Raw genomic sequence first — 71,354 nt, forward strand, 5'->3', positions numbered from 1 at the left:
CTCAGCCTGCCCCTGGCACTCACCTGTGTGGGGCTTTGGTCAAGTCACTTCCCCTTTCCAGGCCTCATTTTTCTTAATTACAGTAAGAGCACTGACCGACATCAGGGATGTGGCGATTGTTGTAATACACGCATGGAAGGCACTACAGGGGCAGTGACTGCTAGGAGGGCTGTGGTGTGAAGGATTCTGAGACTGTGGCTAGGCACGGAGGGCAGGAATGCTGGATGGATGACTAAAGTCTGCCCTGGTTCCACAGTGAAGGGTGCTGGCACAGTGCCACTAACCTCCTTTCTGGATTATGTAAAATCAAAGGGAACATCCAGCTTAAACACGCTGCTGTTTTTTGTTTGTTTGTGTTGTGTTTTTCATCTTTAACAGCTTTATTGGGGGTGTAACTGACATGCTATACGTAGACATATTTTAAGTGCACAATGTGATCATCTGTAACTTATCAATTGAATACACCCACATACCCTCACCACACTCAAGATAATGAACATTTCCAACCCCAAAGTCTCCTCCTGCCTCTCCTTGCCACCCCACATCATCAAGCAATCACGGATCTGCTTTGGTCGCTATAGGTTCGTTTGCATTTTTTAGAACTTTATATAAATGAAATCATACAGTATGTGAGATTCATTGAAGTTGTTGCATGGACAACAGTATTCAATCGTATGGCTATACCACAATTTGTTTATCTATTCACCTAGTGATGGACGTTGGGTTGTTTCCAGCTTTTGGCTATTACCAGTAAAGCTGCTCTCAATATTTACAAGTCTTCATATGGACAGTGCTTTCCATTCCTCTTGGGTAAATACCTGGCACAGGAATGGCTGGGTCATATGGTAGGTTTTAAGAAACTACCAGATTGACCACAGTATTGTTTTTGCACCAGTCTGGGCAGAGGGCATGCTCAGGAAGCTGACAACAGTTCCAAGTGGGGACAGAGGCCAAGGTGAACTAACTCACCTGGTCAGTGCACAGGACCACAAGGCTCAGGGCGTAGGTGTCACCTCTGATGGGACCGTTGAGTTATCAAAGCAAAAGACACACTGCTCAGGGCCATATGCTTAAACTTAAACCCTGCTGATCATGAAACGTACCCCGAAGTCATAGAGGGGACCCTGGGAGACATCACGTAGTGCTCTGTCTACTCACAGGGGGCTAGAAGGAGTCCCTGAGCTTGTGATTTGCATTCGGTAGAGACATATTTTGTTGCAGTGTCGGGGCCTCACCCACCTGCCCACTTTGGTCCATCCTGCAGGCTGGGGGCCCAGGCCCTCGCTACTTGGGGCCGAGGTAGGAAACGGCCTTTCCTGTTTTCCCCAGGGTCTCCAGCAGAGTGTCCACGCTGTGCTCAGAGTCGACACAGACCTTCTTGTTGGGCAGGTCAATGTCAAATTGAACTCCTGCAAGAAGCGGGGTGAGGGGGGACAGAGACGTTCCCAGTCAGGCTCCTGAATTATTGACCACCACCCTTCCCCTCTCCTCTAGACCCAGGGTCGGCACACTTCTCCTGAAAAGGGCCAGAGAGCACATGTTTTAGGAACTGTGGGCTGCATAGTCTTCTGTATATTGTTTTTACAACCCTGTAAAAATGTAAAAACCATTGTCAGCTGTGCCAAAACAGGCTGTGGGCTGGATTGGGCCCAGGGGCTGTAGTTTGCCCATCCCTGCTCTAGATGGGGGCTTTAAAATTTTTTTTTTCTTAGTTGCAAAAGTAATACAGACACACTTTTTTTTTTTTTTTTTGGCCGTGTCACGCGGCATGTGGGATCTTAATTTCCCTACCAGGGATTGAACCCGTGCCCCCCTGCAGTGGAAGCACGGAGTCTTAACCACTGGACTGCCAGGGAAGTCCCCAGATACACCATTTAAAAAGAAAAAAGGCAAGCATTTCTGAATAAAATTTGAAACTGTAAGGCCCCTACTATTTCCTACCTCTAAGGATCACTGAACAATAGGGCCCCTATCCAGTGTTTCTCCCTGATGGACAAATGAAAAGTAATTCCCCAAAGTGGCATCATACTCTGTAAACAGGTCTTGCTATATGTCACTTTCCAATGTCCAGGATATCTTGCCATCTCAGTGCATACAGACTTACTTCATTCTTTTTTAACAGCTACACCATATCCCATAGTGTGGATGTACCATCCATCTACTCAGTCCCCCTCTGAAGGACACTGAGGTTGCCTCCAATCTCTCACTATGATCACAACAATGTAAACATACTTGAACGTATCTTATAAAACTTGTGAAAATATTTCTATACCATGAATTCATAGAATGGAAATTGTGGGGCAACAGACTGGCACACTTTATTTTTTTCATTAGCATTTCATGATGTATTTCGTTGAACATTAAGACTCCTATGCACAGGGACCCATAAGTCCTGACAACTGCTTTCTAGAATCCGAACCACTCTGATAAAATAAGCCCTGGTGTGTTTAAAATTCAGATTGTTGGGCCCCATTCCAACATTTTGATTATGACCAGAATGGTTTGGTCTGAGACGAGGAAGCCAGGTGGCAGAACCTTAGATTGAGGAAGTAAGTTCCAAAGAACCACTTCTACCCCATCACTGACCCATCTTTCCAACGTGACTCAGCAAAATCTTGTAAAGATCATGAGCTTTCCCCCCTTGAGTCCCATGGAACAGTTAAGAGCACATTCTCCCACTCATTTATAAATTCAGAGCATACAATGGCAATAGGCCTTTCAACGATATGTCCATTATCAACAGGTAGCATTCTCACTTTCACAGTGAGAAGCCTCAAATTAGGTAACCAGCCGAGGCCTTATTCTAAGTGTTGGTGCTATCTCTTCCATACTTTGAGGGGAGCTGGCAAAGGAGCCCAGGTCTTCATTCCCTAACTCCTAGAACCCGTTAGGTGGGTTTCGGTACAGGTAGGGAGGTAGAAGTGCCAAAGAACCTACACTCAGACCAGACGAGGAAAGCACTTGTTATCCTCTAACGCAGCGGTCCCCAACCTTTTTGGCACCAGGGACCAGTTTTATGCAAGACAATTTTTCGGCCGCGGGGAGGGTGATGGGGGCGGGATGGCTCAGGCAGTAACGCAAGCAAGAGATGGGGAGCGGCAGATGAAGCTTCGCTCACTCGCCCGCCGCTCACCTTCTGCTCTGTGGGCTGGGGTGGGGAGGGGGTGGTGTCAGGGACCCCTGATTTAATGAATCTCCCACCATGTGGCTTCAAGCTACCAGGACACAAGCCCCACCCACTTCCTTAAGCTCCTCAACTCTTCTGCTGAAGAATTTGGCCTTCATGATGACAGGCTGCTTTGGGAGCTTCCCCTTCCCCAGAACTCTGCAGTAACCCCATCGCACCACATCAGTGACAGGAGCAGCTCCAGTCTTGTTCTTGGCAGCATTTGCCCGTGTCTGCTCACTGACCAAGGTCCACAATTTATCAAGGTTGATGGTTGGGCAGAAACTCTAGTTCCTCTTTAAGGGGTAACGCCTCATACCAACTTTCCCAAAGTATCCTGGGTGATATTTGTCAAAGTTGATCCTGTGGTGATGCATGCCACCAGCATTACCGCGGCCTCCCGGGTGCTTCCAGTGTTGGCTGATGCAGCCGTGGCCGTGGCTCAGGTGGCCCCTAAGTTTCCACGTCTTCCTTAGTCCGGATGGCATGTCGGCGGCCGAGATGAAAGAGGAAGGCCTCTGCAAAGTCTTGCGGGCTACTGAGCACAGGGGCCTAGCACACTTTAAATGTTCATAGATTTTGCAAAACTGCCCTCCTAAAGGGCTGTGCCCATTTGAAGCCCCTCGGTGGCATAGGGGAATAGGTACAAATGGGTCTTCTTGAAACAACAGAGGGAGAATCCCAGGCCTGGCTTTACCACTGACTGGCTAGGTCCTGCCCATCACAGGCCTCAGGTTCCTTATCGGTACATGAAGGAGTTGGGGTCAGCCAGCCCCTGTGGGCTCTCCAGTTCAAGTATGCCACTGGTCTGCGATTCCTCAGGCCCAGCACTGCTCATCTGTGGCCCCGACTAACTCAGAAAACCCTTCTGACCCTTCTTAAGAGGCCACCACAAGTGGGGATAGTAGTGAAAGAGGGAGAGATACCTGCCCAAGCTCAAAGGCAGATCCCCAGGCACCAGTGAAGGGGTCTGAAAAAGCACACGGCATTGGATTTAGTCTTAACCTCTGACTCTGTACCTAATGGATACCAGGGAGAGGGCAATGTATCCTGGCTGCACTCCGGGTTTTGTCTTTTGGTTCAGAAGTGTCTCCCTCCTCTTTGGAGCAAATATTCTGGTGGCATCATAGAGCTGGAAGACACTCTGGCATCATCTGACCCAGTGGATTTCAAGCTGTGTTTCTGGCAGCGCAGGTCCCTGGACAGATGTTCTGGAGCCAGCAAGAGCGAAAGCAGGCCCTCCCTCACTTCATGCAGAGCTGGTGCTTGTATAGAGGGGCTTGTGAGCAGAGTTACACTGTTAAAGCATCCACAGCAAAGCTGAGAGGCTGACTTTCCCATACTGTAGCTGGGGAAAGCCAGGTCCCGGGAGAGGAGGCCAAGGTCACATGGCAAGTCAGCAGCCAGGTTCTTTTCACTGTTTCAGATTCTTTTACAGTTCAGATTCCAGTTTACAGTCTAGAAACCAGCCATGGACTCACTGTGGGACACTGGGCAAGTCACTTCCCCTCCTGGGGCCTGGTGTCAACATCCCCATTCCACAGACGGAAAGTACAGCTCAGAGGACGGTGTTAAGTGCTAACGAGATGACATCCACATGAAAGCCCTTTAACTGGGTGTTACTATTATCCAGGGTTTAAAGACTGCCCCAGCACTACCAGAACTCTGATCACAGCTCTGTCATTACTTCATGGAGCCCCAGGACCAGACCCCAGCCCTCTCTGGGCCTCAGTTTCCCCAGATGAGAATTGAGGGGACTGGAGGAGATTAATGGTTTTCTAAATACACCCAAAAGAGGTGCTTTAGGAGTTCTGCACAGGACTGATCCAAAGTTTATTTCTTAAAATGTTACAGCTTCTAAAAATCTTAATAGAAAATGACACTCAAATGTGTCACATAACAAAAGTTATCACACTGGAGATGAATGTGATTACCAACATACTAAGTAGTACTGCCAGGGCTCCACGTGGCCAAATCCCAGCTCTGCTACTACTGGCTGTGTGATCCCAACAGGTTACTTAACCTCTCTGAACTTCAGTTCCCTCCTGCTTGAAATGGAGATAGTCAAAGAAGCTACCTGAAATGGTCAGGGTGTGGGGCTTCCCTGGTGGTGCAGTGGTTAAGAATCCGTCTGCCAATGTAGGGGACACGCGTTCGAGCCCTGGTCCGGGAAGATCCCACATGCCGCGGAGCAACTAAGCCCGTGCGCCACAACTACTGAGCCTGCGCTCTAGAGTCCACGAGCCACAACTACTGAGCCCGCGTGCCACAACTACTGAAGCCTGAGTGCCTAGAGCCCATGCTCTGCAACAAGAGAAGCCACTGCAATGAGAAGCCCATGCACCGCAACGAAGAGTAGCCCCCGCTCACCACAACTAGAGAAAGCCCGCGCGCAGCAACGAAGACCCAACGCAGCCAAAAATAAATAAATAAATAAAAGAAATTAAAAAAAAAAAAAAAAAGAAATGGTCAGGGTGAGGATTAAATGATGTGATCCATGGAAGCCACGAAGCAGAGTACTGGACATATGCTAAGTACTCAATACGTTTTGGTGTTACTGTTATCAGCTTAAACTCAAGCTTCTCCTGCTCCATGCCTACATGCATTTAATATTAAGTGTAACAGTCTCCCCACCCCCATCCGAGGGCCCCGCACTCACCTCCCAGCTTGTTGAGGACCCGAGTGACTGCATTAGAGCAGCCTTCACAGGTCATGTCCACGGAGAACTCGTGCTTCTGAAACAAAGGGGACCATAAGCCAAGTCCTGCAGAGGGGCCCCAGCGGCCCCATGCCCCACTAGCATGCAGACCCACTTGGGGGCCAAGACACAGGGCAGAGAGAAAGGCAAGATCCGGCTTTCATCAGACTCCCCAGTAGCCTGTTTCTGAGCCCTACTCCCTTAAACTGTACAGTAACTAAGGGTTTCTATATCTCACAGGTGGTTGTGTTAAAGGAGAGAATCCCTCGAAACCCTTTAGCAGCGTCTGGGACACGCGAGAAGAATCACCTGGGAAGGTAGTTTAAGATGTTGGTCTCTAGTCTCACCTTCAAAATCCTGATTCTTCAGCTATGGGGTTGTCTCAGGATCACTAATAACTCTAATGTGGGTGGGCCCCATGCTCTGAGCAGTGCTGATCTGGTGGTCTTAATTATGCATTAAAAGATCACTCTCTGCATTAGACTCACCTGGCAGCTTACAAAAACTATAGGTTCCAAGGGGAGAAAGCGGGAGGTGGCGAGCGTGGGATGAATTGGGAGATTGGGATTGACATATGTACACTAATATGTATAAAATGGATAACCAATAAGAACCTGCTGTATAAAAACAAACAAACAAACAAAAACTATAGGTTCTGGTCAGCAAGCCAGAGGGCTGAGGCATCTATTATGGTCAATAAGCTTCCTTGGTGACTCTGAAATACGGAGACCACTGCTGCCATCCAAGTGCTTCAGAGGCAGCACCTGAATCCTGGGAAGGGAGAGGATTTGCCTGGGCTCCCAGTGAGCTGAAGCTGGGCCAGTAAGGGAACCCAGGCTCCTGGACTCTCCATGAGGGCTCAACATCCTACAGTCTCCAGGATATCTAACAAACCAAGGGCCTGAAGGCAAGCTCCCAGAAGATGAGGCTTTGTTCAGTTCACTGCTGCATCCCCAATACTTGGAACAGTGAGTGCCTGGCACAGAGTAAGGGCTTAACACATTCTGTTGAGTGAACAGATGATTGACACAGCTGGTTGAACAACCCTGGGTCCTTCCTTTGCTTTCAAACAAAGGTTACTTATACCAATACTTCCTTTATTTTAAATCTCTGGAAATGAGACCTGGCTTCAGATCCCAGCTCTGGCACTTAGTAGCTGTGTGGCCATGAGTAAGTTACTTAACTCCTTTGTGCCTTGGTTTCTATATCTGCAAAATGGGGATGAAAGTCCCTCTCCAGGCTGGTGAATGGGATGAACACAAGATTTTAAGTGTGGTAGCCAGCATGCAAGATGGCCCAGTGATCTCTGCCTCCTGGTATTTATGCCCTTGAGTAGTCCTATCCCACAATGTCTCAGGGTTGGCCTGTGTGTCCAGTAGAATATGGCTGAAGTGACGTTAGGTGGCCTTGGAGGGTAACGCATAAAAGACATTGTGGTTTCTGCCTTACTCTCTCTGGGATCCTTCACTCTGGAGCAAGCTGGCTGCCATGTCCTAAGGACCCTCTGGCAACCCTACGGAGAGGTGCATGTGGTGAGGAGCTGAGCCCTCCGGCCAGCAGCCGCGTGAGGGAGCCAGCTTGGAAGCAGATCCTCCTTCAGAGGACCACAGCCCCGGACAACATCGTCACTGCAGCTTCCATGAGAGACCCTGAGCCAGAAATACCAGCTAAGCTGCTTCCAGATTCCTGACTCTCAGAAACTATAAGTTAATAAATATTTGTTGTCTCGAACCACTAAGTTTTGGGGGTAATTACTCAGAAGCAATAGTTAATTCATATGTTAGGTAAAGAGATCGGAGCCTAGTAGTAGGTTCCACTGGGCTAAAAAGTTGGCTATCGGGGGAATTCCCTGGTGGTCCAGTGGTTAGGACTCTGTGCCCTCACTGCTGAGAGCCCAGGCTCAATCCCTGGCCGGGGAACTAAGGGGAACTAAAATGCCACAAGCCGCTCGGCGCGGCGAAAAAAATTTTTGAAAAAGTTAGCTATCGGATTATTAGTATTACTTTGTATCACTTCCGTTTTTTCTGTCCCTTTAAAAAACTATGGCTACATTTTCCATGGAGCTTTTCAAATCTATTATCTCAATTGGAACTCTGGGCACAGCACTGTATCTTGCTGGAAGACCTCAGGCAAAATCCCTGCCCTTAGGGGCCCCAGTCCCCTTATCTATACCAAAAGGGCATTAGCCAATTCAGTTTCCTCAGCCTCAGTGCACAGAAGAATCACAGGGGTACTTGGTGACTGGGCAGCTCTGCAGGCAGCTGCCTCAGTGAGCTCTGTAGCTCTGGGTGGGCCCTGTGACTCTCCATTTTTAACCCACTGAGGAGAAACAGAGGGGTAAAACCACACACCTGAGAAACATCGGTCTAAATGGCTTCTCAGGCGCTTTCCAAGTCTCAAACCACCTTTGCGTCTGGCTTATCATCATGCTCTACAGGGGAAACTGAGGCCAAGAGTTAAGCAGTTTCGTTTTTCGGTGCTGAATTACATAACCATCATTACAAAGATCATGACACAACCAGGAGACCACTATTTTATCGAGGCCAAATCTGCAAAACCTGCCTTAAAGAGAAGGGTTAGTCTTTCTTTTTTTCTAAACACCTCTAATCCCTTCAGCTCGTTTTGTGACTATTCGACAACCACCACAGCAAATTCTGGAAATAAGGATTTCTAGTGAGGATTCCATAATCTTGTCTTTAATGGGTGGTTCTCAGAACAATGGTACCAGCATCACCCAGGAGCTTGCCAGACTGCAGACTCTCAGGTCCCACCCCAGGCCTCCTGAATCAGAATCCTTTTTTTTCTTTTTTTTTTCCAGAATCCTCATTTTTAACAAGACACCCAGCGCATTCCTGCCCACATTATAGTTTGAGATGCTGCTCTAGCACACAAACTGGCAAACTACAGCTTGCCTGCCACCTGGTTTTATAAAGTTTTACTGGAACACAGCTAAGCTCATTCATTTACTTGCACACTAGAATGGCAGAGTTGAGGAGTTATAACAGACAACATGGTTCATGGAGCCTTAGGTATTCACTATCTCGCCCTTTAAGAAAAAGTTTGCTGACTCCTGCTCTAGAATAACTGGTAATCAAGATTCATCAGTGGTTGGTACCTGTACACCCATCCAAAGCTTTAATGGGTTTGTAAGACCAACATAAAACCCAAATCTATTGAGTGCCCACTATATGAAATGCTCTTTATATAGTATCTCAGTCCTTACCCAGCCTGGAAAGGGAGCTAGTCACCGTACTATACTTAGGAGAAAACTTGAGGTTCCAGGGGTTAACTAAGCCACCCACAGTCCTGTGGTGGGTATGCGCTGAGGCTGGGATGTGAACCCAGGCTTTCCTGGCTCCAGGGACACCTTGCTGGTTCTGGACCAGCAAATGGGGCTGCCACCCCCCACAATGATGACTCTTAGCAGGAGACCTGAGATGGGGACACCTTGTGAAGGAGCCCAAGTTTTTGCTGCCCGAGGACCTGAAGTCAACACATCTCTAAAGCTTTCTGTTGTTGGCTACAGAGAGCGGGTCTCCTTCCATCCTGCACGGTACAGAGGTCAGAAGCCAGCAGACGGCTTCCGTTGGGCAATCATTACAATTCAGTCCTCTCCTCCTCCACCTCTGAGTTGCAAAAGTAAATGTGGGGTCGTGGAAAGTCTCCTTCCTGCGCAGAGTAATCCTGTCTTCACAGAGAATCCCAAGGCCGGCCCCACCACCGAATGCTCAACTTTGCACAGTCCCAACCCCTCAGAGCCTCTGCTCTGTCCCCTACAAAACGGGTCCTGTAACGTCGAGGAAAAAGCCCAGTCATCTGTGCAGTGCTTTAACAGAATCTCAGAACTGGAAGGGTGGGAATGGAACGGGGTCATACTATCCAGAGACGAAATGCTTTCTCAAATATCCGGAGCATTCAGTTTTTGAACACCCTGATGGTTGGGAATTTACTATTATTAGAGTGCCTACTATGTGCCAGGCACTGTCCCTGCCTGTCCTTGTTTAATCATCACAACAACACCATGAGGTAGGCATTATTATTATCCCTTCTTGACAGATGAGGTTAGGTCACTCACTCAGAGTGACACAGCTAGTGAATAGCAGGGCCTAGACCTACCCAAGCCTAAACTTTTAGCCACTGTGGTCCTTGTTAACATAGGGTTGAAACCTGCCTGCCTATAGTTCTACCGATTTGTCCTAGGTCTACACAAGACCTACCATTTCTTCGGGACTATGTCAGTGGCTGAGCTACATATTTTACTGGCATTTTTCCAGTTACTACTAATGACAGCCCTGTGAGGTCAGTTTTTACCCCCATTTTTCACTGAGGAAATCAAGGCACAAAGAGTTAAAACAGCTTGCCTGAGGTCACGCAGCTGGCAAGGGGTGTGGGGTAGGGCACAGATTTTTCAAAGAGGTTTCTGAGATTTCAAGTGTTTTGTTCGAGAAGCCTCTCAGGTGACACATTAATCCCTTTCCAGTTTTGGTGTGAGTCTCCTTCAGCTGTTCATCTCGTGGTATACGGCCAAGTGCCCTCTTCATTCGGATCATCCACTCTGGTGGGTCTTTTGTTCGTCAAAATTCCCAGAAGTGAACATAGAATAGAGCCATCCTCAAGCTGGCCTTTCCCTTACTGCCATCCCCCACAAAAGGCCGGTAGCCTCGGCCATCCCAGTCCCAGAGTGATTAATGCTGTTCTCTGACATTGCCACAGGCAGATTTGCTCAACTGGGAGGGCTGATTCTGTCAGGTTCTTTGTCCATACTTTGTGTTGTCTGAGGATTTGTCTCAAGGCACCTGGCAAGACCCAAGGGAAATGACACCTGAGATGTTTGTGGCCTGCCCCAGGGGGCCTCTGGCTCACCTGTCAGCTGCCCAAAGCTAGGCTGCTAAGACACAGGGCATCTGTGGGACACCTCTGGGTACCCACTTGGTGCAAGGCCAGAAAACCAGGCACCCTGGGGGAAAGTGCTAAACACCACGACTCCAGCCAGTAGCCCCGGGATGCAACTGGAATCAGAGCTTCCTCCCAAGCCGGTATGACTACTTTCGTTGGACATGTATCATGTGGTGAGGTCAGGAGAGACTGGGCCCCTGAAGATAAGGGGCTTAATCCTGGCTGCACCCATCTCCCAACACCACCTTGAATAAATTACTGGGATTTTAATGTTTGTTTGTTTGTTTTTATCTGCAAAAGGCCTTAATCTTTTACCTACAAAATGAGGCCATGAGTCTTATCATGTATATTGGATGATAAGACTGAGTGAGCGGCTCATCCCACCCCAGACTCTGCCACTGAGCAACTGGCGACTTTGGGCAGGTCCCTGAACCTCTCTGGAGCTCACAGGTTCAGGTTCATAAAGTGACCCGTAGGAAAGGTTAAAAGCACTGTCTCCATTCAGTGTGGCCCAGCGCTGACCTGAAACTCAGACACAGTGGGCAGAGGAAGGGAAGATAAACACGGATCTCTGAACTCCTGCCCTGTCCGGGAGGTAACAGTCACCCCAAGCCCCTCTCTCAGGCCAGCTCCGCAGGAGGGGGCATCCACGTGGGAGATGCAGGGACTAGCCATCCCAGTTCCGGATCGCCACCGACTCCCTGTGTGACCTCCAGCGACTCTCTGCCCCTCGCTGGGTCTCAGTTTCCCCTTCTTTGCAGGGAAGCTTTAGGCTTGTAATCGCTTGGAGGCCTTGCAGCTTCGATGTTCTGAAGCCTGACTGCCAGATAAAACTCCCTTGGGATCCGATTTTCGGGAGGGTCGCAGAAGCTGGAGGCTGGGTGGGGAGGGGTGAGAAGAGGGGCGACAGCTCCAGCCACGGCCTGAGCCCTTCAAGAGGGACCTCTGGCCAAAAGGCGGTGCAGCCGAGGCGCAAACCGGAGGCCGCGGGTCTGCGCGGGGCGGGGACGGCGCGACAACTTACCGGCATGACTGAGGAGCTGGCTGCAGGGACGGCGGCGGCGGCGCTGCTTCCCCCGCCTCTGAGCGCGGACGCCGGTGCGCTTCCGGGTGTGCACGCGGGCGGGGCCGCCCTCTGGCCCCGGCCCCGCCCACTCCGGTCCCGCGGGGTGGCAGCTGCCTGAAGACCGTAGGCCTCCCCGCCTCCTTCCGGCCGGGACGGGGCCACTGGAGCCCCGCCACGACTACTCCAGGCGGTGGGCGGGATATTAGGCGAGCCTGCCTCGCTTGTTAGCCATTTTTAGAACTCCTGCTCCGCGTCAGCCTTGTATTAGGGGGCTGGGAATACTGCCTCCCCCCACCCCGCTGTGAACAGGACAAACTCCACCCCCACCCCCCATCCCTCCCTCCCTAGAGGGACAATCTCAGTTACTCCCTCAGTCAGTATTTGTTGAGTGCCAACCATGGGCCAGGCACTGTGCTAGGCATCCAAGATGCAGTAGGGGAAAAGACACAGCCTAGCAGGGAGCCAGAGAAGCAGGCGATGATAATGCAAGATAATGCAAGTGTTAAAGGAACTGTGTCTTTGGAGCGAAGAAAGGATCTCTAACTCAGACTGGAGAGGGTGGGGCGGTTCGTGAAGAGAGGAGGCTTCCAGAGGAGGAAGTCTTCGTTCATCTGAAGATGGAAGATGGGCCAATTGGGAAGGAAAGAGACAGAACAGCATGTAAAAGTTGAAAGACATTAGAGGGCATGCTTTGGGAGGCAGAGATATTCAGACTGAGGGGCAGGCACAGAGAGATGGAGAAACGAAGCTGCAAAGACAGGAGACCCACAGATGCTCTAGGACACTTACAAAGAGGTGTACCAAGACCCAGAATTTCAGACACACACACGCGTGCACACACACACACACACACACACACACACAGTACCAGGCTGGTTCTGTCCTTGTAATATCCAAGGGGCTCCCTCCAAGTTAATAGCCTCAAAGATCTCTCATCACTAGAACTGCTTGGAGAGCTTATTAAAAACTCAGATTTCTAGTCCTTTCATTAGATACACTGTCCCTTAATTTCCAGGTGTATTTGTAGTCTGCGTCCTCCTTCTGGTTTGGGGAACCACGTTGAGGAAAACTATAGTCTTTTTTTTTTTTTTTTTTTTTTGGCCAAGCAGTGCGGCATGCAGGATCTTAGTTCCAGGGATCAAACCCGTGCCCCCTGCAGTGGAAGCGCAGATTCTTAACCACTGGACGGCCAGGGAAGTCCCAAACTATAGTCTTAACACATACATGAAACCTTTTTGAGAAAGTGTGCTGATTGTTGATTTATTGTCTCTTACCTCCAATTCATCCTTTTTTTTTTTTAAGAGCTCATTCATGTAATTTTATTTTTTTTTAATTTTATTTTTTATACAGCAGTTTCTTATTAGTTATCTATTTTATATATATTAGTGTGTATACGTCAATCAAAATCTCCCAATTCATCCCACACCACCACCCCCCGCCCCCTGCCGCTTTCCCCCCTTGGTGTCCATACGTTTGTTCTCTACATCTGTGTCTCCATTTCTGCCCTGCAAACTGGTTCAACTGTACCATTTTTCTAGGTTCCACATATATGCGTTAATATACGATATTTGTTTTTCTCTTTCTGACTTACTTCACTCTGTATGACAGTCTCTAGATCCATCCACATCTCTACAAATGACCCAATCTCATTTCTTTTTATGGCTGGGTAATATTCCATTGTATATGTGTACCACATCTTCTTTATCCATTCGTCTGTCGATGGGCATTTAGGCTGCTTCCATGACCTGGCTATTGTAAATAGTGCTGAAATGAACTTTGGGGTGCATGTGTCTTTTTGTCCAATTCATCCTTTTTGCCTGCTTGTGAAAATCTGGACCCATTAAACATTGTTTTTTCATTGCCTGATGGCAGGATGTTAAGCTTTGCCGGTAAAGGCTCTGGAGAGACACTAGAGGAGAAAAGCTTTTCCTTTCTGATTCCAGTGTGCTCACTCTCCAGACTCTTGCAGTATGTGTGATTGGCCTCTGCCTAGCTTCTGAGGATGGCTTCCCCAGCACCAGGCTCCTGCTGTGTACAGGGACCAGCAGCACCTAGCAGCCAGCAGCTTCCCCCATTACCTGCCCTGCTTATGCACTTTCATAGAGTAACTACAGTGAGATGATTCTCTGTGAACAGCTTTCTCCAGCATCCTAGAGGGCAGTTTTCCAGCTCAGAGGGTGCATTTCTAGCAAGTTCCACCAGCATGGTACCATAGCCACTCCTCTGCCATTCACAAGGGTTGGATTTTAGCCTGGGTGTGTGGGGTGCAGGATTCTTCTTTGGGCACTCCACTTTACTATTTTAGCCCTATGGGCAGTGGCTTCTCCCCGAATCTGCTACTCCTATATTCTTTAGAGTTCTGTTTACTTCTTACTAGCCAATCCTTCATTACTCTAGCTCCATTATAATCTTTAAACTCTTCTATTTCTAATTATGGTGTGGTTTCCCTCTCCTGATTGAACCCAGACTGATTCAGGGAGTGACAACTTGCCTACTTCAGTTTAGGAAAGAGGATAATGGTTCCACCCTTAGTCTAAGTTCAAGGAAAACAGGACATCCCTGGTGGTCCAGTGATGAAGACTCTGCCCTTCCGTGGTTAAGAATCCGCCTGCCAATGCAGGGGACACGGGTTCGATCCCTGGTCTGGGAAGATCCCACATGCCGCGGAGCAGCTAAGCCCGTGCACCACAACTACTGAGCCTGCACTCTAGAGCCCGCAAGCCACGACTACTGAGCCTGAGTGCCACAACTGCTGAAGCCCATATGCCTAGAGCCCTTGCTCTGCAACAAGAGAAGACACGACAATGAGAAAACCGCGCACCGCAACGAAGCGTAGCCCCAGCTCGCCATAACTAGAGAAAGCCCACGCACAGCAACAAAGACCCAACGCAGCCAAAAATAAATAAATAAAATTTTTTTAAATTAAAAAAAAAAAAAAAGACTCTGCCCTTCCACTGCAGGGGGCACGGATTTGATCCCTGGTCCGGGAATTAAGATCCCACATGCCACACGGCCAAAAAAAAAAAAAAAAAAAAACTTCATTTTTACGTTCAAGGAAAACAGAAGGGGTAAGTCTAAACCAGGACCAGTCGCTGACTCACACTGACCCTAGATGACTAGGCCCACCAGCATGGTGAGTAAAAGGGGCATGGATATTAGAGCCCGTCCTAATCTGCTCAGGCTGCTGTAAGAAAATACTCTATCACAGACTGGACGGCTTAAGCAACAAAAAATTATTTCTCACATTTCTGACAGTTCTAGAAGCTGGGAAGTCCAAGATCCAGACGTCAGCCCATTTGGTTTCTGGTGAGAGCTCCCTTCTTGGCTTGCAGACAGCTGCCTTCTTGCTATGTCCTCACAGGGTCCAACTAGCTAGCTCTGGTGTCTCCTTCTCCTCTTACAAGTGCACCAGCTCTACTGAATTAGGGCCCCCCTCTTTTAACCTTTATCACCTCCTCACAGGCCCTGTCTCCAAATACACTCACATTGTGTGTGTGTTGGGGGGGGCTTAGGGCATCAACTATGAACTTTGGGGGAACACATTTCAGTCCATAGCAAAGCCATGTATACCAGAGTTGGAATCTTAGCCCTATCATTTACCAGCTGTCTATCCTTGGACAGATTGCTTTACCTCTCTAAGGCTCAGTATCCTCACTTATAAAAGGGAGCAGTTTGGGACTTTCCTGGTGGTCCAGTGGTTAGGACTCCGCGCTTCCAGTGTGGGGAACACGGGTTCCATCCCTGGTCAGAGAACTAAGATCCCGCGTGCCATGCGGCACGGCCAAAAAAATAAAAATAAAGTGTTTAAATAAAAGGGAGTAGTTAAGATAACTATACACTTTTTTATCCAAACCTCTAGCTGGTGAAAGGGGATACCGTTAATAATGTTGTCAGGACAACAGGCATATACCATGACTGTTCCAGGGCATATGGTTCCCTCAAAGAAACCTACACTGAAGTATTGTTTGGAGGAATATATATGGTAATGTATGCATATTGTCTAGCACATTGCTTGGCATAGGGTAGGCATCAAAAAATATTGGAATTCTTCTAATTGCTAAAATCTCTGCTGGCCTCCCTGGCACTGGGTCTTCCCCTACTGGCAAAATGCTCACCTATTAACCCTCCACCCCCTCCCTACCTGCCAGGTGTTTCCTAAAGGAGGGAGGGAGGGAGGAAGGGAAGGAGGGAGACCAGTGAAGGTAGCACTGGGGACAACTGTTGTTTTTTGTTGTTTTTTTAAAAAAATTAATTTATTTATATTTGGTTGCATTGGTTCTTCGTTGCTGCGTGCGGGCTTTCTCTAGTTGCGGAGAGCGAGGGCTACTCTTCATTGCGGTGCGCAGGCTTCTCATTGTGGTGGCTTCTCTTGTTGCAGAGCACGGGCTCTAGGTGCACAGGCTTCAGTAGTTGTGGCCCACAGGCTCAGTAGTTGTGGCTCACAGGCTCTAGAGCGCAGGCTCAGTAACTGTGGCTCACGGGCTTAGTTGCTCCGCGGCATGTGGGATCTTCCTGGACCAGGGCTCGAACCCATGTCCCCTGCATTGGCAGGCAGATTCTTAACCACTGTGCCACCAGGGAAGTCCGACAACTGTTTACTGAGACTGGGGAAAGCTAGATCACTGTAGGAGGCAGAGAAGGGAGTAAAGGAAAGGCAGAGGAAGAGTGAATAGCTCAGAGAATTGGGGAGGAGTGGGTTAAGCAGAGAAAGTGCAATTTAATGATAAGCAGCATTATGAAAACTCACTAGAGATAGCAAATGAAGACCTGTCAAAGAGGAGAGGAAAATGTACAGGATTATAGTTCCTATATATGAATGTATACATAAATTCCATTTATTTACATGAAAATAAGCCTGAAATGAACTACAGCAAATGTTACTAGAAGTTATCTAGGATGGGTGCAGGATTACAGGCAAAATCCCAATGTACATATTATTTTTAAAATTTCAAATAATACAAAAAGATACAGAGGGAAAAGTCAGTCTCCGTCCTACCCTAATCCCCTCTTTGAAACAAAAGGCATACTATATACAGTTTTGCCCCTTGCTTTTCTCACTTTACAAAATATCTTAGAGATTGTTCTTTACTAGTACACGTCAATTCCCTTCATTCCTTTTAGCACTACATGGTGTTCTACTATTCATTTGTACCATAATTTATTTAGCCAGTCCCTATGGCAGAAACCTTTGGTTGGTTAATCCAGCACTCATTCCCAGTCGTTTTACTCTAGCTACTGTAGAGGCTGGAATCCCTAAACACTTGCTTTCCCATCCTCTCTTGCAGCCAAGTGCGCCCACATGATATGACTTAGGCCAGTGAGTCAAAAGCAGACTGCTGGGAGGCTTCTGGGAAAGCTCTTGCTTTCCTCACAAAGGGAACAGATACCACTCCTTTCCCTTTCCTTCCTAGAATGCTGATAAGATATCTAGAGCACAAGTGCACCATCTTGCAACCATGAGGGAAATGTCAAGAGAATCTAGTTCTGACTGTGTGGTCACTGAACTGATGCCAGCTGCAGCTTGGGCCTCCAGACTTGTTATGTCAAAAATGTAAGCCCACCTTTATTTTTAGCTACTAGTACTAAGACTTCCCGCTGACACATTCCAGATGCAGTCCCTTACCATTGGACATATAGGTTGCTTCCAATCTTTTATTGCTAATAACAGTGATGTAATGACTATCCATGTACACACATCTTTGCTTAAAATTTTGTATAGAATTCCTAGATGTGAAATTGCTATTCATTTTTAATTTTGATATAGCCAGATTGCCTCTCAAAGTTTTATTAACTACATTTTTCCCATCTCCAGATCTCTGTGTATTATTCTTACCCTTTCCAATATTATAGATCATTTTTATTTCCTTTTAAAAACTTTGTCATATTTTCAAGAGTGAATGTGTATTAAAAGAAACACAGGGAAAAATATTTTTAAAAAGCAGAGTTCAGGAATTCTGAGTTCCAGACTGCCCAGCAGCAGTCTCATTACTAGCCTTGTCAACTTGGGTAAGTCATTTCATCACTAAGCCAGTGGGCCTGGGAAAGACTATGGTCATGTGTAGTGGTGGGTTCTCAGACAGTGATTGGAGCCTTCTTCCAGGGATACCCTACCTCTAGACTCCACCTACTGGAGTGACCCTTTGGTGGATGCTGGTGGATGCTTTCCAGTTAAGCTTTGGAAAGAGAGGCCTTTATAGCTGCTGCCTATTCCCTCCAGGAGAACAAGTGTTTATTTTCTGTGTTATAATACAGGTATGCACTAGCTGTTTCACTGCTTTATCCACTAAGGAACCCTTAACCTAAGATCAAAGGTTCTGATCTGAAAGGGCCTGCAGAGAAGCCCAGGCATGAGAAGAGACGGGCTACAAAGCCAAGGGAGCTTGGGCTGCAGGCTTGGGAGAGGGAGCATAGCATCTGGCAGAGTTGCAAACTGGCTCAATCTGGCCTGTAGACATATTTTATTCAGTTCCTAAAGTATTCAAAATATTTTTAGAGTAGTTAACATTTAAGAACATTGAGTGTGGTTGCACAACATTGTGAGTGTACTACATGCCATTGAATTGTACACTTAGAAATGGTTAGATTGGTAAATTTTATGTTCTGTATATTTTACCACAATTAAAAACAAATCTACTTGTAGAATGGCATGTGAAATTAGTTGCTTCTTTATTACAACAACTAAGAAAAGCATTTAAAAAATTAAAATTCCAAATAATGTTTAAAAAAAAGAATGAATTTAGTTATAGTACTCTTAGAAAGAATATTTCATTGCATTTTTTAAAGTGAGAGCAAAACATTTTTATACCATTGATAAAATGTTAAGAAAAAAAAGAATGCTGAGTGATGTCACGTGATGACCCAGATTTTGAGTATCTCCTGAAAAACTGGAAGATCTGGAAACCTATCTATAATTGGCAGGATAGGTCAGGTAATGCTGTGGTAACAAACAATCCCCAAACCTCAATGGCTTGAAACAACAGATTTATTTCTTGCTCATGCCATATGCCCACTGCAGGCTGGGCACCTTGGAGGAATGGCTCTGCGCAAATTGTTTTTGCCCAGGGATCCACGTCGAGAGAGACTATCCATATGGGACAACGTTGAATATTGGGGTGGGGTGGGGAGGGAAGACCTTGGCAAAATAATCACCAGCTCCAAAGACTGCCTGGAAGAGATCTGTGTCACTTCTGCTCACATTGTTTTGGTCAAAGCAGAGCACATGGTCATGCCTATTTTTTTTTTTTAATTATTATTATTTTTTTGGCCACGCTGCTCAGCTTGTGGGATCTTGGTTCCCTGACCAGGGATTGAACCCACACACCCGGCAATGAAAGTGTGGAGTCCTAACCACTGGACCGCCAGGGAATTCCCATTTATGCCTGTCTTTAAAGGCGACAGGAAAGTATAATCTTGCCAGGCACCTGGAAGGAGGAGAAACAGCATTGTCAGAAAACAACACTAATGACTGCTAGGGACTGTTTAGACAAGGCACGAACTCTTTGGGTCACCACAGTCCCCAGCATGCCTTAGTGGACTCCCAGCACTACAGCCAAAGGTCAGAGGACATTTGTCACACTGTCCTTTTGTTCCTTTATTTTCTGCCAAACTACTCTAGACTTCCAGGATTTAAAGCTGTGTTCCGTGAGATAATCCAGACAAACCTGTGTTCAATTCCTGGCTGTTTTGGACAATTAACCTCTTCAAACCTCAGTTTATTTCCCTGTAAGATAAAGATAATAATTAGACCTATCTTCTTCATAGTGCAGTTGTGAAAAATAAGACAACGCTCACAAAATACTCAGTTCACTGCCTGGTACACAAAAGCACTCAGAAGCTACTCTTAGGGTTATGACAAGTTATTTTTTAAATTATACAATATATGAAAAGTTTCTTAATGTAAAAGAATTTAAAAATAATACAGATAAAGTAAAAGTCTCCTTCAAACTCTTAGGTCACTGTCTTCCATAGAGGTAGTAACTATTATCAGATTGCTCTACATCTTTCCAGATATTTCCTATGCATTTACCAACACTGACAAACACATGCAAATAATAGTTGGGATTTTTTAAGCATATATGACATACTGTACATAATTCGTAAGATGCTCTTTTTAATGAATATGCTCTGGAGATTTATGCTATATAATATTGCAATATATACTTAAAATATCAATCTCTATGTGTATAAACACACATATATACACATATTATAAACCAGCTCAATCTTTAAAATTACTGCATAAAATTCTCTAGTATGGATTTATTATTGTAAATTTAGATATTCCCTTATTGAGAGATGTTTGGATTATTTTTCAATATTACAAACAACGCTATAATGAACATCTTTGCTCACTGTATACATGTGGGAGTGTTTCTTCAGAAGGGATATAAAAAAGTATAATCTCTGGGTCATAGAGTGTATGGATTTTCATTTTAATGGGTACATTCAAATAGCGCTTGGAATGGTTATGCTAATTTATATTTTCTACTAGTAGTATATGAGAATAACTACTTTTCCACACTCTTGTCAACATTTGATTTTAGCAAATTATCATTTTCTCAATTTGACGAGTGAACAGTTATTCAACTTCTTTTTGCCTTGGTTTCCCCCTGTGTTAAAGTGAGCAGTTTGCGGATTAGATGAGCTATTGTATGTATTTTATTATTGTTCCCATTTTCCTTATTGGGCTTTGGATTTAGAGTGCTATTATCCTGAATTTGAATACCAGCTCAGCCACTTCCAAGCTATGTGACCTTGGGCGAGTCATTTAACCTTTCTGAGCCATAGTTTCTACTGCTGTAAAGTGGAGTTAATATTTTATGAAGTTATTGAAGAGTTTTTGTGAGGAGGGACTCAAACATGGTGCCTAGAGCACCATGCCTATCATATAGCAGGTGCTTGAGACATGCTACGTTATTTAGACTTCAAGTTTTTGTCCCTCTTCTAAGCCACAGGAAGTGAGGACACCTAGGTCTGTAGATGGTACTGGAGTGTGCTCTTTTGCAAAGAGCTTTGGCTGCAGATTACCAGGATTTGCCATGGATTCAATTCTCAAACCACCTGGAAAGCTGTCTCTGCAGCAATACCTGGTGCCGTGCCTGAGAGAATGAAAGAAAATCCCAGCCTCCCAGGGGTTTCTGAGGAGGTCCTGCCCCTTTTCTCTACTTGGGGCTGTCTTATCCTGCCCTGGGCAGTACTGACAAGTGGGTAAAAGAACATGGACTTCAAGTCAGAGAGTCCTACTTTCTAGCTCTCGCTGTGTGACCTTGGGCAAGTTGCTTACTCCCTCTGAGCCTGTTTCTGAGAAATGGGAAATAGGGTTGTTGTGACTATTAAATGAAATGATCTTTGTAGAGAACATTAGCAGGGTGCCTGGCTGAGGCACTGGTCAGAGTTTGAGGAGGTGATGTGTTTGCAGACAGTCAATGCCAAAGGAGAGAGGGATCCAATTAGGCATGCATTTCTAAGCCAGTAAAGGGTCTCTTTGGATCTTTGTATGATTTTTGTAAGGTAAGGAGAAAAAGGAAAAGAGGTTAGCAGTCTGGGAGGGAGGCAGATTAAAACTTTAATGCCTCATATCCAAAAGCCCTCATATACCTAAAGGGGTAATGTAGTATTCCATCTGTTTGTTTTAAATTTATTTATTTATTTATTTATTTTTAGCTGTGTTGGGTCTTCGTTTCTGTGCGAGGGCTTTCTCCAGTTGCGGCAAGCGGGGGCCACTCTTCATCGCGGTGCGCGGGCCTCTCACTATCGCGGCCTCTCTTGTTGGGAGCACAGGCTCCAGACGCGCAGGCTCAGTAGTTGTGGCTTACGGGCCTAGTCGCTCCGTGGCATGTGGGATCTTCCCAGACCAGGGCTCGAACCCGTGTCCCCTGCATTGGCAGGCAGATTCTCAACCACTGCGCCACCAGGGAAGCCCCATCTGTTTGTTTTAAAGATCAAAGTTTTCATATGTGTAGTTCCTCATATCACTATTAAAATCTATACTTAACATTGAATTTTTGAAAAAGACATGCACATGTTTAAAAAAATTATAAAGTACCAAAGGGTACTTTCAATGAATGAAAACTAAGCCTTTCTCCAACCCAGGTCCAATTCATCTCCCTGTTAGCAATCATTGACAATTTCTTATGACTCCTTCCAGGTATTACCTGTGCATGTACAGCAAAACCATACAGGATTGTGCATGGATAACTGTAGCAATACAGAGTATCAATAGAAATAATTGCCCCATTAATAATGGCCCCCTCCCCTGTTTTCTTTTCTTCCTATCTTCATTTATTGATATCTCTTGGAGATCTTTATAACCATACACATAGATCTGCCTCATTTTCTCTATGTTTGCATGACAGTCCACTGTAAGAGTGAAACAGGAGGGAAGGGGGCAGGGCACAACCTTTAGAAGAATGACATAGCCCAAGGACATGGCATAAACTGATTAGAACCAAATAGGTCCAAGATGGCGGACAAGCCGACTTTCCACTAGACCTTGAGCCTCAGTATACTCTCATTGTAATACATCAGCAAGCTAAATGACACACCCACAGGTGCCATGACAGTTCCAAGGCTGACCCTAAAGGTCGAAAAGTGGGTGGTGGCCCAACTTCTGGAAATCCCCACCCCTTCCTCAAAATAGCTGGAATAATCCTCCCACTCATTAGCCTATGAAATTACCCACCCCTATAAAAACTGACAACCGCATACCCTGGTGCCTTTCTCACCTTCTGAGATGGCCCACACTCTGTGGAGTGTTTCTCTCTAAATAAATCCACTTCTTACCTATCACTTTGTCTCTCACTGAACTCCTTCTGTGACGAGACATGGAGAACCTGAGTTTCATTAAGTCCTGAGAACAGGTGTGTGATCTCAGTTAAAAGACCATGGGTTCAAGTCCCAATCTGAGTTGCACGGTTTCAAGAGTGCACTGTATTGTTGTATTGTAACTACCCAGTCCCATATAGCTCGACATTTGGGTTGTTTCTTGTCTCTACTGCAAGCAGTGCTTCAATGAATAATATTACACTGGGTCTTTGTTCATAGGTAGAAGTTTAACAGTGAAAGGTACATACAGGCACATATTTTTAATCACCCTTCCTGAGTGATTAGCTTTGTTTGGGAAATACTGATTCAGGTGATATTCTTAGGAGCATTCCTTACCTAATACACCACCCATCCATTCTCTCCACAAAAGTGTATTTTCTGGGGTCTTGCCCATGCTTTTTTCTGTTACTAAACACAAGTTTGTGTGCCAGATGCACAGTGAGGCTAAACAAACTGAAACGTCGGAGTTTGGAGCAGAGAAAAGTTTATTGCAGGGCCATGCAAGGAGAATGGGTGACTCAGCCTCAAAAACCACCGAACTCCTGACGGTTTTCAGGGAGAAATTTTTACAGGCAAAATTTGGGTTGAGGGCTGTAGAGTGTGTGACTTTCTTCTGATTGGCTTGGTGGTGAGGTATCGGGAGCGTTTGTTCTCACTTAGTTGAGGCATGCATCCTTACGGTGCCTGGGCGTGCCTGGGCGTGCCTGGGGTCTTCGTTGTGGCGTGCAGGTTTCTCTAGTTGTGGCATGCGGGTTTCTTCTCTCTCTAGTTGTGGTGCGCGGGCTCCAGGGCGCATGGGCTCTGTAGTTTGCGGCATGTGGGCTCTCTCACGGAGGCGTACAAGCTCAATAGTTGTGGCTCTCGGGCTTAGTTGCCCCGCAGCATGTGGGATCTCAATTCCCCGACCAGGGATCGAACCGTGTCCCCTGCACTGGAAGGTGGATTCTTTACCACTGGACCACCAGGGAAGTCCCGGTTCCAGGAATCTTGTGCTCAGCCTGAAGTTATCATCCTCCACCTGGGCAGGGGCCTTAGTTCCTGCAGAAGAACTCAAAGATATTGTTATGTATCTTCCTTCAGGAAGAACTAAGACCCTGCCCCAAGGCTGCACTATTGTTTCTTGACTTCTCCTCCTTTGTCTCTGCATTCCCTCCCTTCCCTGACTAGCAATTGTTTGAACCTCCCCTTTGGAACTCAAGGAAGGTCAAGGAGGCCGGAAGTCTTTTTCCAGCAAATAAGAAACGGGACATGGAAAGGATTTGTACCAGGAAGGGCCCCACAGAGTCTCGCTCCATTTCATTTCCACCCCCATTCTCAGAGCTTTGGGGAGAATTGGCAGAAACAAAAGGGTGAAGTTGTGTTCTGGAGGGGTTTGCAGAATTTGTTTGCCAGTAGAAAGACTAGTAGGAGGCCGTGTACTCTCCCTTAGGTGACTACATCAGGGTTCTCACCGCTGGCACTATTAATTTGGCCCCCTTCATCATGGGGGCTCTCCTGGGCTTCCCAGGCCTCCATCCATTAGATGCCAGTAGCCCCTCTACCTAGTTGTGAAAAGATCATATGTCTCCTGGGGGCAAAATCTCCTCCATCTTGAGAAAAAGCGCTTCAGACACATCCATGGTGGTAAATTACTCACTGAACATTTACTAAGTATCCAGCATCTGGATCCTGAGGTAAATGACCACAGGAAGATGCCAACTTGTTCTCTCCTGTGGAAGACAGTCACAGCCACCGGAAGGGTCTTGTCCACCTTCTCACTCTGGTAATCCATTTCCTCTTCCTTTCTTCCTACCCACTATTAGACAGCAAAACCATACAGGATTGTGCATGGATAACTATAGCAACACAGAGACAACACAGTACATGAACACAGTCTCACTGTAAAACTTTGCAATAATATATTATCCTTGTTGCTCCCACCCTAGGGGAATCCCTAGGGGGAATGGCTTGTTTTAAATTTAGAATTCTTACCAGGTGCACTTACATACCTATTTTAACATACAGAAATCAGGCGTTTTGGTTTTTCGTTTTTAACATAAATGGGAATTCACTGTATGTTTTGTTGAACTTGATTTTTGTCAGTTAACAATCCAATTAACAACTGGAGACAGGCTCATATCAGTATAGTTCGACCTCATTCTCTTTTAAACTGCTGCATAGTAATCTATACTATGGGCATATTACCGGTTAATCAGTTTGCAAATTGATGAGCAATTAGGTTTTGTTTTTAAATATCATAACAAAGCTGACAGTGCTGTAATGAACGCGTAGTACATGTCTCTTGGTAAAAAAAAAACAACACATGGCTATCAAGCAAGAAGGGAGATATACACAATTTTAACAGACTGCCAAACAGCCCTACAAAAAGAGCTGTTATCACTTAAAATTCCCTCCAAATGTGATTAAGAATAGCCTTGACCCCCATCACAGGCCACCTGGGTTAAATTACCAATCTGTGAATTTGAAGTGTTGCCAATCCGCTCTCCTTAGCGTTTCAATTTGTAAACTCGTGTTGTAAAATGCAAATTTCTTAGTTCACCCTTTAAGAAACCTTTCAGGGGCTCTCCAACGCCCTCAGAATAAAGTCCAAATTCCTTAGCAAGGCTAACGTGATCCTGGAGGTTCCTTACTCCAGAAAACCTCTAGCAGCTTCTCTCCTCTGAGCCGAGTTCCCTCCGGTGCCCCCAGAGCCCCACACGCTCGTTCCCCAGTTTTGGGAGCTCCCGGCACGCCGCAGAGGCACGGTTTGTTGAATGGGTGACAGCGGGCGGGGACAGCATCTCGGTCATCTCTGACCCCAGTCCCTGGAGCTCAATAAATGCTTACTGAGCGAGGCCAGTGCGGGAGAGGGGCCTGGGGGGCCAGAGGGACGCTCCCACTTCGCTCCTGGAGCCGCACCTCCGACCCCACCAGGCTGCTGCCTGCGTCCCTTCGTCCCCAACAGAGAGGACTCACGTGCTTCATTTCCAAATTTGCAAAACAACGAGAGCCCCTTCCGCAGGGTCACATGCCTGGAAGGAGAACCGACAGAGGCGGTCTCTGTATTTCCATATAAAATGCTCATGTGATCAACAGAAGGCCCAACAAAACAGAGTCGTGGACAGGACCCGGCTGGAGTGCCACTTAGCCCCTGAAGTGTTTCGGGAAAGCTTCGGGGTGTCCATATAGGAGTTTTGTTTTTTTTTTTAATATAAATTTATTTATTTTTATTTTTGGCTGCGTTGGGTTTTTGTTGCGGTGCGCGGGCTTCTCATTGCGGTGGCTTCTCTTGTTAGGAAGCACAGGCTCTAGGCACGTGGGCTCAGTAGCTGTGACACGCGGGCTTAGTTGCTCCGCAGCATGTGGGATCTTCCCGGACCAGGGCTCGAACCCGTGTCTTAACCACTGAGCCAACAAGTCAGTCCCCACATAAGAGTCTGACAAGCTACCTTTTAAAGACGCAACGACCTGAAGAAATAAGCCCTCACATCCAAAGCAACTGTAAATCTGAATGACAATGGTGGTGACGCCCAGGATATTGCAGGAAGGCCCAAGCCCATAGGAGAATTTACATACTCCCGTTCCTCGGTGAACACCCACCAGCCGACAAGCCGCAGCACTTGCCGAGAACAGCAGGGTAGAAATTGGTGTCCTCAAACTCAACGGTTTTCACCTGCGACCTTTTTACAGGATCTTAGGTACACAACGGGAGTTACTTTCTCCTCTGGCTTTCCTTGAACAGTTGTTCCACAAGAGTGCTGACTAATGGTGGGAGCCAGCAAGTGCCCTTAGGCGGCCTCATGGAAATAAAAAAGTTGGTATAAGAAAGAAAAACAAAACAAAACAACCAAACAACGGGAAACTTTACCACCTGGCTCCCCTGGTACCAAACTATGAGAAAAAGGCGGGAGAGGGGGCCTCAGGGACCGCACCCAAGAAGTGAAGAAAGAAAAAAGGACAGAAACCGGAGCCCAGAGAGCCTCAGAACCGCCCCAGAGGGCACGGCGTACCCGGGGCTAGGTCTCCTCGGTGCGGTCCAACCCCTGCGTCAATCAGCTCCTTCCCGCGCTGTGATTGGTGGGCTTCCTTGGCCACCCTGGCGCCCACCTCCTAGTTGCTTGGGGTTTACTTCCCCAAAGTACACGGGCCCCACCTTGTGGAGCAACCGCTCCTGCATGGAAAGCGGATCTCCGCCCTGGGGAAGACTTTGTAACGAATGGGAGCACCCTCACATATTTATTGGCTACTGTGGATATCGGTCACAGAACTTCCCACCCGCCTTCCCACCGTACCTTTCAGTTATAGGTCTCTCTTAGTGCCAATCCGTTACTAGGGAAACGAGCTCCTCACAGTCTCATAGGCATGAGTCAAAGCCAATCAAGAGCCACGCCTTCATCCTGAGTCAGTACCCAATTGCTGTTCGAAGAGCCCAGGGTGCGCAGTCGGGATTGGCCACCAGAGTGCCCGACCTGGCCGCAACAAGTTAGGCTGAATCGCCCTTATATAGCCCGGCGACGGAACACGCGTGTGTGCGGACGCAGTTGCGTGAGGGGTTTTTTGCATTTTGCTGTGCTGTGGAGCAGAGCTTGTTCCTCTCCCGCTCAGCCGTGCAGGTACGCCGAGGTGTGGGCGGGGCTGGGCGGCCCCGGGAGGACGAGGACGAGCTGGGGCTGTGGTGAGAAGGAGAAGTCCTAACGGCGACCGCGCGAGGCGCGCCTCCCACCCCCCCCCGCCGCAACGGCCGCAGGCGCGCGGCGGACGCACGGGCGCGCGGAGGCTCTTCGCCCCCCGCCCCCACCGGCCCGGCGCGCGTGGCCGTGTCCGCGTCCGCCGCTTGCGCGTGCCGCGCCCAAAGGCCACGGCGAGCGAGAGCGAGCCGCAGCCGCCGCCCGGGGCCCCAGGGTGATCTCGGGGGCCTGGGGCCCCGCGCGGCCGGCTCGGTAGCTTTTCCCGCCTGCACCCCCGCCCCTCTCCGCGCGCCAGCCGAGTCCTTCCTCCCCTGGCGGGGTCTCCAGCTTAACCCAGACCAGAGGAGGCTTTTCTTTGGGTGGGGGACACGAAAGTGCGATGAGAATTTCTCGTCTCGAGAAGCAGAAGTGCTGCTCCTAGGTTTTACAAGGAGTAAGGGGGGAGCAGCGAGTTCATGGGTATTGAGTGATGATAATAGCTAACATTTTTCCAAGCCCTCGCTGTGTGCCAGGCAGTGTGCGGAGCAACTTGTGTGTCTCTTCTTTACTCCCGAAATGCCCCGATGAAGTATGTACGATGCTTTTCCTCTTTTTACAGCGGACTCGAAGGCCCAGAGGTGGAGTGACACGGTCAAAGGCACACAGACCGTAAGGGGCGGGTATTTGTTTGAACCTAGGCGGTCTGACTCCCAGTCACCGAACCTGTTTTATTCTTTGTCCCAGCGCCCTGTGCGGCTCTAGGGCATCTTTGCCCCCAGAACGCTAGTCCCTGGGGTCAGCATCAGCCTCGGAAGGCCGACTGCAGGGGCATTTGTGCTTGGGCCAGTTGAGGGCTTCCAGGGAGACGAGGGTTGGACGTGGGATTATGACAAAGGAAAAGAAAGGGTTTTTTGGGCTTCTTTTCTACAGATATTCCTACAGGTAGCTGATGGATGTGCTGCCCTAAAAGCTTCTGGGAAAAGCATAGAATAAAATGAATAAGCCCAATGATCCTGGACAGTGTTCCTCGTCAGATTTGAAACTTACAGCCTGATGATGGGAAGTTCCCGCCAGCAGGAAGTTAGGCTCTGATAGTAGATCTTGAATCTTCTTTCTTCATTTTTTAATTGGAGCAGGCTTTTGAGAAAGACCCTCGAGAAGACAGTTGGACTTCCTCATTTTATGTAGTTGAAGAAAATGAGGTTGCAGAGCGATGAGTTTCAGATCTGGCCGTGACGTATAAGTGAAAATTTGAAATGGGAGTGGAAAGCTTGCAGCCCAGCTACAGGACAAATTTGACCTCTGTGGAGCCTCAGCTAGGTGAATTAGGGGTGATTGAGAGGTGTTGGAAATCTTACCCTTATGGCAGTTGGGAACTTACGTGGATGAAAACTTGTCTACGTACATTTATTTAGCGGTGTGTGTATGCTCCTGTTATATGCAAACGTAGAAGACACCTTCAAAGACTTGAGTGTAAATTTTTCTAGTAGAGTTATATCTGAGATTTTTTTAAAGCCAGTTTATTCCTTGACTTAATGAAATAATAAATGTTCCTGTGTTGCAGGTCCGAATCATTACTTTGCATCACAAATGTCTCTACTTGAGATAAAGCCACATTAAAAGTTTTGGAGCTAGCTCTTCTGAATTAATTTTGATTGGAATGGCTGTCGACCATTTTTCTTTCTCTCTCTCTTTTTTTTTTAAGAAGTTTATCTATTTTGTTTGTGCAGACACTTTTTAGAATTGGTCTTTGTATAAGAATTTGCTGCCAGAGGGAACACATAATTTACATCTTTGTAAGTAAATTAAAAAGCTATGAGGAAACAAACATTTGTGTTTCCATTTACCCAGTAATTTCCATATTTCTTAACAGAAAGTAGCAGTAGATACAGGATCAAAATAGCTTCTGGACAGGTTCCAGCACCTTTGTTGGTGTTGCCATGAATGACAGATAGCTTTAGAGTATAACATTGTTTTCTTTGGAACTTGCCTTCTTGTAGCAATTCCAGTTACCTGCATTTATACACCAGTTAGCTATTGAATTAGCATTTTAAGTTATCAAATGTTAAAACACTAATGACCTACATTTAAACTGTTAATGAGTCCACTGATTATTCCTTGAGGTGAAATATATCAGAATGAAAGTTCTTTGTGTATTAATTGAGGGAAATTTTTGTTAGTTTCCCCTTTAGATATTTTAAAAAATACTGTTCTTGGCTTCAGGCAAATGGTTATCGGTTGGGTAGGAATATGAAAGCTGGTATTTCACAGATCCGTAGCCCAGTTGATCGCTTGTGTATTCATTGATCAAGAACAAATGAATTGAAGCAAATTGTGATAATACAAGACTTGTCTGCCTGGCTTCAATCCAAGCTAGAGGTTACTTTTGCTGTTAAATCCTTTGAATTTAAGCTTTTGTATCTCTTCTAACTGGTAGAAAAGTAGGTAGTTCTTTGTTCTTTTATTTAACTCACTTTAGTTTGCTGTTCTCAGCTGACAGTCTGCTAAGGGAACACCAGGAGATTTGGTAATGTTTCTTGGTGACCTACTTCACAGCAGTTTTTGGTAATTTACATTTTTTTAAACTTGTTTCAGTACTTTGCCTAGAAAGTAAAGAGCAGAAGTTTGTTTTAAATTTTTATAGGTTTGTGAATTGTATATGGTTCTTAGGACGGATGGGGCAGTGTTAAAAAAATGAAATTTGTTATAAAGCCTGAATGTGTGACCTAAACCAGTTTTTCTTTTTGCCAGTTTACTAACATTACCCACTTGATCTTTCAACATTTTGCAGTTAGATTTGTTTCTTAAAATACTTCAAAATTCAAATATGCATTGTATATTCATTTAATTGTGCTTTAAGACTTCCTTGGACAAAATTTACTGACTTTAAAGAGGGAGATAATTGTTAAAGTAGGTAGCTAAGAACCCCCCCCCCCCCCCACCAGTAATCAGTTTTTAACATCTAGTGGGACCTTTAGTACAGTACTATCCTTCCAGCCATGGAGTTAAATTTAAGATTCAGCAACTGTAATCACACTTGTAGTTGGTGATCACGCTGTGGTGAACAACTAAGTTTGTTTTTAAATCTCAAAAGTCAGCTTTCTGTCTGTTTGTTTATTTATTTATTTATAGTATTCTTGGTCACCCTATCTGGCTTTGGTTGGGAAAGCTTAATTGCAAGCCTGATGATACGGTGACGAGTTAGGAAAAATCTGCACATGAAGAGTGGGAAGAGGGGGCTTAACAAAGCAGAAAGTTATTAGAAGTTCTCTTGTAGGCTGTGGCCTTTGTAAATAAAATCAGGTCTTTAGATTTTAAGTGATAGATTTCCACTTCTGCCTTCTGGCCAATCTGTTATGTCATATTGCTTGGCTGTTTAGCCTGGGTGCTGTATTTCAGGTATTTAATAAAAAGTAAATATTAGAGATGGTTAGAGATGGTTCAGAGAAAAAAAGCTGGCTTCCTAGATGGGACACACTTCAGCTTAGTAGGAATGTCATCCTTGGTGGCTGTTAAGTGGCTTTGTGGCAGCATCATTGCTTATTTGTATAGCTGTTTATGTATTTTTAAAGTGCATTCACACATCTTAGGTATTCTCATGTTTTTGCTTATAAGACCTGGAGCTCTGTAACCTAAATAGTTGTCTAAACTGTTTTGTAAAGCAAGTGGTGTAACTGGTAAGGATATGTGCTAGATATATTTCCTTGTTCAGAAACTTTGAAGGTTTTAGAATTTCCTTATTCAAAAAATCTTTGAAGGTTTTAGAAGGCATCAGTGGCACATACCTGCCTTTCCAGGGTTTTTTGTTTGTTTGTTTGTTTTAACAGCTGCGCCTCAAGTATATCCCATGTTTATGGACTATCTTGAGCTTACGCCTAGGGATTCCTGGCATACATCCACCTATGCTTTATGAGATCTAAAGCATAGGAAATTCATGTTTTTAAGGAATTTCGTAGATGAAGCATTAGTATATAGTTAACGGTATTTTTTCATCTTGGTGAGAAAGGACAGATTGTTGCTTAATTATAAACCTAGCTGACTAGCTTTTAATGCTGGATTGGGGAAGGGATGTTAAAAATCAAGAAAAGTTAGTGAATTAAGTTTCTCAGTTCTTGAATTTTTTTCTCTTGAGGAAACGTGTTTTTTGAGGTAATTTTGGATTTACAGACAAGTTGCAATACAGCCATGTCTTGTATACCCCTTACCCAACTTCACTAATGTTAACATCTCACCTAATCATGGTCCATTTTTCAAAAATAAATTGACATTGATAAAGTATTATTAACAAAGGATTGACCTTATATGGATTTCCTTAGTTTTTCCATTAATGTCCTTTTTTTCTGTTCTAGGATCCAATCCAGGATACCACATTGCAGTTAGTCCTCATGTCTCCTTGGTTTCTCTTCTCTGATCTGTGACAGTTTCTTGTATTTTCTTTCTCTTTAATGACCTTGACACTTGATCTCAGTTTGGTTATACTTGGTGTTGAGTAGACTGAGGTTATGGATTTTGGGAAGAATACCACAGAGGTGACTTAGCCTTCTTACTGCATCACGGGGCACGTAATACCATTCCTGGTTGAATTTAACCTTGATCACTTGATTAAAGTGGTGTGTACCAGGTTAGTATTTTTTTCCTTTCCATATTCTTTTCATTAGAAGCTAGTCACTAAAGGAGGAAAATCTTTGAATTTGTAGACATATATTAAAGCTACCGCTGTAGTTACTAAACATTTTGGGGGAAACACTTTGAACTTAGGCAGATATTCTGTTTCTCTAGTTTCCCTGCTTAATGTTAGCATTCATTAGTGGATCTTGCCTGCAGCTCTTATGGTGGTGTTCTCATGGTGATTCTTTATTTCCCTTGTTTCTTCTCCATCATTTGAAATTCTTAGGTAAGAAAGATTTGTCTCTTCTCCCCATTTTTTTTTTTTTTTAAAGTTTTTACTTGATTTTATTTATTTATTTATTTATTTTTGGCTGTGTTGGGTCTTCGGTTCGTGCGAGGGCTTTCTCCAGTTGCGGCAAGCGGGGGCCACTCTTCATCGCGGTGCGGGGACCGCTCTTCATCGCGGTGCGCGGGCCTTTCTCTATCGCGGCCCCTCCCGTCGCGGGGCACAGGCTCCAGACGCGCAGGCTCAGCAATTGTGGCTCACGGGCCCAGCTGCTCCGTGGCATGTGGGATCTTCCCAGACCAGGGCTCGAACCCGTGTCCCCTGCATTAGCAGGCAGATTCTCAACCACTGCGCCACCAGGGAAGCCCTCCCCATTTTTTTAATTCTTCATTTTCCCATTTTTTAACACTACTCACCCATTAATTTTTAAATTTTTAGTTATGTCAGTATAGGCTCATGGATATTCTTTGGGGTTGTAATCCAGTGTTTTCATAACTTATTTTTGGTTTTTTACTTATTACTTTATTTTTTGAATTGTTCCAGTTTTGACTCTTGTATTCTTTTGATGTTCCCCTATTTTTTTTTTTTTTTTTTTTTTTAAGCATTTTCTTTCTTTATCAGGTACTTCAGGCTCATGTTGTATTTTGCCTGTCCTGTGTCTCCAAGGAGTTGTCAGTAAGAATTTTGAAGGAGAGTGACAGGTGGTAAATGTCAAGAGTTTGGAAAATAGATTGAACAGTAGTAGATGTAGTGATAGTTCATGCCGCTCTTAATCTGAGCAGAAGCGGCTTGGTTTCTGTAGTTTCTTCTCTGGTCTGGGAAAGCATTTTTATTTCTCATAACTAAGCCAAATTTCAAATGTTTGAATACATAGCATAACTTTGCAACAAAATTTACAACATATTCATGTTAGTACACAGAAACCCTCGCTGTTTATTTTTCCGTAGTGTTTTAGATAGGTTATTACAATAGAGTAAAAAGATCCCTTAAATGTCATTGTACTCAGAATTGACAGTTAACATTTTGAGTTACTCTTTTAAATTTGCTTTTTTTTCCGGTACAGGTTCCCATTCTGCTCTCTTCCCCTGAGATGACCTTTTGTCTTTCCAAGCTATTATATTGATGGGTTAAAAAACAGCTTTATTGAGGTATAATTGACATACAATAAACTGCACATATTTCAAGTGTAGAATCTGATAGCTTTTGGCATTGTTTATACCTATGAAACCACCACAATCAAGATAGTGAAAATAGCTATCATCCCCAAAAGTTTTCTCATGCTCCTTTGCATTCCGTCTTTCCTATCCACTCTCCCTCCTCTTCTGCCCCCAGGGATCCCTTATCTGCTTTCTGTCACTGAAGATCAGTTTATACTTTCTAGAATTTTTATGTAAATGGAATCATACAATATGTGCTTTTAAAAAAAAAATTGCTGAGTAATACTGTTTGTTCTATTCTGTAAATATACCACAATTTGTTTATCCATTCACCTGTTGATGGACATTGGTTTGTTTCCAGCCTTTAGCTATTACAAATAAAACTTCTTAAGAAACCGCCTAACTTTTACAACGTGGTTGTACCATTTTACATTCCCGCCAGCAATGTTTGAGGGTTCCATTTCCTCGATACCCTGGCCAACACTGTATTATCAGCCTTTTAAGTTGTCATTCTGACAGGTGTGTAGTGGTACTTTACTGTGGTTTTAATTTGCATTTCTATAATTACTAACGGTGTTGATGTTCAGCATTTTTCGTGTGCTTATTTGACATTCAAATAATTTCTTTGTTGAATTGTCTCCTCAGATTTGTCGCTCATATTTTTTAGTTGTTTTTCAGTTTTGAGAGTTCTTTAATATATTCTGTATACAAGTTGCTTTGCAAATAGTTACCTCAAGCCTGCTTTGCCTTTTCATTCTCTTGATAGTGTCTTTGCAAAGTGAAAGTTTTTATTTATTTGTTTATTTTGGCTATGCTGTGCGGCATACGAGATCCTACTTCCCTGACCGGGGATCAAACCTGCACCCCCTGCAGTAGAAGCGCGGAGTCTTAACCACTGGACCGCCAGGGAAGTCCCTGGAAGGTTTTAATTTTGATGGAGTTCACATTATCAATCTGTGCTCTTATAGATCACGTTTTTAGTGTTGTATCCAAAAATGACTCACTGTCATTCAGATTTTCTTTAGAAGTTTTATAGTTTTAGGTAAAACCTAAAACTATTAAGTAAATTTTAATATTCTGTGAGTCTTGAATTGAGGTTCTCTTTATTTCTATATATGGATGTGCAGTTGTTCTAGCACCATTTGTTGAAAAGAGTATCCTTTTTCTACTGAATTGTCTGCACTTTTGGAAATCAATTGTCCATTTATATGTGAATATATTTCTTTATCCTGTTTCATGGATCTATTTGTCTAGTTTTACATCCAGACTGTTTTAAAAATAAATTTACTGATGTATCTATGAACAATTCTGCTATTGTTTTGTGTATACTAAAAACACTTAAACATTTCAAGGCTATCATACAGTACTTATTTGGCAAGTGACTTTTTGTTTCTTTTTTTAAATTCCAAGCTGATGTATTTATTTTTTAAAAAATTATTTACTTACTTATTTTTGGCTGCGTAGGGTCTTCGTTGCTGCGCGCGGGCTTTCTCTAGTTGCAGAGAGCGGGACTACTCTTCGTTGAGGTGCGCAGGCTTCTCATTGCGGTGGCTTCCCTTGTTGTGGAGCACGGGCTCTAGGCGCGCAGGCTTCAGTAGTTGTGGCTCGCAGGCTCTAGAGCGTAGACTCAGTAGCTGTGGCGCATGGGCTTAGTTGCTCCACGGCATGTGGGATCTTCCCGGACCAGGGTTCGAATCCGTGTCCTCTGCATTGGCAGGCGGATTCTTTTTTTTTTTTTTTTTAAATTAATTAATTTATTTTTATTTTATGGGTGTGTTGGATCTTCGTTTCTGTGCGAGGGCTTTCTCTAGTTGTGGTGAGCGGGGGCCACTCTTCATTGCGGTGCGCGGGCCTCTCGCTGTCGCGGCCTCTCTTGTTGCAGAGCACAGGCTCCAGACGCGCAGGCTCAGTAGTTGTGACCCACAGGCTTAGTTGCTCTGCGGCATGTGGGATCTTCCCGGACCAAGGATCGAACCTGTGTCCCCTGCATTGGCAGGTGGATTCTTAACCACTGCGCCACCAGGGAAGTCCCTTACAGGGATTTTTAAAGATCATTTTGTTTTAAGAGCTAGAATATGTAAGATAACAGGTCATAAATTATTGGATGTTGGTACCCTTTGTTGCGTTTTTCTTTTTCTTTTATTCTGAAAGTAATTCATGTTCATCCCAGGACATTCCAGCAATTCAGAGGTCTATGAGTTTTATTCTTTTTAACAGGCACATAGTATTCCTTTAAAAATGTTTTATATATATTATATGGAACAAAATATAATTTTCTATAACACAGGTAATGAAACGGTGAATACCTTTAAACCTTATGTTGTATGTATTTACACCTTGTGTTTTTTATATAGTACTTTTTGTATGGATTATTTCATAATATAAACACCCCCCTTCCCCCCCCCCCCCCCAAAAAAAAGGAAGTGGTCAGTATTCTCAGTTTTTAGGTTGCTAATGTGAAATAAACATTTTGATTCATATTTTCTTGTAGTTTTTCTCAGGGGAAATATTCTTTATGACTGCGATGAATAAAAATTGTTTTAGAAATACTTCAGCAAACTTATTTTCCTAGCCTAAGAATAAAATAAATTTTTAGCAGTGTTCAGCAGAAAAGTAAAACTTAATGCTTTATATATGTTTTTTTAAAGAGAGCAGAAATTTTTATATCTAACATAGCATAAGCGTACCTAAATTTATTGTAGCTTCGTGATGCATGTTTTAAAAGTTAAGATATTAAGATGTGAACGTCATTTGGTTTTACAGTTTAATTGGGCCAGTTACATTCTGTGGGCATACAGGTGACTCTGTGTGGCATTCATGAGTAGACCACTGCAGTCATCAAGTCAACCTAGAAGTTCACTAAAAAGTAGTTTTACATTAAGTGCTTAGGCTTCCGTAGTCCAAGATACTCTAGAAAAATTCTTATTCTCTCAGGAGATAATCCTCTTTTTATTTTGCTAGCAAAATAGTTAAATAATCTTCTGGGTGACAGAAAATGGTGGGATGTAGAAATGTTTTCTTTCACTATAGTTAATAGTTATAATAGTAAAAGTAATAGTAACAGCTAACATTTATTGCTTACTACCAGACACTTAATTCTTGCAGTTATGATTTTAATTTTAAAGATGAAAGAACTGAGGGCACCAGAGATTGTTACTAGCTCAGGAGCACAACTAGTGTTAGAATTTTGCCCAGTGAGAATTGGTCAGAGAAAATTTGAAGGTTTCCTTTTGTTGCATCTCAAATACTCATTCACTGTTTTAAAGTAGAGCACTCAGTTTCACTGTTCACTTGTTATATCTTACTGGTCTTAGATTTACCAGTGCAGTTAGAACTGGTAAACTGAAGGTATTGTTTACTATCTTTGCTTCCTTAAGTATTTCTAAGTGGCCAAGTTTTTCTTTACTTCTTGAGGTCAAGAACTGTTCTGTTCTTCCCCTTTCCCTAAACTAGGACTTTTTCAGTATTTCTTGAAAAAAATTTTAAGGGAAAGTATAATTTTTAAAATGTATTTTTCTTGTCCCCTTTGTAGAGTACAATTTTGGCATATTATGACATTCACAATATTACAAACTTGGATATAAAATTAATGGAAAGTAAACTTTAGTGGAAGTGAGTGATTTGCTTCTTCCCCCTTTATTCTTCCTAGGTCCTGTTTCTTTCATCACTGATCTTTCTAGACCACAATGATTTTATTTTATATCATTTTTAGGAATATTACTTTTGAGTGATTTGTAATATATACCCCAAAAGGTTTATCCTGTAGATCTGAAAGCAGTGTTGCAAGGGAGTGATCTCCAATTTGGAATTACTTGGAATGTTCAACGAACTTACTTTGTCTTGGGAGAGTGGCATGTATCTTTTAGGAAGTCTTCCAGTCTTCACATCAGCATGGGGAAGGGGGAATTGCTGTTGATAATTAAAATAATAAGACTATCTAGTTTGTCTCTTATTTCTGATTTTGGTACATGCTTCATAGTCCAACCAATAATGTATCCATTGGCATATGCTGTTATATAAGGAACAGCCAGAATCCATAGTATTATAAATTTGTAAAACCTCTTCTAAAAGGACACAGTGTTTCAGGAGTATTTAATAAATGAGGGAGGATCTCATGTATTTTTAGCATGTATTTTCATTGGTATGCATAGTTTCTAATTGTCACAGTGGATCAGTAACTGGTAAAACATCAGCTTTTCTGAGATGATGCCATTTGATTTTGTTTACTTTCATTATTTTAGATTTGACAGAATTGAGAGTTCTAGAGATTAAAGACTTTATTTTCAGGAGGGTATGATGTTAGTTTACATATTTCTCATAGCTTCTGTTTTATGTTTGGACCAGAAATAAAGGTGGAGATTTCAGGGTGGTGATTTACCAAATACAATTTTTCTAATGAGAATTGATTGAGTCTGTTTGTATAGACTAAATCTTTTGGGCTCAAATTGCCAAAATTTTCTGCATTTTTTTTTTTTTTTACTGAGAATGATGATCAAATAGACAAGGTTATTCACAAAACTTTGAGTGGATGGTCTTAGATTACTGAAGAACTTCCCTAAACATTTTGTAGTCACTGGTGCTATTGGGTGGTTCAGTACTCTTAATTATTCTAAAACATTTTATGATGTCTTCAGGATTTTTTTTAATGTGGAAGCATTTTTATTTAGATTTTTTGAGGCATAATTTACAAACCATAAAATTAATAGAATTTAAGGGTTTAGTTTGAAAAGTTTTTTTAGTTGTATACAGGTAGCCATCACCCAAATGCATACAGTCCTCTCACCCCAGCCAGTTCCCCTCCAGTCCTTCCCAGTCTGTTCCATCTCAGGCAGCTTTTGTTTTTTTAGCACCGTAGCTTAGTTTTCTCTTTGGCCTTTTCTTAATCATTGAAAAAAAAATGTATCTGCGGTCATAATCTGAATTCTGGACAACCTGATAGTTCAGTCTGACAAATGGATGATCAGAAGTCTGTTTTGCTTTTATAAAATTCTAATCTCCACTTGTGTTGAGAATGATGAATGAAAGAAAGCTTTTTATTCCTGAGTGTGTCAGACACTCTTAAGTTTTAGGGCTAGAAAGTTGCATAAGAAATGGTCTCTACTCTTAAGAAACTTTATGACTTCAAAGAAGCTTGCAGCCTTCTTTCAAAATGTTATTTTTATCTGACCATGACTTACGTAGAATTCTTGATGCTTTTGGCTATTTTAAGAATCAGTCCTTTTTTTTTTTTTTTAAATATTGAAGCAATATAGTTTCTTTTCACTAAAATGCTATGTGTATTTACGCACATGGAATATTATTTATTTCTTTTTTTCTCAATTATTGAGATATAATTGACAGAAAGATTATTTTTAAATACTGCTACCATTTCCCTCGAGCTGATTGGTTGATATTTATTATAGAAGAGCTTAAAGGAGAGACTTGAGCTGGAGTTTCCACCTTAATGGAACCATAGTGTGAATATAAGCCTTGGGAGTATGCAAGGCTATTTGAGGTAACCCTGGAATAAAGTACCATCTGTTTGGAACATTTTAAAATGCTAATTAAGAACCTAGTATGCAAAATATTCAATTATATTAAACTGTTAAACTAATAAAGAAACTCGGTGAATGATACGGATTTCTCTGACAAGCTTCAGAAGTATAACAGTTAAAGAAAAATTCACAAATGAGGTAAAGATCAGTTTACTGTATAAATATGTTAACTTTCTTGGCTTTATGGCAATGACCTGAAATAAAACACTGATGATAATGGTAATCAAACTGAGTTTTTTTTTTTTAATTTGAATTATCTAGATAATCTCACAGGGAAAGGAGAAGTTCCAGATGTGGTCTATAAGTTTTTATTTTTCTTACCTTTCATATATAACCTGGAGGATTTTCATCATTTTTCATGGGAATATTGGATGTGGGAAGCAATATTTGATAAAATATTATTTAGAAATTTATATTATAATGAGACTACTTGGCAGTATCAAAGGGTGCAATTAGGTTGATGTTATTAGTCTAGTTTCTTAGATCTTGGTGAAACAAGTAATAAATGGTCTAGGTATTCAAGAATAATGCAGTCATGCACTAGATGAGGATAAACATCTCCACAGATTGCTTGTACAGGAATTGACCAACCAAACTCGATCCATTTTGCCCATTCTTTAGGAAAACTGAAATACAATTTCTCTCATTGTTCCTTTATACTGTAATTATACGTACCTCTGTTTGCCTTTATGTTTATCAAGTTCGGGATGATTTTATCTCCTCAAATGAAAACTTGGATTATCTCATGCCAAATTTTTTTTTTTTTAAATTATTAGCACCTTTAATTATTATTTATTTATTTATTTATTTATTTATTTGGCTGTGTTGGGTCTTCATTTCTGTGCGAGGGCTTCCTCTAGCTGCGGCAAGCGGGGGCCATTCCTCATCGCGGTGCGCGGGCCTCTCTCTATCGTGGCCTCTCCCTTTGCGGAGCACAGGCTCCAGACGCGCAGGCTCAGCAGTTGTGGCTCACGGGCTCAGCAGTTGTGGCTCACGGGCGTAGCCGCTCCGCGGCATGTGGGATCTTCCCAGACCAGGGCTCGAACCCGTGTCCCCTGCATTAGCAGGCAGACTCAACCACTGCGCCACCAGGGAAGCCCCAAATATTTTTTTGAAAGGGTTTTTTAAAAAATAATAACAGGCAGTAATTGAGAACTTACTGTGTGCCAGGTGCCTTTCTTAACACTCCAGCATACTTTAAGTCATAATTTTGAGGTGGTAGGGATTATTTTGTTGAGTAAAAACATCATTTGTTACTTTCTGCCTATTGTTTTTCATTTTAGATTTTTTTTTTCATTTTTAAAGGTAGTAAAAATTTCTCTGATTTAGTTTGACTAAAAATGTGATAGTATGTGTCTGTATTGTCAAATATATATTTATCACCCTTGAACCTAATATTGCCATAGTAATATGTTGTAATATTACAAGTGGAACACTCTTAATTGATTTTATTGGCTTGGGAAAGTTATGATAGGATGCATGTTGGCAATATGTACCTTTGAAGTTCTTATATTAAGTTTAAGGAAATTGAATATTGGGAATAATGATGAATTAATTCTTAGTAGTGATTTTTTTCCCCCATAGCATTCATCTGATTACAGTAAATTTGAATATATAAAACCTCACTGGTCTGTGGGTTTTGTTTGTTTCTTATAGTGTTTATTCCTTTTAAAAACCAAGAATTGCTGAAGTGATCCTGTCGGTCTATGAGTCGGTCTCAGCTAAATGATTCAGTCTGCTCCCCTGACCCTTTCTCCCCTTGTACTTGATCTTTCAGGTTGAACATACTTGACTTTTTTTTTCCAGGTTGAATTGACCAAAGCAATGGTTATGGAGAAGCCTAGTCCCCTGCTGGTCGGGCGGGAATTTGTGAGACAGTATTACACACTGCTGAACCAGGCCCCAGACATGCTACACAGGTAAGACCTTTTTTTCCCTGAGCATCGTCTAATGCTGTGTTTTAGTGTGTGGGTACTTATCCTTAAGATTCTCTTATTCATCATGCACCTTCTAGGGTTACTGCATAAAATTGCTTTGTAAGTACCAAAAAGTGATGGTTGTTCAAATTATGTAATAGTAGAATATACAAATATTATTTAAAAATTAGTCTAAGTTGCCTATACATTATCAGAAAAGTAATGCTTGATAATGTAAACGTATAATTTTTGTGCTTTTGATTTTGTTTTCCGTTTTGCTGTTTTTGGTGAATCATGAATTATTTAGTAAGAATGTATTGAAGAAGATGCAAGAGTGTTCCTTTAATCACATACTTTTGTGTTGATATGCTAACGATTTTTCTATGTAGGTGCAAATTTTTTTATTATACTGTGTTTTAGCTTTTTTATTTGATAATCTGTGATCATCTTACAAGGGTAGTACATGTATCACATTTATTTTGTTACCCACAAGGTTTTCATTTTCCAGAGGTGTAACGTATTTTTTAATCCCCTAATGATGAATATGTAAGTTGCTTCCATTATTTCCTCTTACAAACAATGCTGCATTATACAAAGCTCTTAAGTTTGTTTATGTGGACTTATTAGAATATTTTTTAGAAATTCTAAAATGTGTGTTTGTTGGACCAGAACTATTTTTTCTTCTGTATCTTGCCAGTTTGCATATTGGATACCACATGATTATTAGGTGTAAAGGAATGTTTTTAAATTCGTTTTGAGTCCTTGTTCTGAAAATGTAAAGTATCACTTGTGTTTTTTTTTTAAGGCTTTATCATTTCCAAAACACTTTTACCTTTTTCTTCTTGATCTTTATAAAAACCTCTTAGTAAGGCATTGTAGGATAGTTAACTTCATTTTACAGATAAAGACACTAAGGGGTTAAAAATTTGCTGGTACTCACAAACCTATTAAGTGATAGAACAAGCCCTAAACCTTTCTTTGCCCCCTTTTTGTTGTTTTTTTTGGTCAATTGTATTCTGTGCCTTTAGAAGTTAGATACATTTGGAATTTAAAGTGGAGCAGGAGTTGAAACAAACTAACCAAATACATTTCTTGTCAATATTGTTATTTACTGGTTCTAACACATCTGTTTTTCACATTTCATCTCTGAGGTACATTTTAGATGCAATGAAAAGTGGATTAGCCAGCAGTGAACTGATTGACTGGCTGATGTGCAGCCTTTTAATAACTTTGAAAGTTGAAAGGTACTTTTGGGATCCTTAAGGCCCCAGATCTGTCCCTTTTTTGGAGGAAAAAACAATCAGGATGTAGAATGACATGTATGGGCTTATTTGTGAAAAATTGTTAATTTAGAGTACAAGTGTCAAGAAATCCTAAAAGTGATTATCCCCAAGTTAGGGTATTTTCTGTGTGTCAGTGTGTGTGTTGGGGCGGGGTGTTGTTGGCGCTTCCCTAATTCAGTATTGTTGTAATGAAAACAAGACAATTTTGAGGATATAGGTGAATTAAAGCTATGAAGATTTACGTCTGAAGCTCTTAATGCATCAGCAAAAATTGTTAAACTACTCCTAAAACCCATCTGCCTGAGTTACTGGGTTTTTAATGGGAACTCATCACATGCATTCTCAGATATAAAAGGACTCTCTAAGTCGGTAGAGAGTATAGATGTCCTCATCTATATCAAGACTACCTGTGGTCTCCTTGAGTGAAAACAGGAACTTTTTTTTTTTTTTTTTAATTAATTAATTAATTTATATTTATTTTTGGCTGTGTTGGGTCTTCGTTTCTGTGTGAGGGCTTTCTCCAGTTGCGGCGAGCTGGGGCCACTCTTCATCGCGGTGCGCGGGCCTCTCACTGTCGCAGCCTCTCCCGTTGCGGAGCACAGGCTCCAGACGTGCAGACTCCAGATGCGCAGGCTCAGTAGTTGTGGCTCACGGGCTTAGTTGCTCCGCGGCATGTGGGATCTTCCCAGACCAGGGCTCGAACCCGTGTTCCCTGCGTTGGCAGGCAGATTCTCAACCACTGCGCCACCAGGGAAGCCCCGGAACTTTTATTTTAAGTGGCCTTCCTGACATGAACTACAAGATCCTTCCCAACATGATCATCCTTTCCTGAGACCTGAAACTTGTGACTTGTAAAAATTCCTTGACCAGATTCATTCCCATTCAGCAAATGTTGTGACATGTAGGTGATGCATATATGATTGCATACGAAGATGAAAAAGAAAACACATTGCTGCCTCCAAGAATGTACTAGTGAGACAGATGGGTTCAAACATGAACAGTAAATACCTGGTCTTAGGATACTTGAAGATGACAAGTATCTTTCTGTTTTACAGATTTTATGGAAAGAACTCTTCTTATGTCCATGGGGGATTGGATTCAAATGGAAAGCCAGCAGATGCGGTCTATGGACAGAAAGTAAGCATAACAAGCTTCGTGTAGGCTGTTGAGCAGCTAGAAAATAACCCATAGAATTGAGGTGGATGCATGCTTGATACGTTTGTTGATATTTAAAGATCAAATTTCTCAACTTCTGTTTAGAAATTTAGGTATTCAGTAACTACTTGGTTTATATGATAATCATTGAAAAGCTTATAATGTCACTTTTGTTCATTTTGTATGATATATTCTGAAGTTTTTTTATGTTAGAAGATAATAGGTTTTAGCATGGGGATCATCTATTGTAAACATTTTAGTGTAGTTAGTTAAGGACAATAATTTTAATAATTAAGGTTAAGGTGTCATTGGGAATATACTGTACTAAGACAAATTACAGTGGGGTCTGTGTAGTTTGTAATTTAAATGTGCACAGGTAAATGCTCTATCTTTGTTGTGTTAGAAAGTTTTTTGTTGTTCTTGGAGATTCTGCATTCTCTTCCCTCGATTCCTTAGGAAATCCATAGGAAAGTGATGTCACAAAATTTCACCAATTGCCACACTAAGATCCGTCATGTCGATGCTCATGCCACCCTGAATGACGGTGTGGTGGTCCAGGTGATGGGCTTGCTCTCTAATAACAACCAGGCTTTGAGGAGATTCATGCAGACCTTTGTCCTTGCTCCTGAGGTATGAAAAAAAAATAACAATGAAAGGTTGTACATGTCTTTTTAAAAACTGTTCATTTTGAAATTTTAAATACACAGAAAAGTTGAAATAATAGTGCAGAAGTACTCTTACATATATCTTACCTAGAGCCACATTTGCCCACACATTTATAATTCTTTTCCTATTTACCTATCATTTTTAATTCTAAACTATTTTAAAAGTAAATTGGAGGACTTCCCTGGTGGCACAGTGGTTAAGAATCCACCTGCCAATGCAGGGGACATGGGTTCGATCCCTGGTCTGGGAAGATCCCACATGCTGTGGAGCAACTAAGCCCGTGCGCCACAACTACTGAGCCTGCACTCTAGAGCCCGCGAGCCACAACTACTGAGCCCTCACGCCACAACTACTGAAGCCTGCACACCTAGAGCCCATGCTCCACAACAAGAGAAGCCACCTCAATGAGAAGCCCGCACACCGCCACGAAGAGTAGTCCCCACTCACTGCAACTAGAGAAAGCCCATGTGCCGCAACGAAGACCCAGCACAGCCAAAATTAGATAAATAAATAAAATTTAAAAAAAGAAAAAAAATTGGAGATATTATGCCCAGTCATCCTCCAGTACTTAAGTGAGCACTTCTTAAGAATAAGGATTTCTCTTCCATAACCAAAGTACAGTTATCAAATTCAAGAAGTATTTGTAATACAATTATCCATCTATAGTCCACATTTAAGTTTTGGTTATTGTCCCAATAATACAAAGAATAGTAATTTTTTTTTCCTTGTCCAAGGTTCAGTTCAGAATTACACATTGCATATAGCTGTCATGTCTCTTTAGGCTCCTTTAATCTGCTATAATTCATTAATATTTTGTTTTTCAAGACATTGATGTTGTTAAAGAGGACAATCAAATTACCGTGTAGAATGCGTCAGTTTGAATTGTCTGATATTTCCTTATAATTAGTTTTAGGTTATACGTGTCTTTCAGTGCCTCACATTAGGTAGCACTTGATGTCATTTAGTCCCATTATTAGTATTACTTAGTTAAGGTGATGGTCACCAGGTTTTGCCACTGTAAAGTTAGTGCTTTTACTTTTCTCATTAGTAAGTAAATTGTGGGTGCTCCTTTGAGACTGTGCGTGTACTTTGTTCTTCATCAAACTTTTAGGCGCTAGTTTTAGCATTCATTGATTCTTGCCAGAATCAGTTGCTACTCTCATGGCTACAAATGGTGATCATCTAATTCTTTATTTATTAGTTGGCATTCTACTGTAAAGAACTTTGCCTTTTCTTCTGTCTATCATGGGGTCTTTGTTTATTTAATGGATTTAGTTAATTTTTTATTGATTTCTGAAGTGTCCTAGGATCTGCTAGGTGTGAACCCCTTCAAGCGGGTTTCTGTTTTTTTTGTTTGTTTGTTTGTTTTGGGGGGTTTTTTGCGGGGGGGGCAGTTTGTGGCACAGATGTTTCAGGCTCACCTTGCACTCTCCCTGCTCCAGCCACAACCCCAGTTCTGGAGTCAGCTGTTTCTTCAAGGAGCCCTGTTTTTTTTTTAGTTATCATGCTTATGAAAGGACTACAGGTTTATGTTGATTAATTGCATTTGTACTGCCTTCTCGACTGGTCCACGATGAACAAAGTCAGGAATCCTATCTGTGTGAGCATGTGGAAGGGGCTCCAAGAGGACCTGCTGACTAAAAGTTTTCTCTAGCATTACTCGTCAGATAATTTTCTGTTGAAGGGTAGTGAATCTAAAATCCCCATCATTTTACTGTTTGGATATAAAATAACTCAGTTGTCTATTTGAAAAATTACATGAAGTCGTTTTAGTCATGATTTTTAGAGGAAGGCTTAGATAATCTATAGTGTTAAAATTGTTGATGGACTTCTAAATATTCAAGGAATCATGGGATGATTATTAATTATTCTAAATTTAGTTCTTTTTTGCCTTTAGAGAGGAAGATCCTAACATTACCATAGTATAATGGATTGTTACATAAACTGTCTCATTTAATATTCAAAGCTCTAAAGTACAAGTTGGTATCCTTCATTTTGCAGATGAAGAAACAGCCTTAGAAATTGAATGACTAGTAAATGACATAGTTGGATTTCAATGTAGGTGTTTCATACCTAGGGTAGGCAAACCTTTTTAGCTACACGTTTGAGTGCTTGTGTCAATATTCTTGGATAGAGATTTAGCGAATTTTAAAATATCTGTTGTAGTTGGTAATATGTATTTATTGTTCAAGAAATGATTTGAAGTCTGGGCTTTGGCATCTTAAATACTTAGAGTTTGTCAGTTTTTGGATATTCACCTGGTGGTATTTTTAGCACACAGTATGTAATGGAAAGCAGGGATCCTTTCAGCCTTGACCTTATTGGCATTTGGGGCTGGGTGACTGCTTGCTGTGGGGCTGTCCTGTGCAGCGTAGGGTGTCTGGCAGCGTCCCTGCCCTCTCCTTAGTAGTTGTCAGCTCTCCTCCCCGATGGGAAACCTGAAATGTCTCCCGAAGTTGCCAAATGTCTCCTGGGGTGGGCAGTATTGCCTTTAGTTGAGAACGATGGTGTGTAGGGTGATGTGGAATTTTAAAAGTTTGCTGAATAAATGAAAACTTTCTGTTGGCATTGCAGGGCTCTGTTGCAAATAAGTTCTATGTTCATAATGATATCTTCAGATACCAAGATGAGGTCTTTGGTGGCTTTGTCACTGAGCCTCAGGAAGGTAAGTTACTTGTCTAAATTTTTTTGGATGGCATCAGATTGACCTGAAGAGAGTGTAGGTTTCTTGAATGTTTTCATAATTCTCTGTATCTTTCATTAGTAACTTTTAATTGTCAAGGCATAAGAAGGGTTGGAGATTTTAACCTACTTGAGGCTGATAGGTTAGTCTACTTCACTGATATTGGTAGAAGACATCAAACTCCTAAGTCAGAAGTAGACAGGTTATTACAGCAACAATAGTAGCATCTTGGCCATAGTTTCAGTAGGACACTGCAGAAGTTTAGATGATACCTGCAGTGCAGTGGGGTGCATTACTAGAGTGGAACCTAAGTTTCAGCAACCAAAACCTTATAATGGGGTAGCAAACACACCTGCCCGTTGCTCTGGAGAGAGACACCGTTTTCCGAGAGTGTTGCTGTATAAATATTCTTAAAAGGTAGTCTGGAACAAAGGTTAGCCATTGCCTCAGCTGTAAGATGTGCAGAAACACAAGCGACCCATGGAGAATTGTCTCTAAATGCTAAGAGTGATTAGTATTTTAGTGTTTTCTGTATGACTCAGAATTCTAAGTGCTTTGTATTTATTGTATAATACAACAGCCTTACAGATAAGTATTTTAGGAACTATTGTTCCCTTTTAATAAATTAGGGCACTGAAATGCACAGAGGTCATATAGCTAGTTAGGTGGTAGAACCTTCGTTGGATTGCTGGCAATATGACCTCAGACTTCATGCTTATAACCCAAACTGTACGATGGCCTTAATTCTGTCCTTAAAGCCTACGTCATGATTTTACCCAATTTTCTTTATCTTTTTATGTATGTGTACTTTTTTTATTTCATTGCCTTTTTTATCATGATGAACATTGTGCAAGTGAATATATTTGTGAGTTAAGTGAGCACAAGTATGTTAAGTTTCTTTTCTCATTTAGAATCTGAAGAAGAAGTAGAGGAACCTGAAGAAAGACAGCAGACACCTGAGGTGGTTCCTGATGATTCTGGAACTTTCTATGATCAAACTGTCAGGTAAGGAAAACTTTGTTCATGTGTCCAGAGCTGCATGAGAATTTGAGTTGTTTAGTCTTTCTGTTTGTTGGAGGGCAGCCATAATGCTCAGAATTATCTCAGAAAATAGTGATAATTTCCCAGAAGAAAGGGTTTGCTTTTGGTATGTAACATAAATTATAACTTGTTTAATATAGATTGCAGTCTGAGGACTGCTTAAATAGTATCTATCAGTTGCTTTTTGGTTTGGTTTTATCAAGTATTTAATACATCAAGGCATAGCTTTAAGTGCTTTTGAGATGGAAGGTGTGCAAGGACTTAGACATAAATTGACAGAAATTCAGACATGAGTTAAGTAGCAATAAAGAACTTCATTTATTAGCTCAGACAAATGTGTGACTGTATCTTAGGTTTTTTTTAATCTGCAACTGGAACAGAAATATGTTGGATAGCAATATAAATTAATATTTACTTGTTGCCCTGTGATACCCTTAATGTTAATATTCAGTGCTTAAAGGATACTTTCAAATGTGTCTCAAGGTGTGGTGATGGGACTGACTTGACTCATCTGGGTTGCTGGTTGAAAATGAAGATTTGTTGTCCTACCACAAACCTACCAAATTAGAATTTCCGGGGGGGAAAGCATCTGCAGTTTGTTAAAGTGACTTATGTGGAAGTTTAAGAACTATTCTGAATCACAACTGATGGTTTTTTTTCCTCCAAAATTCCTTGTGTGTTTTTATTATGAGAAAAAGTTTTGATACTAAAAACCACATAACATAAAATTTACCTTCTTAACCATTTTTAAGTGTACTTTATAGTAGTGTTAAGTATATGCACATGATTGTGCAGTAGATGTCTAGAAATTTTTATCTTGAAAAAACTGAAACTGTACCTTTCCATCTCCCCATAGCCTATTAGAGTTTTGTGATATGTGATAGGTAAATTGTAATAATTTTGGGATTCTGAGAAACACTGCTCTGGTTCATTTTGATCTGTTTGATGCATTTGCTTAATCAGAATTTAGCAAATCTGACTGTAGTTAAGATTTGCTCACTGAGGGCTTTTCTAAAAAGTTGTCTTGTTTTAATACGCAAATACATAATTCTTAGATCTTTTTGGGGAGGAGGGAGCTATGTTTTTTAGGTTCAGGTCTCTAGGAATTTCTTGCTAAATCAACGGAAGCAGAATGATATTTCTCAAATTTTACCATGAAAGCAATGACTTAGAAGAACATTTAGAAGAACCTGTTGCTGAACCAGAGCCTGATCCTGAACCAGAGCCAGAGCAAGAACCTGTGTCTGAAGTCCAAGAGGAAAAGTCTGAGCCAGTATTGGAAGAACCTGCTCCTGAGGATGCTCAGAAGAGTTCTTCTCCAGCGCCTGCAGACATAGCCCAGACAGTGCAGGAGGACTTGAGAGTATGCAATGTGTCTTCATTTTTATTCCATTTCTATTTTTAAAAATCTCTCTTCTTCTTTATTGTTGCTTGGTTGACTTTTGTAGGTGCATTTTCATATTGGTTGTTTAGGGAAGTTTCTTCCATATTGAGCCATACCTCAGATAAGAAGTAAGATACATATTGCTTTATAAAATCAAAAGTAGTTTTTCCCCTCCTCTAAGGAAACTTGAATACTTTTTAGGCCAGAAATTTCAGGTGCTATTTTATCACTGCATCAACAAACCTTCTTTTTAATATTACATCTTTCAAATTGCAGATTATTGTGTGCTTGTTAAACAAGTGATAGTCTATCTTTAAAAAATAACATGGCACGGGCTTCCCTGGTGGCGCAGTGGTTGAGAGTCTGCCTGCCAATGCAGGGGACACGGGTTCGAGCCCTGGTCTGGGAAGATCCCACATGCCGCGGAGCAACTAGGCCCGTGAGCCACAATTACTGAGCCTGCGCATCTGGAGCCTGTGCTCCGCAACAGGAGAGGCCGCAACAGTGAGAGGCCCGCGCACCGCGATGACGAGTGGCCCCCACTTGCCACAGCTAGAGAAAGCCCTCACACAGAAACGAAGACCCAGCACAGCCATAAATAATAAATAAATAAATAAAATAAAATAAAAAAAGACAAAAAAAAAATAAATTGGCACAACAGACTTTTCCTGCCCTTTTCTATGAAATCTAATTGAGGACAACTTTACAGTAGAAGTAGAAACAAATTGCTCAAGTATAACTACTTTTCTAATTAGAATACCTGATTAGAAAAGTTTGAAGATTTTCAGTTACTGTCCCAGAGTCACATCAAAATGATAACAACTGAACTAACAGAACCTCTACAGTTGATGCTCTTTGAAGGAATATGTTTTAGTGCTGTATTTATGGGGCCAGGGTTCTTGTAATGCCATTTGTCTGACAGTTATTTCAAGTGTCTTTGCGTTAGGCATTGTTCTGGGTGTGGGAACTGTCAGTAAAGTAGGTAGAGTTCTTGGTCTCTGGAAGCTTCTGGGTGAGTAGGAAAGAGAAATGGTGAAATGACTTTAGCTTGCAGGTGGAAAAGTAGGTTGGCTGGATTGAGAATGGGTGACAAGTTAGGTGGCTTAATTATAGTAGTTCTGGAGAGAGGTAATGACATCTTGGATTAGGGTCATGGCAGTGGAGATGGAGAAGAGATTTAAGAGGTAAATAACAGGATTTGGTGATTTTGGTATTGATTGAAATAACTCAAGAAGATTCTAAAGTTGGTGTAATTGGGTTATAGATTGAGAGAATCATAGGAGGAAGAGCTGGTTTTGGAAGGAGAATTTTCTTTGATTCACAAACTTGAAATTATGTGAAAGTAGCCTATCATACTTTGCTGATACTTGATGATTAGTCCTAAGGAATTTTAGTACTAAATTTTAAGTAGTGGGGAAAAGGAATCTCAAGTTACTTATAAATTCCATCTTGCCTCTGAAAATGAGATGCACATGTAATAATACAAGAAATCAAAAGCTAATACCTTTTTTTAAAAATAAATTTATTTATTTAATTTTGGCTGTGTTGGGTCTTCGTTGTGTGTGGTCTTTCTCTAGTTGCGGCGAGTGGGGGTACTCTTGGTTGTGGTGCATGGGCTTCTCTTATTGCGGAGCACGAGCTCTGCATGCCCAAGCTTCAGTAGGTGTGGCTCGCAGGCTCTAGAGCGCAGGCTCATTAGTTGTGGCACATGGGCTTAGTTGCTCCGTGGCATGTGGGATCTTCCCGGCCCAGGGCTTGAACCCGTGTCCCCTGCATTGGCAGGCAGATTCTTAACCACTGCACCACCAGGGAAGCCCAAAAACTAATACCTTTTGTATTGTTGTGATAAGTAGTGTAATCAACTGATGTTGGTGTGTCCCCTTAGACCTTTTCTTGGGCATCTGTGACCAGTAAGAACCTTCCACCCAGTGGAGCTGTTCCAGTTACTGGGATACCACCTCATGTTGTTAAAGTACCAGCTTCACAGGTGAGTTTTTAATTAAGCTTGCGTATTAGGCAAATTTACTTGTATTTTCGTGTAATGTGATTTCACAGAGGTTTAATGAATAAGGCAGAGGAGAAGGGTACAAGGTGATTTTTTTTAAAATTTTTTGAATTTTATTTTATTTTTTATACAGCAGGTTCTTATTAGTCATCAATTTTATACACATCAGTGTATACATGTCAATCCCAATCACCCAATTCATCACACCACCAGCCCCCACCCCTGCCGCTTTCCCCCCTTGGTGTCCATACGTTTGTCCTCTACATCTGTGTTACAAGGTGATTTTTAATGTGTTTTGTTTTTTTTTTGGTAAGAGAACGAGGGAATTGTCATTTTCTAGTTTAAACCTTATTGTTAGCTAGGATACTTCACAAGAAAAAAAGGTAAGCTTGCTTTGTTCTTACACAAAAGTTAACGTTATACATTTTTTAGCCTCGGCCGGAGTCTAAGCCTGAATCTCAGATTCCACCGCAGAGGCCTCAGAGAGATCAAAGGGTGCGAGAACAGCGAATAAATGTTCCTCCCCAGAGGGGACCTAGACCAGGTGAGAGCTCAGAAGGGTGGCTTCTTTAGTCTGAGCCTGTTGAGGGTGAGAGCTTGTTTTGGGAGGGTAGTTGATGTTTGTGTGTACTTAGATTTAAAAAAATGTGTTGTGGAGTTAATGGAATAATTGCCTGTATTTAGGGGTAGAGAGAACTGTTGAATGGAACAGTCACTGAAAGGTGTCTTCTTTCTCATTCCTTGCTGCTTTTGTTTCCTCTTCAGTCCGTGAGGCTGGTGAGCAAGGTGACGTTGAACCCCGAAGAATCGTGAGACACCCTGACAGTCACCAACTCTTTATCGGCAACCTGCCTCATGAGGTGGACAAATCAGAGCTTAAAGATTTTTTTCAAAGTAGGTTATTGAGTTTTAAATACTAGATTCATTTAATACAGTGCTATCCAATAGAAATAGAAGATGAGCCACATGTATAATTTTAAGTTTTGTAGTAACATTTTAAAAGGCAAAAAGAACCTGGATAATTTAATTTTAATAATATTTTATTTAACCCAGTGTATCTAAGACATCATCTTAATATGTACAAACATGAGATACTGTCCGTCAGCCTATCCTAAGTCTTTGAAATCCAGTGTGTGTGTTGCACGTAGGGCACATCTTACTTTGGGGTAGCCACGGTTCACATGCTTTGTAACCATGTGTTACTGGTGGCTGTCATTGGACAGTGCGCGTGTAATACTTAAAGGAAATGTTCTAAGTTATTTGAGAATCTGTGTTCCACTTGCAGATTATGGGAATGTGGTGGAGCTGCGTATTAACAGCGGTGGGAAATTACCCAATTTTGGGTTCGTTGTGTTTGATGATTCTGAGCCTGTTCAGAAGGTGCTTAGCAACAGGGTAAGCAGTTTTTCCTCTTGATTTTCTGTATCTTTGGTCTTTTAATGTATTCATCCTTAAAACTATGTCTTATATGTAAAGCGCAGTTTATTCCAACATGTCTGGGTAATATTTTCCATCATGTTTAACCATTATTAAAAGAACTGCCTGGGAGTTAGAAAAACAAAACTGCCATCTAAATAACGTACTTTTTGAATACGTGCATGATGGAGAATGAAATAACTATGGTAACCAATGCACTGAGATTTATGCAGTTCCTTTCTTTGGTAGTGGCTTCTGGTGTAAGTGATGAATTAAATATTATGTTATTTTTAGCTAAGATAACTTAGAATCAGTTTGTTTACCAGGTATATTTGTAGTCTTCATATATAACTGTTTGGGTATAACTATGAGGAGCTTCTTTTGTTCTATAAGTTGTCTGGGTTTGGAGTCACCCTACCTTAAGGCACTTTTATTAACAGTACTTTCTCTAATAATGGAGGGATTTGTAGAATCAGAATCTTATTTCTGTGTTCTTAAAGAGCCCTTTCCTTCCCCCACGTCTTTCATTAGCAAAAAACACTTTCTCTAGTAGTAGAGAAGAACAAAGGTGTAAATACTGTTAATTTACTGAGATGGGTGTGGGAGTTTTAAGACCTCACTTTTTTTTTCAATTGAGGTGAAATTCACATAACAAAATTAACCATTTTAAAGTGTACAGTTCAAGACTTTCCTGTTGGCGCAGTGGTTAAGGATCTGCCTGCTAATGCAGGGGACATGGGTTTGAGCCCTGGTCTGGGAAGATCCCACACGCCACGGAGCAGCTAAGCCCGTGTGCCACAACTACTGAGTCTGTGCTCTAGGGCCCGCGAGCCACAACCACTGAGCCTGTGCACCACAACTACTGAGGCCTGTGCACGCTAGAGCCTGTGTGCTGCAGCAACTGAGCCCATGCACCACAACTACTGAAGCCCGTGTGCTCTAGGGCCCATGTGCTGCAACTACTGAAGCCCATGCGCCTAAAGCCTGTGCTCCACAGCAAGAGAACCCACTGGAATGAGAAGCCCGCACACCACAACGGAGAGTAGTCCCTGCTCGCTGCAACTAGAGAAAGCCTGCACACAGCTATGAAGATCCAGCGTGGCCAAAAACAAATTAACAAAACAAAACAAAAAATTTTATTAAAAAATAATACAGTGTGCAATTCAGTGGCATTTAATACACATTGTTGTGCAACCATCACCTATCTAGTTGCAAAACATTTTCATCAAAAGTAAGTCCCTTACCCATTAAGCAGTCTTTCCCCATATCCTCTCTCCCCAGCCCCTGGCAACCACTAATCTGCTTTCAGTTTCTGCCAGTTAAAACTTACACATTTTATTAACCATGTTAGTTAGAAATGTTGTAGATCATTATTTCCCAGAGGTTCTCCAGAACCTCTCATGTTCTCCAGAATGTTAATGGGTATATTACGAAGTTTAATGTTGTGGTCATAACATTAAGTTAGCCTTAATCTGAAATGTACATTATCTATCAAACTGTTGGACCACTATTTTTGTGAAGCATCTCCTGCAAAACCCTGAGAAGTGTGGAGAGAATAATGGCTTATGTCACCCAGGACACAGAATACTGAACCCAGAGATGTCCAGTAGGCTTTGTTGATAAATCTACCACGGAGCATGCAATAGATCCAGGGGCCACACTTTTTGGTGCAGCCTTGACTTTGTATTTTCTTAGATGGTATGATACTCCAGTGGGGCCAAACAAGGTCAGGCCTGATAGCTTGCTTCCAGTTAATTATCCAAGATGAGGGCTTTGGTGTTTCATTTAACCCCTGTGGGTAAGGCATGGCATCGTTACGCATAGGAATGGTTGAGGTAAATTTCCTCAGAAAGTAGCTGTATGTCTGCTACCTTTTTTCATTCAGATTGCTTCTATCCTTGTGATACCTCCTTAGAGATATCTTCCATAACTACCTTTTAAAATACCCGCAGTCCTAACCTCTCCTTATCTTTCAGACTTTAAATGATTTTATTTTTCCCATTGTATCTAGAACATTACCAGGAACAGCACTTCACATTAATGTGTGTGATTTATATGCTGTGTATATAAAATATATATATATATATATCAATATTGGTAAATTTGTGTTAAAATACTTATAAATGTACAAATATAAGTATATATTTAATCAGAATTTAAAATTCACTTTAGAGTCAGAGCTCAAAAGAGGCTCCCCCACCCCACCCCCATGCAGGTTTCCTCACATGCACTTTCAGATCATTCCTGTGTACTCTGGTGACTTCAGATGTAGCTTGCCTTTCCCTCACCTCACTGTATTGGTAGAAGTCTACCGTACTCCCTTCAGGAATTTTTTTAGACTTCTTTTTTTTGTTTTGGTTTGTTCTTAATTTTTTAATATTTATTTGGTTGCACTGGGTCTTAGTTGCGGCAGGCGGGCTCCTTAGTTGTGGCTGTCCGGCTCCTTAGTTGTAGCGTGCAAACTCTTGGTTGCAGCACGCATGTGGGATCTAGTTCCCTGACCAGGGATCGAACCCGGGCCCCCTGCATTGGGAGCGCAGAGTCTTAACCACTGTGCTACCAAGGAAGCCCCCTTCAGTAATTTTTTATGAGTACAGAAATAGCTTGTAGAATATGACCGTGGTGTCTGACCATGCTGTGTCGGTTCAAAGCTTATGCTTTCCTGTCAGGATGCCTTGGTTTACATTGCTCTTCTGTCTCTCACTAGCCTTGTGACCCGTGCAGTCTTGTTCCTTAACCTCCCTGGCGCATAGTTTGCTGGTCTTTATAAAATAGGTGTGCTAACAACCTTGAAAGGGTTGTTGTGAAGATTAAATGAGATAATAAAAGTGAAGTATATAGAATACTTCTCTGCATAGTAAGTACTGTTAGATATTTATTTTAAAAAATATTACAGTAGAAAACCACTGAGTACCAGCAAGGAGCGTAAATTGAGTTCATTGGAATCTTGAGTAACCCTTTGTTTTCTGTACTTCTCTTGGCAAAAAAAAAAAGCCCAAGACTTAGTGGGAAGTAACTTTTTTTTCCTGCACTAAGATCTGGTATCTTTATTATCTTCAGTATTTTCCCAAATTCTGTTCAGGCAGATAGCATGTTAAGATTATATTTAGATGAAATTCATGATGTTTTTGAGACGTATACGTACTTTGCATAAACATGTGCAGCAAAGTCTTTCCACATTAGGTGATGATGGGATTTTATTCTAAGCCTCCCAATCCATGGAGAAAGTGGCAATTTTTATTTATATTCTGTTTATATAATTCTGTGGGAATATAAGATGTACTTTAATAAGTACAAAGAGTTACTCTGCTACACTGTTTAAATTGACTTTTTGACTTTTGAACTAGGTTGCATACCTAACTGCTTTCCCATGTATCTGTTAATGGGAAAATTATGTGTTCTGAGTTTGAGACAAAAACTGCACTGTGAGAACGTAGCTGATTTGTAAGCTGCTGGTTCCTCGTTTTGTCTTTGTTTATAGCTTTGTTTTGTCTTTGGTAGTCAGTAGCCCATAAGCACTCTGTGTAAGTCTGTTCACCTTGGTTCTTACAGCCCATCATGTTCAGAGGTGAGGTCCGTCTGAATGTGGAAGAGAAGAAGACTCGAGCTGCCCGGGAAGGGGACCGCCGAGATAACCGCCTTCGGGGACCTGGAGGCCCTCGAGGTGGGCTGGGTGGTGGGATGAGAGGCCCACCCCGTGGAGGCATGGTGCAGAAACCAGGATTTGGAGTGGGAAGGGGCATTGCTCCAAGGCAGTGAATTGCTCTTCACCGATCTTCAGGCAGCAGTACAAACCCTAGCTCCCACAGAATGGTGAATTTCTTCAGCCAGCCTTTGGTATCTCGGAATCTGATCCTAGTCTATGATAAACTGCTTAAGTTTGTACAATTCTACTTTTTGTGTTACTGGTGTGTGCTCCTTCCCCTCTCACCCCCCCACCCCCCACCTTTTAGTCCTTCACCTCCAGTTTTGTGGAATGATATTTTAGGGAAAACAGATTTTTAAAGAAGAAAAAAAAAAAGACTGCATTTCCTTGCTTTCTTTGCATATACAGACTGGATTTTTTTTTAACAGTTTCCCCAAAGGAATGTGTCTTGCTTATTACTGACATTTGGTATGTTTCATTCATTGGAATATTTCTTACTTATTTTCTACATGTTTCAAAAGCCTGTGAGAATTACAGGATTTGATAAACATTTTGAAGGCAGGAAGACCCCAAATTGTCTCTTCTTTGAGAGTCATGACTACCTTCTGGTGTGGAAAAATTGCCATTGGAAAAATCGACAATTTAGATTCTCTCTGGTATGGTTAAAAACTGAATAAAAGGTGTGAGTAGAGTTTTTCTTTGGATACGTGGTCGCAAAACAGTTCCAAAACCTACTGTTTTTACCACTGAAATTTAAACTGTGAGATAGGTTTTAAATGTCTAGAATGCAACTGATAAGCTTTTCTTGAACTGTTAGATTTTTTTTTTGAAGTAGAGTTTTTTCATGTTTAATTTGTATTTGTAAAAAAAAAAACAAACCAAAAAAACCCAAAAAAATTTCAAAAATCTGAATAACACAAAACCAGAGCAAAACTGTTGTGCCTTCTATTTATCTTTGATTCCAGTCTTGGCAATTGTTTAAAGAAAAATAATAAAAAAAATAAACTTAGATTTGTTCTATTAGGTTCAGAATATGTTGGGAATTATAGAATCCCTCTTTCACCCTCAATGTCTTGTGTTCATTTGTTATGCCTTATTCTGAAATTGAGTCTCAAACTGGAATGCTTTTGAGGTCAGATGCTTCTGTAGAGTTCCTTTGACCTGAGTAGTTCAGCGTTTGTATTAAGTTTTATTTCAGTGTCTCTTCAGAATCCTAATCATGGCCCTTAAGAAAGAATGTGACTTTAATATTGGACTTTGTTGGTGTGCTTGAGTGTGCACTAGTTTTTTTTCTTAAATCATAGCCATATGGTAAATTTTCTATTTTGTTATGGTTCCCTTTTATTGGTGGGCATGCAGTGGGTGTTTCTTGGAAATGGCCAATTTTTATTAAAATGTTTCTGGAAGAAAATTTAATCTGGCAATATAGACTAATACTCGTTTTGCGTAGTATGTTACTGTTGAGTGCTCTTTGGGAGATGGGTGAAGGTTTTGTTTACACGTTTGTGAAGCAAGCCTTTGCGTGATAACTTGCCATTAATTGAAGGGCAATGAGGTTGTCAAATTTAACTTATTTGTTTTCTTAACAGTATTCATCTTTAGGACTATTGTTTGAGGATAGAATATTAGTAGGAATAGGAATGTTTGTTTTGCTGTTACTGGGAATCTCTATGTTTGCTGAAGGGTGTAGCCTTAAACTAAAATGAAGTTTGATGTTATCAGTTGACCCTCAGTACCTCAAATATTTGAAAATTGGCAACATTTCTTTCACATAAAGAAACTTATATAACTGAGTCACATGGCTGTGTTTTGGGTCAGTTTAAATAACTAATTGGTAACCACTTCATTTGGCCCAGTCCAGTGATAATTGGAAGAAATTCAGCTTGTACTTTTCGTAGCTTATATTAAGCTTGTGGTAGAAAGAAGAAAATTTAGCTTGAGTTATTTTTGAGAAAAAAATTAAGTTGCAGTAAATGTTTGGTGATAAATTATAGATAACCTAGAAACCATTTTTCATAAGTGAATACTAAACCGTACATTTCAAAATGTTTTTCCTCCTTAGAACAGAGCTTTAAGGGCACTAACTAGGTGCAGTGTTTCTCAACTTGGGGCTGTTACTGTATCCTAGAGGACATGCAGAAATGTGTGGGATTTTTGGTGGGTTGGGGGTGGAGGGAGATGCATACCCTGCATCTAGGGTTTGCTGGGTGAGGGCCAGTGGTGCCAAGTGCTCTTTGAAAATGAAGCAACCCCATTGAGAACACAGGTAGTCCCGACTCCTGTAATTCACGGTGGGTGGAATGGTGGACTAGGACAACTGCAGGGAAAGTTGTCCTTCCTTTGAAATAGAGTCTCAGAAGAATAAACAGATTAGCAAGTAAATCTCTCTCAGGAATTATAGGCACAACTACTGTAAGGAATAATCTCAGCTTTCCTTTATCTGTACCAATTTTGTGCTTTTTTTTTAATTTGGAGAGGTAGTAGCAATGTACTAGATGCTGCTTGTAATTTATTGCAGGGGATTACTGCATAATTTCAGAAAAGAAAAGGTTGCTTCAGTAATTTCAAGTTATCATAATTGGGATATTATGGTGTTTTGACTAGCATTGGACTTTATAAATAGGATTTAGCATCATGGTTAACACTATTAAGTATCCAGCTATCATTGGTTACATTATTGCTGATGGAATAAACATGTCCCCCTAGATACACATATATTCACATATTTCACAGAAAGTGAAAATAAAATAGATCAGGGCAAGATTTTCTGTAGACAGCATCAACTCGTCACATTCAACATAATTTTTCATCTGTAGGAATGGCCCAACATGCAGTTCTTTCCTGAGTTTAAAACCCTTCACCCGTGAATATTTTAGCTAGGTAAGACTAGTTTGGTTCAGTGGATCTCTTTTAAGATCTGTTGAAAATAAATAGATCTTGGCTGTACAAAAATAATTTTGTTTGCTTTTATGCTGAGGTTGGGCTTTACTTGTGTCTCCTGTGTTCTCAACTTTTTGAGCTGTTGCTATGGAGCAGTGAAATGGATAATGCAAAAATAATTATTTGGCTTTGGTTGAGTAGGTTACTATCACAGTGTTAGTTGAATTGCACTTTAGTTTTAGGTTAGACAACTAAATTTTCACAACTATAACCCTGTGGATTAGGTGCGATTTCTCCCAAAGTAATAGATGAAGAAATGACATCAGAGGCCTCAAAGTCATCCATGTAGCTTAGGAGCAGATTGGCTTCCAAAACTCTTGCTTTTTCTCTAGAACCATAATGCCTACCTATTTATATTTGAATGACATTAGGGGCATAGGGCATGAAATAACTACAGTATAGAGACTTGAGTCTGCAAACATTCGGATCAAGGTTAGCATTACTGTTCTCCATTTCCTTTAGGGTAAAGTAGATGCGTAAACATTGATTTTGTAGGGCTTTGCAGACTGTTTGGTAACACAGTAACATTGAGTTACTAGATTATTTTCTCATCTGGTTTGATAATACATTTAGTATAATTTAATCTAGATATGGAAGTAATATTTTTATCATAGCATCATACAGATGAGTTTATAACAGCTGTGTTTTGCTTATAACTGCCATCCTCTGATGCTTTTCTTCATCCCTTTTATATTTGAAAACCTTTGTAGAGTTTAATGATTTAGTGGAAAACGTGGCACTTTATAGAAAACAATTTGTTCGAATCTATATGAAAATTTCTTTCTATGAGGTTTAAATTTGTAGACCATTGTTCATGTTGTGGCTTATTTTAAGTAAATGATTGCATTTGTCAAATCTACTGATCTAAAAATATCTTTTATATTAAAGTTTTATTTTTGTGCTACTTGAAAGAATCTCTGCAGGAACTGCATACAAATTAGATAATTGTTGAACTTTTAGTTTAGCAATTTTGAACCTTGTAAAAGAAGCAAGTTCAGCATTTATTTGAAATTGGGGTTCTAGCTAACTGCCTAATATACCACAGATGGGCAGGGGACAGTTAGAGGTACTCTTTCGCAAATGTTTTAGAAACCTTAAAGAATGTGTTAGCAACTTAGCAATGTCTTGTGTGGGATGGGGTTGTAGGTTAAAGTTGCTCATCAAGTAATGGCCATATTGTACTAGATAATTAAACAAGGATTTGTGGTTTTAAGGTAGTAATACCTTTTAGAATTTGTGTTTACTGTAATATCGAGGTTCTGGGGACCATAGATAGGCTTGTGAACTCTTGCTAGACTGAATTAAGGAAGAAGTGGTGGCACGTGTGAGATAAAACTTTTATTTTCATTCTTTTTAGTAGATATGTATCTAACTCAGGATGATGCTGAAATTAGACTGCTTTGCTCACGCTTTCATGAAGCAGTCTTTCATAATGGCCTGAGTGAGTTGAGTGAGAAGTTGATTAAAGGTGGCCTACAGCCCTTAACCACTTTTGCTTATGATTATGCTTATGTATTGGCTTAGAATCAAAGTTGTTTTCCTTTTTTTTTTTAAACTTATTTTTGGCTGCATTGGGTCTTCGTTGCTGCGGGCGGGCTTTCTCTAGTTGTGGCGAGCGGGGGCTGCTCTTCGTTGCGGTGAGTGGGGGCTGCTCTTCGTTGCGGTGCGCGGACTTCTCATTGCGGTGGCTTCTCTTGTTGCAGAGCACGGGCTCTGCACGCGGGCTTCAGTAGTTCCGGCGCACGGGATTCAGCAGTTGTGGCTCGCGGGCTCTAGAGCGCAGGCTCAGTAGTTGTGGCTCATGGGCTTAGTTGCTCCACGGCATGTGGGATCTTCCTGGACCAGGGCTCGAACCCGTGTCCCCTGCATTGGCAGGCAGATTCTTAACCACTGCGCCACCAGGGAAGCCTCTGTTTGTCGTTGATTGCATGACTTTTGAAGTCTCCTCTTTTCCAGTTTCCACTTGAACCTGGTAGCCTTTTTTAGTTCCCAGTGAGAGGAAAATAGTATTGGAAATCATTTCTCCTCTTACTTCCATAAACCATGTGAACTGAACAGTTACAGAAATCCATACATGTTTATTACTTTGAAATGTGTCCAGTGTCACAGATTCCTAAGGGACTTGTATCCATCCACTGTGTCTTTGTTTTTTTAAAAAAGTAAGTGATGCTTACCAAAAATTCACTGTTGAATTACTTTAGCAAGTATTTATTTTTCGGAAACCCATTTATGGGAAGTTTGCCTGTATTATTGGTAGTAGTTAGAGGGATGATTATATCATTTAATATGTATATAAACAGTTTTAACTATTGCTATATTAATCACTTTGGTTACTGATAATCTCCCTAAGCTTTGTTGTCACCTGTTTGACTTTGGGTTTGGTTTAAATTCTTAAATGTTTTTATGAGGAGCGTATGTACCCTGATTTGGACCTTTTAAATGAAGACATAAGGAAGTAGGAAAGAAGAAGGGACTTCCCTTCTTTAAAGATTCAGTGTACGCTTTAAATAGATTATGCAGAACACATGATGTTAAAAATAAATTTGTATAGGTAGATGTTGGTTTTGAAGAAGAGTGGGGTGGGCGTGGAACTTAGCTGATGGGATAGGAATCATTTATGGTTTATATAAAAGAAAAAAGTCATAGTTTTAAGTGAGAAACATCAGAATAGTTCCATGAAGTTTTTCTTCCCATACTGATGGTTACCACAAGAAACAGGAGACCCCTGGAATTCTTAGAATATTAGTGCTGGAAAGGACTAAGGTGATTTGTACAATAACCCCTTCAGTTTTCAAAAGATAGATGGCCCAGATTACTAGTACAGAGTTTCAAGTCAGTTTAAAGCACGTTCGGGAATTGCCAGTCCTGCCCTATGTGCGCTCTAGTAAGCCAGAGCTGTTAAAGGGTAGGATGTGGGGAGAAAAGGGAAGGAGCCACATTTTATATGCTTACCCCGTTGCTTCATTAGCTCAATTTTCATACCCAAGTTTTCTGTTTTCTTAGAACTGTTTTAATGCCCAATTCTACCAGGGCCTGTTGTCAATAAGGACATTAACTTGTGTTCCCCTCAGGGATGGGTTTACTACTAGCTGTCAGAAAGCTATTGGGTATCCTAATGTGTTAATAGCTGAAACTCAGCTGTAATTTTCTCCTAAATCCTTCAGCATTTTGCATTCTGTACGTTGTGGTGCTCTTTCCACCTTGTATTGTTATAACTGTAAGCTCCTAAGGGGCAGCAATTTGGTCTTAGGCACGTACCCTGTTCAGTGCCTGGCAGCACCATGTTTGAATCAGGGTTCTAATCTTCCTTTCCAATGATTTTCCCTGTTCTTCACGAAAGGATGCTCCAGCCATGCTGAACTACTTACGGTTCCTCTAACAAGCCAGGTATGGCTGATTCCGTGGCTTCAAGTGCCTTCACTTCCCTGAAGATAGACTTGCATCTGCATTCTCCTCGCCACCCCCATCTCCCCCAAATCTCTTACCATCAAAGCCATTTTTTTCAAGGCCTAGTTCGAGCTTTTTTTTTTTTTCTCCCCTAAGAGAAAAGATGTCTTACGAGAGGGTAGCCCCCCTTTAGGGGTTGATTTGTGCAGAATTTGAAGTGAGGAACAAATTTATTCTCATCTACTTTCCTTACACATTGTCCCTCCTGTTTGAAATTCTGTCCCAACCTTCATTTTAAAATGTGTTCCTAGAATACTTTATCCCTTTCTCTTAACTAATAACTTACCCCTTCAACCTAGAATTAGAACAGACCTACCTTATGAGACCATAATCTCCTGGAGGACAAGGACTTGAGGATTAATCTCTGTATTCCTCCTTCCTCCTGGAGGTATGTGAAAGCATCTGTAAATGATGATTCACTCAATTAATAAATTAGTGTATTTCTGTTTTCTTTCTCACAAGGGAGGCATGCCTAGAGATCAGACTTAATTCAATAAATTATAGGCACTATGCATTTCCTAGTGGAGGGGATTGTTTGGAAATTTTGAGGGATGGGTAGAGGAGGGAGGAAGTCACCAGTCATTTTGAAGTACTTCCATCCCCGGTCTGGGCAATTAGCTATTTCTTTCTGATTGTGCCCAGTATATCCTGGGCATTTTGTGTTTATGCACAAGAATTGTATGTGCCAAGTTTCAATTCCCAAACCTACTCTGTTCTCAGTTTGTCATCACCCATGCCATAAGTCTAAGTCACCTTAGACTTACGTCTTAGTCATCTTAGACTCAGTCATCTGCTTCTTGTTTCCTTACTCCTCAAATCCAGTGTCCAGCTAAGTCCTGTCAGTTCTACCTCAGCAGTCTTTCACATCTTCCTCCTCACTTAGATAATTTCAGTGGCCTCTCAGCTTCCTTGACCTCTTCTTATTCCCAGCCTACTTTCTACACGATATTAGATACATCTTACTGAAACCTAGCTCTGATCATGTATCCCATGTATGTGTTCTATCCTCCCTACTAGACTGTAAGCTCCTTATGGGCAGGATCTGTGTCTGAGTCATCTTTGTATCTCCCATAGCACCTATCAATAAATATATCTTGAATGAACAGCATAAAGCCTTGTCTTAAGTGAAATGATGTTTTCCAGATGATATGTAGGTTTCTCTCGGATAATGGGGAGATTTCAAAAGTTCTCCTAATATAAAGTCGGTTAACTAGTAACAACTATGAGTTAACCACAGGGAAAATTTCAGAAAACTTTAATTTTTTTCCATTGGAATCAACATGGATATGTGTATATGGATGGTTCAATAAATATATTTTTATATACATGTATCACAGAAATTTTACATTCCATCTTCAAACTGCAGAAATAGATTTTTTTACAAGCCAAAAAATAACTGCCATAACATTTATGACTTCATGCAAAAAATGGGGAAGAATAAGAGACAAAGGGGAATTAACTGGTTGTTCAAGGTTAAGAGTCCAGTGAGAAGTAGAAATGTACAATAGGAAGCGGTTGCTTAACATGCTGCTTAAGGTGGTAGCCAAACAAATCCTTAACTGCAGCATTAAGGCCATACCAAGTTTATACATATATACAAAGAAATTTCCATATAAAAGGCATACTGTCACATTTTCTTCCAGGAAAGGATGAGGAGCTTTGTGACTAATCCTGACCCAATTTTCCAGGCCAATTAATTGTTTAGGATGTCCCCAGGTTACTTAGAAATGTCTTCTACTTTGGCTAGCTGTCAGTTACTGCTATGTGGGCTTGTGACTTTTCGTAGTCTCTTACAGGGAAGTATGAATCATCTTGAACCTCTTCCATCATGGGTGATCAAGCACTTTGTAGCTTAACTAACACTGCCCAGCCCAGCATAGTTTTTACATCTCCCAAAAGTATTGTAATTTGCATTTGTCTTAGCTGTAACAGACTGTGTAGCCAATGATGGCATTGTGACCTGAAGAACTAAACAGTGCCTTTTTGTTCTTCGGGGTTAAAGTAACTTTTTGAATAGTTAAAGTGTAATGAACCAAAGTGTGAGGTTTCAGGTAACAACCCCAGGAGTTGTTGAAAGTTAATAATCAACTTTTATCCCCACAGTGTCACACATTTAAGTTGGCAGCTACCTTTTTGGAAAAAAGGAAATGTAAAATCACTTGCAGAAATATCGTAACATGGGATTTGCTCTTCTGCCTAAACATCAAGTCAGGCAACTTTTAAGACAAAGGGTAGATTTTTTGTGCAAATATCAAATGAGTGAAATGGGGAAAACACGGGCAAGTCCTTTGGAGATGACTTCCAGTTATGCAGAAGTCATTTGCTTTGGCAAGGTTGGGGGGCAACTCTTGAGACTGGCCCATTTTAGTGGATGAATTGTCCAAAAACAAAAAAAAATTAAAGCTAAGATAAATTATGAAAATAAAATACAGTGACTGACTTTGAGCCTTTATTTGATGATGTTACCACTCATTTTGGAGTGTTTTAGATCAGTCTAACACTGCTTTTTCATTAATGTTGTCTTAGCTGTGAATTGGATATCAAGTAGTCATGTTCGTCCCCAATTCTTTTTTTTTTTTTTTTTTAAATGCAAGCTCATATATTTTACTTTTAAAGGTCTTTTATAGCTACTTTATTTATTTATTTCTTTATTTTTGGCTGTGTTGGGTCTTCAGTTCGTGCGAGGGCTTTCTCTAGTTACGGCAAGTGGGGGCCACTCTTCATCGCGGTGCAGGGACCGCTCTTCATCGCGGTGCGCGGGCCTCTCACTATCGCGGCCCCTCCCGTTGCGGGGCCCAGGCTCCAGACGCGCAGGCTCAGTAGTTGTGGCTCACGGGCCTAGCTGCTCCGTGGCATGTGGGATCTTCCCAGACCAGGGCTCGAACCCGTGTCCCCTGCATTAGCAGGCAGATTCTCAACCACTGCGCCACCAGGGAAGCCCCGTCCCCAATTCTTTATGGGCCAGTTTCCAAGTAGGGCCCAGGGTATTCACGACAACTGTGGCTGCAGGGTAATTCATCTCCTCCCGTGGGTTCCCTGGGTCAGTCAAGTTTGAGAATGAGGTCTCTGGAAATGGCTTGTTCTGGGAGAGGACCAAATAATGTGTGATTTGGGAGCACTTTAGTATGTTTGAACACTTAGAAAGTGAGCAGTCACTATCCTTTCCAACTGCGTTTCACCCAAAATGACACTAGTTATTTACATTGCAGTAATTTGCATCAGTTCTAGATACAGCACTTTTGGACTGATCCAGACAATGAGACACGTGGATCCCCTTTGGCAACCTTGCTGAGAGGCTTAAAAGCATTAAGAGTTTTGTCTTGGACGCTTTGTAGTTCATGTTGTACACGTCAAGTCTAATTACAGCAGGGAAGATGTGTATTGTGTCGTTTTTCAAGCTTATTTGGAGGCTGCTGAGGTCCTTCGTATGTTTGTCTTGAAAGTAGAACTTGGCTATTTAACTTGCTTTAAAAAAATTTTTTTTTAAAGAAAGTTGTACTTTTGTTTAACATGTGCAAGAATCACATTGGGTAGGTATTTAATCTGTGTCCAGTATACTAAGTAGCAAGACGCACCCCTTTGGGATTTAATTCACTCATCTCATTTTAACTGTTGTTTATGCTAAAAATATTATAATGGATCACGTATTGGAAGGTTGAACCATTAAAATGTGAAATAGTCTGAATTTTACATGCTCTGAAATGCATTGTGGGAATGTCCAATTTTTTTGTCTCTTGCGTACTATTCTGGCTAAATGGCATGTTGAGCATGGTACAGCTTTAAATGTGGTAGAAATATATATCTAACGTGGAAAAAACTGAGTTTAGCAAATTGATTATTTGATATGTAAGCACCACTTCTAAAAAAGATGTGGGGCAATCTTTCATCTATTACTAGGATAGGTAATACTAACCTTCTCTTTCCCAAAAATATTCTTTCTAAAGAAAGGCAAATTATTCTTTTTACATACTTCCACAAGCAGTGACTTATTAAAAACCAGTTACATTTTGTCATTTTTTTTTTTTCTATTCGTATTTGACTTTTTTGCGCTCCATGCCCTTTTTACTTTATAGTCATGATTTCGTGCTTTGAATAGATGCTCTTTGGGTTGGGAGAATCATTATAGTTACAGCTGAAAATAAAAAGGACATGCTAGATTATTCTTTTCGTCTAGGTCATCTCTGTTTAATATTTCAGATCAACAAAATGTAATAGTACTAGGATCACAATCTCTTTTTTACAAATAGCTACATTGTACTAAGAATTGCCTTGGCTTGAGATTTGACAAAAGAAGAAACTCTAGAAGTAACTTTTTTCAGAATCACTGTAGAATAGTGAGCTGAATGTAGAACCATGACTCTACTGTACCTTTATTGTCCCCTTTCTAGTGCCTACCTACCACAAACTAAATGCTTAAAACTTGGCTTGAATTGATGTCCTAGAAGATGTGAATTTCTAGTGGGTATTAACTATATCTGCTGCTGAGATGAAGGGAAAGGCAAGTTCCCTGCAACAAAGTACAGGTAAATTTGAATTAGGCTGGAAGTATCAGTTAATGGAGAGAGGGGATTGAATGAACTGCTTTGCAAACCATGAGGGAATACCCTATTGGTCTGTCTTTGAGAACTGCCATACTCAATAGAGTCCTGACCCTTTATTCTACATTTAAGGTTGTCCTGATGGATTCCAAGTCTGTCTTTCCAAACATGCCTACCATTCATTAGACTTCAGCCAAATGGATAATCACTATGCCTTATATTGTGCCTCTTGTTATTTACCTCCATATTTTTTTACTTATGTTCCTTCTGCTGGAATACTCTTACCATCCATCAAAATCTCACATGTTTTTCAAGCTTGCTACTGCTCAAATGGCTCTTAAGCCGTGAAACATATCATGTTTTATTTTCTGCGTGGTCCATGGTACCCTCCTTTGTCTGTCACATATTTCCTGCATTCCACATTAGTAAGTATTACCAAGTATTGGTAAGTACCAAGTATTTTGGTACTTCTTAGTAAGTACCAAGTATTTTGGTACTTCTGTTAGCCCCTCCTGTGATGTAGGAAAAGAAGCTCTGCTTTATTCTGATGCCCTGCTTTCATGGTACACTGTCTTGCCACAGTAGATTTAATAAAGAGCAGGTAGGTGGAGACAGGCAGGTGTAGGGAGGTTAAAAACAAAGCTGATAGAAAAACTGCACAGAATATGTACATTCTAGCCCTGGCTATAGAAAACCTGCACAGAATATGTACATTCTAGCCCTGGCTATAGAAAACCTGCACAGAATATGTACATTCTAGCCCTGGCTACGACACTTTCTTTTGAAAACTCCTCCTTGAGCTTCCAGCTCAAACCTTGAAGGGCTAAGCTGCTTTCTCTAGGCTGAGACATTTTGAAAAATCATCCAAAGGCAAGTACTTAACAGTTGCCAGGAGACCTGCTGAACCTGACTTGCAGTCACTAAACAGGGTCCATTCAGAGCACCACTTGGCTCACCAGCATCCAGAGCTGTGCAGAAGGAGCGGCCCTGGTCCTCAGAGCGGTCGCCAAGACCTTTCTGGTGTCACTGCTGGTAGCTGATGGTTCTGTTAGGCCAGGCGCCACACTTGATGCAGCTGAAGAGTCATGGATGAGGCCAAAAGGGACTTCGGCAATGTAGTAAGAAGAAGCCTACCCCCATGAACTGGTCTGGCTAGATTATACACATCAAGTTACCTAGGCGATTGTTAAGTCAGGAACAAAAGGGGTTGGAGACAAGCAGTAGCTTATTAATATATTTTTTTTGAGTGTGTGGGGCAGGGTTATGTCCACATATTTCCCTAGGATTTTATTTTCCCACTTAATTTCCAGAGCCTGGATAGGAGTCAAGAGCTGTTAGAAGGCCCTCCTTTACTGGAACATTGGTCAGGCTGCCCCTTGTAATACTCTTGTTTCTCAGTGGTACCTCATATAAACAGCTGCTCCCTCTTTACCTCCGCAGCTGCTTGGGGGAAGTAGTTACCTTGTGTTTAACACTTTGAAAGGTGGGTGAGACTACAGTTACATAAATCTAAAAAGTAAACTGCTGTGGAAAATAGTTTTTTGTTTAGAGTCTGAGCTCAGATGTCCCATCCTCCAAGAGACCTCTCCTGAATTCTTTCTCTGCCTCATCTGTTATCAGATCTTCTCTTGAATTAGTTATTCATATCCATATCACATCTCACTTCACTAAATATAAGTTCTGTAGTTAGGGATGGTGCTTATCTTTGGTTCCTATGCCTTGTATTGTTTGTAGTAGGTTCTTAGTTGAGTGAATGTTTTAGAGGGATTCTAGACTTAGGAAAGACTTCTAGAAAAGTTCTAGTCCTTACCCATGAGTCCAGCCAAATCCAAGCCATTCCAGGACACAGTGACCTCTCATGCAGGACTACAGACAAGGTGTTCTCGTGGTCCTCCAAATGCCATTTATTCCCATTCTGCCCTGTTGTTTACTCATTTTGCTCTCTTCCACAATTCCTTTAGCCAGAAAATGGCCCCGTATCAATTCCAAATCCTTCATGTACCAAAAACTGGATTAGTAGGCTCTCAACCTTTTAAGGTGGGCTGATTTATATTCATTGTTCATTACGAAGTTCTGAGAAGAGGAAGGCCAAGGATTGTCTTGGTTGGTTCTTGATCTAGAAGATGTTTGATTTCCAGTCTAGTACAAGATAGTATGCCTTGGCACATAACAGATTACAGGAGGTTAAATTTATGTGTATTGGAATGTACCTAGGCAAAAGGAACCATGTGTTTTATCAGTTAGAAGATACATTTGAGTTAAACTAATAAATGTCTCTTCAATATACTGCTTTTTAATGTAAACTAAACTAAATTATTTTAGTGTAAAGTAAACTACCACATCAATTACTTGATTTTATACTCAACAATTTGGGAAGATAAGAGCTTTTTACAGGCAGGTGACTAAGGTCACAGAGAGTGAAATAATTTGTTGAAGTCAAAAACAGATGAGTGGAAGAGGTCAACATGTCATGCCTGTTCCAAAACTTGGCTTCCCATCATCTCTATAATGATATGAAACTTCCACAAGGCTGTGACTTGGGCTAGTAACATAAGCTTTCTGAGCCGCAGTTTCCTGATCTATAAAAGGAGAAGTAGGATTAGGGCCATTGTGAGAATTATATAATTTATAAGTTATATAATTTAAAGAGACTGACATACAGTAGATGCTCAACAATATTATTGCGACATTCAGGGTTTGTTCATAATCTCTTAATGGTCTACGTGTGAGTGACCACTATTCACAGAGCTTAATATGGTGCTTCTATTTAGCTGGTACTCATGGTATCTGTGGGAAAAAGGGAGGCAGGTGCTTGGTAAGTGGAATCGGTTCTAGAATTTAGATCTCTCAGTGTGTGTACAGGCTCTGAGGCAAGTGTGGTGTAATTCGCCAGTGAGAATCCTTGGGGCTAGTCATGCAATGTCACTGAATCAACTGCTCTGCAGGGCGGGTGGATTTAGCCCTTTGGGAGCCAGCCTCAATTCTGAAAGAAAGATTTCTGGTGACCTCTTCTGGCAAACAGGAAGAAGTGATAAGGAGCTTCAGAGAGATTGAGATAATGAAAATGCTCTACGGTTTACATCAAGGGAGTGGAGTTAGCATTCATTATGTCATTTTTATCGAGGCAGTGGGTCTGTGATGTGAATATTATCCCCAAATACATAAAGAAACTGAGGGTTGGAGAGGTGATGGTCTTGCTCAAGATCACTTGCCTACTTGTGTCTCAGCCTTCTAACTTGAAGCTCGTGGCTTTTCCACTGCACTAGGAGAATCACAAGTGGGTTTAGAGAGGAAAGCTGAGAGGAGAAAAGGGAGAGTGAGATTGCCTTAGAGTCTGGGGAAGTCTTTATGTTTTTTTCTGCAACTAAAAGGCAACTGGAGAAGTGGCCTTTAAAAAAACAACAAAAACTTTACAGCTGGGAAAACTCATCAGGCTCAACTAATTCAGTACTTCTGTTTTACAGATAGGAAAACTGAGGGGAAAATAGGAAAGAATTTTACAGTGATTCTCTATATTAACTACCTAGACTATACAACTACCATTTCACTGTATTTGTTTTATCACACATCTGTCCATTCTAGAGGTCTTTTTAAATATCCCTGGGTTGAATCTTTCAGGGGCAAAGAAGGAAGTGGCTATATGGTGATGGGGAGCAGGGGTAGGAAACGGTTGGTTTCCTAATGGAAACATTATGGTTTCTATTTTATTATGTGAAGTCTATTAATTTATTTTTAACTTTGGAACCAGAAAAAAGTTCAATCTGCAATATTCTCATTAATTTCAGGGCCAGATGAAGGGAGAGTGAAGATCATTTGTCATAATGTCACCCTATAAATATTTTGAAGAGATTCTATTGCTATAAACCATAAACACATCCCTGTTGGGAAAGACAGGAGCAGTGTTTTCTGATTATAAGGAGTGTTTGTTGGAGCTACAGGCGTGTGGAAGCAATTTCAGGAACATCGTTGCGAGGGTGAGGTTTGTTTGGGGGTGGGGGGCGATTGGAGAGAGCTGGCTCAACTCCAGCCATTCTTGCTATAATATTTTTTCTCTTTCTTAGTATAACCTAGTTAGTGGTATGAATTTCGATGAACCTCCCCAATGGTCTGGAGCAGTCCCATTTTTTTTCTGCCTTTAACTGCAGCTAGAGTAACAGAGACAGAGGAAAATATTCCTAAGTCTTGCTGGAATTTTCTTGTTACGATTAAACGGTGTGTGGGGGACAGGCTGGGAGGGGACGTGGAGTCACTGCAGTTATTTCCCCAGGGATATTTCATAAGTTCTGTTCTGATGCGTTTCTCTTTGATCCTTCCAGAGTCTCTGGCAGAGAGAATTCAAACAACTGCCATAGG

The 71,354-nt window shown here is 41.7% G+C and overlaps 2 protein-coding genes, 1 long non-coding RNA gene and 1 pseudogene across 7 annotated transcripts in view; 1 reads left to right on the forward strand and 3 right to left on the reverse strand.

The window, feature by feature from the left end:
* The window catches only part of ATOX1 (antioxidant 1 copper chaperone), a 14,333-nt gene extending 2,402 nt beyond the window's left edge, over positions 1-11,931 (reverse strand). The window contains exons 1-3 of one of the 3 annotated variants that reach the window (XM_057539742.1): positions 11,785-11,931; positions 5,826-5,898; positions 1,240-1,409 (exon numbers count right to left, since the gene is read on the reverse strand). In XM_057539742.1, the coding sequence (XP_057395725.1) occupies positions 1,285-1,409; positions 5,826-5,898; positions 11,785-11,790 (204 nt within the window). In that variant the 5' untranslated portion in view covers positions 11,791-11,931 and the 3' untranslated portion in view covers positions 1,240-1,284. Of the gene's footprint in view, positions 1-1,239; positions 1,410-5,825; positions 5,902-11,784 lie in introns of all 3 variants that reach the window. The other 2 variants (XM_057539740.1, XM_057539741.1) reach the window with 2 other exon arrangements.
* LOC103007909 (60S ribosomal protein L27a-like) lies at positions 1,417-5,815 on the reverse strand (annotated as a pseudogene).
* Positions 11,932-23,346: 11,415 nt separating the features above from the next.
* LOC103007513 (uncharacterized) lies at positions 23,347-26,633 on the reverse strand. Of its 3 annotated transcripts, none has more exons than XR_451572.2 (3): positions 26,230-26,633; positions 24,287-24,445; positions 23,347-23,688 (listed from the first exon to the last, which is right to left on the reverse strand). It is a non-coding gene; the product is annotated as an uncharacterized LOC103007513 (long non-coding RNA). The 3 variants fall into 3 exon arrangements; XR_451573.2 differs by having other exon boundaries at positions 24,287-24,485; XR_009007155.1 differs by lacking the exon at positions 26,230-26,633 and adding an exon at positions 25,477-25,585 and having other exon boundaries at positions 24,287-24,485.
* A 464-nt stretch (positions 26,634-27,097) lies between these two features.
* On the forward strand, positions 27,098-57,525 carry G3BP1 (G3BP stress granule assembly factor 1). The gene is made up of 12 exons (XM_007188613.2): positions 27,098-27,242; positions 40,688-40,800; positions 43,136-43,217; positions 43,692-43,865; positions 46,476-46,566; positions 47,496-47,589; positions 48,787-48,988; positions 50,895-50,996; positions 51,447-51,558; positions 51,780-51,908; positions 52,300-52,409; positions 55,983-57,525. Exons 2-12 carry the CDS (start codon positions 40,706-40,708, stop codon positions 56,187-56,189), a joined length of 1,398 nt encoding a protein of 465 aa, XP_007188675.2. The 5' UTR covers positions 27,098-27,242; positions 40,688-40,705; the 3' UTR covers positions 56,190-57,525.
* The last annotated feature ends 13,829 nt before the right edge of the window (positions 57,526-71,354 follow it).

The sequence above is a fragment of the Balaenoptera acutorostrata genome, chromosome 2 (assembly GCF_949987535.1).
Source record: "Balaenoptera acutorostrata chromosome 2, mBalAcu1.1, whole genome shotgun sequence".
NCBI classification, from domain to species: Eukaryota; Metazoa; Chordata; class Mammalia; order Artiodactyla; family Balaenopteridae; genus Balaenoptera; species Balaenoptera acutorostrata.

Bases quoted from the DNA above. Each gene is read 5' to 3' on its own strand.
- G3BP1 (XM_007188613.2), top strand. From the start codon at position 40,706: ATGGTTATGGAGAAGCCTAGTCCCCTGCTGGTCGGGCGGGAATTTGTG. The intron at 46,567-47,495 runs GTAAGTTACTTG...TTTCTCATTTAG, and splicing joins TGTCACTGAGCCTCAGGAAG to AATCTGAAGAAGAAGTAGAG. The intron at 51,559-51,779 runs GTGAGAGCTCAG...TTTCCTCTTCAG, and splicing joins CCAGAGGGGACCTAGACCAG to TCCGTGAGGCTGGTGAGCAA.